At 47.2% G+C, this 67,453-nt stretch overlaps 4 protein-coding genes and 1 long non-coding RNA gene across 9 annotated transcripts; 1 reads left to right on the forward strand and 4 right to left on the reverse strand.

Moving 5' to 3' along the window:
* Positions 1 to 479: 479 nt before the first annotated feature.
* Positions 480 to 6,114, forward strand: CISD3 (CDGSH iron sulfur domain 3). Of its 3 annotated transcripts, none has more exons than XR_009558457.1 (4): positions 816 to 1,204; positions 3,471 to 3,599; positions 4,243 to 4,506; positions 5,716 to 6,114. XR_009558457.1 is itself a non-coding variant. In XM_035137178.2 (3 exons), exons 1-3 carry the CDS (start codon positions 719 to 721, stop codon positions 4,429 to 4,431), a joined length of 396 nt encoding a protein of 131 aa, XP_034993069.1. In that variant the 5' UTR covers positions 480 to 718; the 3' UTR covers positions 4,432 to 6,114. The 3 variants fall into 3 exon arrangements, 1 of the variants encoding a protein (XP_034993069.1); XR_009558456.1 differs by having other exon boundaries at positions 4,243 to 4,497; XM_035137178.2 differs by lacking the exon at positions 816 to 1,204 and adding an exon at positions 480 to 796 and having other exon boundaries at positions 4,243 to 6,114.
* A 135-nt stretch (positions 6,115 to 6,249) lies between these two features.
* Positions 6,250 to 13,298, reverse strand: LOC118094459 (coenzyme Q-binding protein COQ10 homolog, mitochondrial). 2 transcript variants are annotated; one of them, XM_035134897.2, is made up of 5 exons: positions 13,088 to 13,294; positions 11,329 to 11,511; positions 9,978 to 10,170; positions 7,847 to 7,951; positions 6,250 to 6,857 (listed from the first exon to the last, which is right to left on the reverse strand). In XM_035134897.2, the coding sequence occupies exons 1-5, from the start codon at positions 13,168 to 13,170 to the stop codon at positions 6,699 to 6,701; spliced, it is 723 nt and encodes a 240-aa protein (XP_034990788.2). In that variant the 5' UTR covers positions 13,171 to 13,294; the 3' UTR covers positions 6,250 to 6,698. The 2 variants fall into 2 exon arrangements, with proteins under 2 accessions (XP_034990788.2, XP_034990787.2); XM_035134896.2 differs by having other exon boundaries at positions 6,719 to 7,951; positions 13,088 to 13,298.
* A 3,247-nt stretch (positions 13,299 to 16,545) lies between these two features.
* Positions 16,546 to 29,817, reverse strand: COASY (Coenzyme A synthase). 2 transcript variants are annotated; one of them, XM_035134898.2, is made up of 10 exons: positions 29,575 to 29,817; positions 26,688 to 27,355; positions 24,203 to 24,417; positions 22,551 to 22,682; positions 21,385 to 21,574; positions 20,106 to 20,170; positions 19,496 to 19,580; positions 18,082 to 18,179; positions 17,167 to 17,313; positions 16,546 to 17,042 (listed from the first exon to the last, which is right to left on the reverse strand). In XM_035134898.2, the coding sequence occupies exons 2-10, from the start codon at positions 27,352 to 27,354 to the stop codon at positions 16,995 to 16,997; spliced, it is 1,647 nt and encodes a 548-aa protein (XP_034990789.2). In that variant the 5' UTR covers position 27,355; positions 29,575 to 29,817; the 3' UTR covers positions 16,546 to 16,994. The 2 variants fall into 2 exon arrangements, with proteins under 2 accessions (XP_034990789.2, XP_034990790.2); XM_035134899.2 differs by lacking the exon at positions 29,575 to 29,817 and adding an exon at positions 28,530 to 29,435.
* Positions 29,818 to 30,922: 1,105 nt separating this feature from the next.
* LOC118095320 (uncharacterized) lies at positions 30,923 to 36,115 on the reverse strand. Its single transcript, XR_004693815.2, has 3 exons — positions 35,715 to 36,115; positions 32,891 to 33,078; positions 30,923 to 31,753 (listed from the first exon to the last, which is right to left on the reverse strand). It is a non-coding gene; the product is annotated as an uncharacterized LOC118095320 (long non-coding RNA).
* A 3,821-nt stretch (positions 36,116 to 39,936) lies between these two features.
* NAGLU (N-acetyl-alpha-glucosaminidase) lies at positions 39,937 to 56,377 on the reverse strand. Its single transcript, XM_035137038.2, has 6 exons — positions 55,862 to 56,377; positions 50,705 to 50,852; positions 50,433 to 50,579; positions 48,155 to 48,240; positions 46,189 to 46,445; positions 39,937 to 44,627 (listed from the first exon to the last, which is right to left on the reverse strand). Exons 1-6 carry the CDS (start codon positions 56,275 to 56,277, stop codon positions 43,411 to 43,413), a joined length of 2,271 nt encoding a protein of 756 aa, XP_034992929.2. The 5' UTR covers positions 56,278 to 56,377; the 3' UTR covers positions 39,937 to 43,410.
* Positions 56,378 to 67,453: the final 11,076 nt, after the last annotated feature.

The raw sequence follows: 67,453 nt of genomic DNA on the forward strand, positions 1-67,453 counted from the left end.
TTACTTTGTGCGCTGCACAAACTTGCAGATTATACAATATACAATTATAAAATATAAAATGCAGGTGGGCAGGACTTACTGGTAAGTTGTTACTAGGACTCCAGACTAACTCTGAGGCAGACAGCAGCACACACATGCGCTGCCTTGCCTCCATGATGCAGGGGGCTCAGGGTTGCATGATGTCAGCGTGCTGACACCATACGTGTACATCGCAGAGCATGCTGACGTGTGTGGACACCCTATGGGTGCAGAAATTGGGGGGGCAGCCCTCTCATTTGGAACTGGGGGTTCTACAGCTCTTGCAATTAACCCCTTGACGTTTGTATTTGGATGCTAACAAACCCCCCACAAAATATGGCCATTCATTACTTTTATTTGTGTTATTTAGCAACCGGCACTCCTCCCTGCAAGGAAGGCGCCTGAGCAAATGCAATGGTCGAAGAGCTCGGCGGCGGTTTGGGTCTGTCTCTCCGTCTCTCTCTCCAAAGCGCAGCCTCAGGGCAAAAGGTTAACCGCCTGTCCCCTTCCTCCCCGGGCTTCGAGCTCCCTCAAGAGCCAGCTAGGAACCTTTCGTCGCTGGTACAGGGGCTGTCGGCGGGGCGGAAACAGAAACACCTGAGGCTTCCGGTGGGGCTGGTGCCTTTGCGCGGGGGACCGCAAGAGAAGGTGACCCCTTCCCCGGGGGCGGAGTTCCGCTGGCGCCTCTCAGCTGCGAGAGATGCCTGCGCTGCGAGGAGCCGGCGCTGCCCTCTCGAGCGCGGCTGGCTCCTTCTTCCGCCGGCTCGCCTCCCCCCAGGTGAGCGCCGCCGCCGCGAGAGCCGCGGGAGTCGGCAGGAGGCTTCACAAGCGCGCCGAGCCAGTGGAGTCTGGGCGTCGTTTGCACGCGCGTTGCTTTTGCACCCAAAGGGCGATTCCGTGGAGGCTGCAGGCCGAGTCACACTTTGTTGTTGTTGTTTAGTCGTTTAGTCGTGTCCGACTCTTCGTGACCCCATGGACCAGAGCACACCAGGCACTCCTGTCTTCCACTGCCTCCCGCAGTTTGGTCAGACTCATGTTCGAGATCACTGTCCAGCTATCTCGTCCTCTGTCGTCCCCTTCTCCTAGTGCCCTCCATCTTTCCCAACATCAGGGTCTTCTTTTCCAGGGAGTCTTCTCTTCTCATGAGGTGGCCAAAGTATTGGAGCCTCAGCTTCAGGATCTTCCAGTGAGTACTCAGGGCTGATTTCCTTCAGAATGGATAGGTTTGACCTTTTTGCAGTCCATGGGACTCTCAAGAGTCTCCTCCAGCACCATAATTCAAAAGCATCAATTCTTCGGCGATCAGCCTTCTTTATGGTCCAGCTCTCACTTCCCATACATCACTACTGGGAAAACCATAGCTTTAACTATACGGACCTTTGTCGGCAAGGTGATGTCTCTGCTTTTTAAGATGCTGTCTAGGTTTGTCATTGCTTTTCTCCCAAGCATAGCTGAATAGGCTTCCTCGCGAGAAAAGGGAAAACTTGGCAGCTATGCTCCCAAGAAGCAAGCGTCTTTTAATTTCGTTACAGGTAGGTAGCCGTGTTGGTCTGAGTCGAAGCAAAATAAAAAAATTCCTTCAGTAGCACCTTAAAGACCAACTAAGTTTATATTTTGGTATGAGCTTTCGTGTGCATGCACACTTCTAGTGTATCTGAAGAAGTGTGCATGCACACGAAAGCTCATACCAAAATATAAACTTAGTTGGTCTTTAAGGTGCTACTGAAGGAATTTTTTTATTTTGTTTTAATTTCGTGACTGCTGTCACCATCTGCAGTGATCATGGAACCCAAGAAAGTAAAATCTCACACTTGCTCGGTGTCAAAGCCCCGCTGAAGCCAACTGCACCTTGACCTTTGGGCGTGGGGTCGATTGAGCCCGTAGCCCAAGCAACTTCTGCTTCCGAATTCGCACATGCATCAGTTGAGACACGGGTCAGTTGAGACACGGGTTGAGTCTCTCTGCTCACATTGGGAAGGCAGAGCACGCTCCTTTAGTACTCCTGATTATGGATGCAACTGAGTTAAGGGGGTGGGACGAATCACGCTTATGTGCATATTTGCGGCAGAGATTTTAAGCAGATTTTCATGCCCCTCACCAGGGAATCCTGGGAATTGCCTACCCCTTAGCAGTCTACAGTTTCTTTGGGCAAAAACCTTACCCCAAATGTGCTGGCTCGACCCATTCCGCATTTGCAAGAATAAAGTCGTTTACTGTAGTGGCACCTACACTTTGGAGCTCCCTGCCTCCTGTTGAGATCATGCAGGCGCTTTCACTGTCTTCTTTGCTTAGAAAGTTGAACTAATTTTAATCTATTTTAGTATTTTAACTTTTGTATGTTTTGAAGTAGAGCTGTAATTTTTTTACCAAAATTGTCTTTTTATCATCAGCTTTGAGACTTTTATTTTTTTCTACAATCAAGTGGGGTATACATTTTATGAAATAAAACAAAAGCCGTGACTAGTATTAAACTATTTATATGAGTATAGATAACATTATTTGTATAATAGAGTTGGGGGCAGAGGAAACCCGCAAACCGATAAGTTCTGTCCTCTCCTTGCTACAAGCCAGGCCAGCGGCTGCTAATCATGATGGGTATCTTCTACCTTCAATGGCAAAGGCAACATGCCTGTGAATACCTGTTGTACTATTGTGCTGCTTCTGGGCTTCCCATAGGCATCTGGTTGGCCCCTATGAGAGCAGAATCCTGGACTAGAGGGGCCCAGCAGGGCTTTTCTCGTGTTCACCCATCAACCACAGAAACTCCCACAGTGATCAGCCTTCACAATGGCACATCAGGAGCAGAAAGGCCAAAGTGCTGATCAAATAATTCTTATGACTCAAGGAAGTCCCACTCCCATCCTGATCACATTTCCATTAGTCATTTTGACCCGGGAAATATGTTGATCAGTTGAAACCTGTGTGTGCCAGAAGGTGGACTTGTATATACCAAAAACCAGATGACCGAAATGCACTTGGGATTAAGCCATCTGCTCTGCTAAATGACCAGTAGCCTTTGGCCTTCTCTGAACTGCCACCTGGTGGCGACTCTTCCATTAGGCTTACTGAACCATTACCTTCCTAGCTGATCATTATAAGAGCTGTAGCAAAAAACGAGACAAGTGTGTGTCCTGCTTTCTGCAGCATGTTGTGTGCAGAAACGAAACTTGTGCATCTCCACCTCATGGAGTCGATTGGGGTCCAGATACAAGGAGAGCTTGAGCTTCTTCCTGCTTCTGTCATCTTCTGCATGCCAGGATAGGGCTTGTTGGGTTGCAACCAGGAAGCTCCCCACAATGCCTTTAATTCCTCCTGTGCCCTGGGAAATGAGGCTGCAGGGAAGTTTGCTGGTGGTCAGCTGCTGACTCCAGCAAGCCTGTTCACTAGCTAGCCTGCTGCCCTTTCATAATGTTCATTTTTTTCCCACCACTCCCACCCTGATCACATTGCAGATTAGGATCCGTTCAACTGCTTCAGCATCTTCAGTCCGGCCAGTGATCGCAGCCAAACAACCCTTTCAGGTGGACTTAGCAGCAGGGAAGCATTATGCATGGTGTGCCTGTGGTCACAGCCAAAAGCAGGTAACCCTCTGTAGTCCTTCCAGATTTCCCTCTGTATAAAAATCTTGTGAAATAAATAAACAAAATGCTGCAGTTCTTGCGTCTATGGGATCATGGTTTCCAAGAGCAGAGAGGTTGCAGAAATCCTTGCCTCAGCCCAACCAAAGGTAAAGGTAAAGGACCCCTGATAGTTAAGTCCAGTCGCAGACGACTCTGGGGTTGCGGCGCTCATCTCGCTATACAGGCCGAGGGAGCCGGCATTTGTCCGCACAGTTTTTTCTGAGTCATGTGGCCAGCATGACTAAGCCGCTTCTGGTGAAACCAGAGCAGTGCACGGAAACGCTGTTTATCTTCCTGCCAGAGCAGTACCTATTTATCTACTTGCACTGGCGTGCTTTCGAACTGCTAGGTTGGCAGGAGCTGGGACAGAGCAACGGGAGCTCACTCCATCATGGGGATTCGAACTGCCGACCTTCTGATCGGCAAGCCCAAGAGGCTCAATGGTTTAGACCACAGCGCCACGTACCACTCAAAAAGTGGTGCTGGTTTTATTTACGCAGTCCCAACTGATTTGCTAGGACTCTGATGCATCAACACCAAAACTGTAATGGAAACTCCATTGGCAGTAAAAAAAAAAACTCTTGCTTTTGTTTTTCTACAACAGCCATTCTGTGATGGGTCCCATAATAGATGTGCCCCGGAAATCTCTCCCCTGAGATTCAAACTGGAGGAGGCAAAAGAGGCCTGGCTTTGTGGCTGCAAATACACCAAGAACCCTCCATACTGTGATGGCACCCACAAGGAAGATTTTGTGCAGAAAGCTGATCTCCATTCCCACCCACAGTTGTGCTGAAGGAAGGAGAACTTCATATATAGAGTTTCATATACAGTACAGAAACCGACTGGACGAATCAAGCATGCGGTACATGTATGTTTCAATGGCTGGGAATTTGCCGCTTTCTGTCCCTCCACCCCCATTTCTTTATTTTTAATTAAACTTTTTTTGAAAATAGAAATTAAATATTTTTGTTTCTTTATTCTGAATACCTTTGAGATTCCACCCCTACCCAGGCATGCAGTGACCTCCCTCTTCTTGGGTGGTGCCATTTTAGTTATATCATGCTTGGCACTCACCACTAGATTTGAGAAACAGAGGGAATGTCTAGGTTTGTTCCATAGCTAAATTTGCTTGCATGAGCATAATGGGGTTGGCTGGCATCAAAGTCCACAGGGCTTGCTGCCCAAAGGCACAGCCTTCGATGCCCTTAGAACAGTTCTGCCACTCGGCGGAATGCCAGCTTTCTAGGCGTCATCTCTGTTGCTTAAGAAGCCAACCCTGTCAGCAATTCAGTGTTCCAGCCACATCAGGTACAAAGACCTGTGCAGAAGGGGACAGTCAGATATCATCATGCCAGGCTGCTTTCTGGCAGTCAATCCTAGCTACTTGTTTTAACTGCTTAGTGACATCTTGTTGGCATCTGGCTGTCCCAGGAGAATGAGTGTGTCTTTAGGAGTGAAGTCAAACTGCTGGAAGGTTACAGTGCCTGTTATAGCTGTAGAGACCGATATGGGAGAGACTTGTTTTGTTGCAGCTGGGGCAGATGAAGGCATCCAGTTGCGCTGCTGCAAATGCACCATGACATTTCTTCTGTGTTCCTACCAGCTGTCATTCCTCCTATGCTCATTGCAGACATCTTTATATTCTCTCAGTCCTAGGAGTAAGGCAGATGTAGGGAACCTTCACCCCTCCAGCTGTTGCTGAACTGTAACTCCCATCCTCCCTGGCCATTGCCACTCTTGACTGGGCCTGATGGGAGTTATAGGTCTTATTATTGCTTATTAAATTTGTTCAGCAACATCTAGAGCAGGCATCCCCAAACTGCGGCCCTCCAGATGTTTTGGCCTACAACTCCCATGATCCCTAGCTAACAGGACCAGTGGTCGGGGAAGATGGAAATTGTAGTCCAAAACATCTGGGGATGCCTGATTTAGAGGGACAAAGGTTCCCCACCCCTGGAGCAAGGGATTCCAATGGAATTTGAGTTTCTTCAACTTATTAGAAATTTTAAGTGCTTCTCATATTCTCAGTATTCTTTTCCAGTTCTTAATGCAGTAACAAACTTGCATGTGTTTACAGGATAGTCAAAGGGCATCAAGGCTGAGGAAGAAAACAGGAAAAGGGCAAGAGCTCTTCTGTCATCGAGATTTTTGTACGGTTACTCAGCTTCCTGGTCAGCTCACACATTCCAGTATGTTCCCACTGTGTGCTAATGCAGGAAGCAAAGCTCACGTCCCTGCTGCTCCTTGACCCACTTCCCAGAAGCTTGCTTTTCCCAGGAGCTTTTGACCTATCCTAGAACTGTTCCTCACAGAGCCTTGGAGAACCTGTGTTGTATCAGGAAGGCTTAGGATGAAAAAACATTCCAGTGGTTGTACTAAAAGGTTTTCAGAAAGTAAAAGAAGAATTGGGGCTTGGGAAGTATTGTAAGTATTCAAGTTTTATTGGCATTTAAAATAAAATAAATAAAGCAGCACGGGTTTTTTTAAAAAAAACACCCAGTGGAATTATTATTTTTTAGAATCGCCATTAAATCTCTCTCTCTCTCTCTCTCTCTCTCTCTCTCTCTCTCTCTCCCCCTCCCTCCCTCCCTCCCTCCCTCCCTCCCTCCCTCTTCCTCTCTCTCTCTTTTCACAAAATTCCATACATTTGCTTTTGTCAATCATTGCCAGGAGTCTCCTTTGAGGTAAGGACTCAAGACCAGCAGAATTAAATATAAAATAAATTAACTTAGAATAAAACTCTCAATAAAATAATATCATCAATGGAATAATGTATTCCAAGGGTTTTGCGAGTTAAATAGGCATAAATAAAGCAATATCCTTCCATATTATCTTGTCACTGAATATGCATTTATGTTGGCAGCTTTGTTGTATGCAACTGCTGTGAGATAGGAGAATCACGGTATAGTGTTAATAAATATATATAGATATAGATATATAAATTAAAAACACAAAGCAACGTCCTTAAAAAGAAAGAGATCCAGGCATGATGGTAAAGAGGAATGTTCTTCTGTAGACCAGGAAAGATGCCCCATACTTCAGTAAATATGAGGCTATTCGTCACGTGCAGCAAACTGCCTTGTGTGGTTGGCTTGCAGCCTGTGGACTGTACAGTTTCTTTAACCGTTGCTCAAAGGCTGACACCATCCGCTTGGCTACCTCATCAAAGAAGAGGTTAGCCATTTGGGAATGCAGAACTGACTTGAATTCAAAGGAGACCTGGGAGGGAGATAAAAACGATTAATACACCGAGAAGAGAGGGGAGAAGAGTATTACATATCCTCCAACACCTTGACAGCAAAATCCAGCACACAATCTTCAGAGATGCCATACTCCCATATTTTCTTGTGAGAGAATGGTGGCCATTTTGGATGCCATGATCTTGCACAATTTCACGCCATTATTTTCCCCTGAAAAAAGTGCTTTTTGGGGGACGGTGCCCCAAAACATGTGACCCCCCAAAAGCGCTTGAGGATGGAATGCTGGAGTGAAAACGTGCAAAAATGGTGGCATCCAAAATGGCTGCCGTTCTCTTGAGAGAAACAATGGGATGCCCTGTTTCTGGAACACTTGCAGGGTATGGCGGCATTCTTATGCCAAGGTGAGCAGTCACATCTGGCAACCTTGGGCAGCTGTCAGGGCCCAATACCTGCCTTGGAGTCTACTTGGGAGGAGGGAAATTGGCCTAGTGCTCCGATAGGCAGCTAGGTCTGCTATTTTAATTTCCCCCAATGCAGCATCACTCTTGGGCATTGGAGACAATTTATGTGGCAAATGAGTGAGATTTGATTCTGCAAATTTAGGGCTGTATTTTGCATTTCTGCATGCAGAATTCAAATTTATGAGAACTTCAAGAGGAGTAGTAGTTGTTTTTAACCACCTTTCTACTTCTTGTGGCTGTGAAGATACGTGGGTGAATGTGTAGGCCCAAATACTGAAAGTTGCACAAGTAGCTGAATAAGACTCCTAGCAGCTGACACATCTCTGCTTATGAAAGGCAATCAATACTTTTTTTTTTATAAAAAAGGCAACTGTGGAAGTACCTAATCAATTAATGACACATATTGACAAAGCTGCAATAAGTCCTCCAGCGTAATCTTTGAACCTATGATGAAACGGGACTTTGCCAACATGCAGCTCTTAGCGCACATCCTATTGGCCTTGCAAGTCACACCCCCGCTAGGAGCTGGCATACAAAGGGCACTTACGTAAAACTTTAGCGTGCAGCTGCTGTCCAGCTGCCCTGGACGTCCTGGTTCAAACTGCCACAGTGTTTCCAGATGCTGAAACAACTGTCCCTCATTACTCACAACCTGAAGGGTAGAGAAAACAGCACAGGGTTAGTGCTCACAGTTTTGAAATCAAGTATCTGAAGAAGTGTACATGCACACGAAAGCTCATACCAATAACAAACTTAGTTGGTCTCTAAGGTGCTACTGGAAGGAATTTTTTTGTTTCGACTACGGCAGACCAACACGGCTACCTACCTGTTTTGAAATCAGTTCAAATACCCCAAAAAGCAATGTCATGGGTTCAACAAACCCGCTGTTGCAAGTTTTCATTTACCCTAGACAGATAGGAATTGGGACAAACTCTGCGGCTGAGTTTCCCACATTTGGGGAAATCACAGGGATCAGCACACCCAAAGTGCAGTGCATGAGCTTTACCCATGGCTTTAGTATGAAGTAATTACACTAATTTGAAATCTTATAAAAAGAGTGATGCTAGGTCAGAAATTCCAAGCATAGAAGCCCTCTCAAACAACCAGAGTTATATGCAGTTTACTAAGATTCAACCCGAGCACAGAATTTGATACTGGGTCCAGAATTCAGTAGCACAAGAATGTGGTCAAATGATAAACTGTGTTTCTGCAGATGGATCTGTTCCAGATAGTGATAGAGAAACATAAATTATATTCTGGAGTGAGGTAGCATGGGCAGCCTCAGTTCTCAGCTTAATATAAAAAATGTGGAAACTATAGTCATCCTGATGCTGTTGCACCACAACTCTCATTAGCCCCATTCATTGAACATACTGGCTACGGCTGTTGGGAGTTGAGTCCATCAATCTCTGGAGGGGCACATTTTCCCATCCTGCCAGTGCCCATGCTTGGGGGGGGGGGGTATACATTTTTAAAAAACAACACAGCTTTGCAGTTTGTAATGAACCTCTGGTCACATGCACACCATACAATTAAATCACTTTCTGCACCACTATGAGTCCTGGGAATTTGCCTACTGTGCTACAATTCCCAACACTTTTACCAAATTGCAGTTCCCAGGATTCTTTGCAGGAAGCCATGCACTTTGGGCTTTAAGTGTATGGTGTGTACACAGCCAGAGTCAGAAGCTGAGAAAGCAGTCTTGTGAGATGAAAGCACAATGGGTGCTCGTCTCTCTCCCTTTCTGGAAATGTGATTTGAGTTAGTGGATCTGCTGCTCTCTAGGAGTGTATATGCTCCTTGCTTTCTTTGTAATCAACCACTATATCTGTAAATAAAATTAAGAACACTATACATCTCTAGGGCTCTCTCCTCTGATGAGAACACAAACCCAGCTAGGTCTGTCTGCCTCTCCTTGAAACACTCATTTGCAATCCCAGGTCACAGGTGGAGATAACAGAAATCTCCACATCTATAGTTTCAACATTGCAGGCCCTCACAGCAGCGAGTTCCAAAAGACCTTGTGTTGGGAGCAACAGGACTCTTTGCTCTGGTGAATTAACTTTTTGAAGCTTCCAGTATCCACTGACATCTTTTCTCCCTGGGTGTTATTTATCGCCATGTGAAGGAAGGCATGTGCCAGAGAGGGGAAGTGAGTTAAGGAGCTGCTACATCATAAAACTGAAACCAGATTAAAACTGGTATGATGGCAATAGCTCTCACCCGGCAAATTTTGGAAATCATAATCCTGGGCCACAAGTTACTAAGAAAGAATAACTCAGTGTGTTTGCTTTTAGACTGACAGTTTTCAAAGTTCACAGCAGGTAGCCTCGACAACTAAAACAACCCCACTTGACACAGATGAGCCCTTAGCCGAAAGAAATGAAGATTGTAAGCATTTCTCAGATTTCTGCTAAGGGTCAGGGAGAATGGTAGTTGTGGTTCAGCAGAACTGGATGGCTAAAGGCTTCCCCCCACCCATCCCTGGTAAGCACAAATGACTGGGATCCTGGGATAAAATCTTTCAGGTGAGTGAGTGTGGCTTCTGCGAGGGGATATATTTCAATCCCTTGGTTTATAAAGTGGCCTGTGACAAAACAAGCACTCATGAAACCTCACCAGCAGGTCATCTAAGGAAACACCCAAAGCATAACACCCCCCCTCCAATGCTTCCTTACCCGGATCTGATGGTGAGGCACCAAGGATATGTCGGAGACATAGCGCTGAACCACAGGAGGGAATCCCACTTCTAGTTCAGCCTGCAGGAACCCGTTGCGATGGGAAATGACACGGGAGCCGGTGCACCAGGGCACAAACAACTGGTAGCTGCCCACATCTGCCACTGTATTGTAGATCTGCTCAATGGAATACCTGCAGGAGAAGGAGGTGCAAAGGCAATGAGTGAGAATGATTGGCCTGGGGTGGGGGGAAGTGGCAAAGCACAAAGGCTGTATAAGGAACGTGGCTTTCTTGCTTCTCTCTCTCTCTCTCTCACACACACACACACCCCTTCTAATATATATGGGAACTGCTCTTCTTGAGCTAAGCATCACCACAGAACCTGTTTCTGATCTCTGGAATGTGTGAACTAAAAAATAAGAGGGTGTTTCTGAGTCATGTGCAGAGTGCAGCAAGCAGAGGCCTGAGGCAGTAGCATCAGCTAAGCATGGTAGTTCTCAGGGGTCCCACTCTGCAAAGGAGTAACACTGGATGCAATCCTCTCTGCTGAACTACAAGTCCGATTGTAGTGCCCCAGTCATATTAAAAAAAACACAACAAAAATGCACAACTCCCATCAAATAGAAAAGTGTTGCTGCAGAGTGCAAGGCTAGGAACAATGGGTGAAAATGACAAGGAGGCAGGTTTTGGCTTCGTAACAGTAAAAGCTGTTTTGACAGTGGAACAAGCTGCTGCAGGAGAAGGTGGGCTTGCCTCTGCTGGAAATATTTAAACAGAATCTGGATAGTTATATATCAGGGAAGCTACCTTATGCGTCAGAAAATTTGCTCATCTAGCTCAGTATTGCTGACACTGACTGGCCAAGATTTCAGGCCAGACACATTCCCAGCTTGACCAGAAGATGCTGGGGACTGAACATGAAACCTTCTGCATGCAAAACAGATGTTCTCCTACTGAGTTAAGGTAATGAACTGTAGTAGCATCCAGTACTGAAGAACCTGCACTCGGGGGGTCAGACTAGATGTCCTTTGGGTTCTTTTCTGTATTTTTTATGATGCCAGGGGAATGAGTTCAACAACTTCCTCTCCCAAAAAAAGCTCAACTTTGATCAATTCAATGGGTAGATCACTGCCAGTTTTTTTATAGTGGGAGTAGATCACAGTCTCTTGGGAGTTGGACATGCCTGTTCTACAGTATACCATGAAAAATAAATAAAACACATTTTTAAAAATGTAGGATCATTTCCATTGTGCAAACCCATGTTGGCAATTTAGCTCAGATAAAGTTTTACAACGCTCAGTAAGAACTAAGCTGGGGGGGGGGTGTCGCTCCTTCTTTCGGCATACTCACGGGAGCTGACGCACTTCTGCATACTCCATCCGCTTGGCACCAAGCAGGGGGGCTGCCAGACTCAGGAAGGGCCGGCTCTGCTGTTTGGTGGTTGACCATGAAGCCAGGGAGGAGCAGGTCTTCAGGGTACAAGGGGCAAGAACCCTTTTGGAGCTGAAGCGCCTGCAAGGTGGCAAATGCAATCTGCATGGAAAGAGGAAAGCAAGTACCAAATAAGGGAATCTGTAAGGAGAAGGGAGTGTCCATTTCTCAGCCAGAGGGGGAAATGGAAAGCTACCACTATTGAGAAATCAGCACTTTCTTAGAAGTACCTAGAAGGGGAAGGTGGGAAATGCTCAAACCAGTTACATTCAGTTTTTTCCTCCTGCTGATCTTTTGTTATTAATTAGTAAGGCATGTTCTAATATGGGCACAGGCCATCCCAAGTGAAACATATTAAGGCTGCAATTCCAGGCATGCTTAGCTACGGAACCGGCTCTGCCATTAGGTAGCCAGAGACAGCTGCCTCAGGCAGCACAAACTCCTGAGGGGCACCTCACCTGCCCCACTCACTCCTCCACTGGTACAGAAGCACTGTTTTTGGCTAGAAATGACCAAAATTGGAGCTGATGTGTTGGCACCACTTCTCTGCCAGCAGCAGAAGCAGCAGGGCAGGAGGAAAAGCGGCACTGGTAGCAACAGGTACGGTGGCAGGGGCAGGGCAGGGCAGGGCGGCACTTCCCAGTTTGCCTCCAGCAGCGGGACACTTGCTACTTCTGAATTAAACTGGCTGCACAACCTATTGTTCTTAATGGGACAGTTGTGACTGACTATAATGTCACTCTCCCACTGAAATCCATGGGAATTCAGGATGTTATATTTTGGTAGGATTGCACCCTATTTTAATTAATCAATCGCTGATAATAAACACAATCAAGGAGAATGCACTATTTTTATTGATATTACATAATTCACTTAAATTATTATTCATTGAATAATAGTTGGAACGTTTTAAAACATCTCTGCTAAAATGTTATGGTAAGGTCCATTTACTTAAATGGGACCTTAGCAGCTGAAACCTATGCTTAGAACCTATATCATATACACAGAAGGTAACCCCCAATGAGTTCAATAAAAAAATTCCTTCAGTAGCACCTTAAAGACCAACTAAGTTTTTATTTTGGTATGAGCTTTCGTGTGCATGCACACTTCTTCAGATACGATCCAGACCAACACGGCTACCTACCTGTACCCAATGAGTTCAGTTCAGCTTATTCCCAATTAGGTCTGTTCCATGCCATATATACTTCAGCTGCTGCTTTTAGCGTTTAACTTCTATTTTATTTTTTTGTGCCGTAATTTATATTTTAAATGGTTAAATTCCACCGTTAGCCACCTGCAGCTTCTTGATAGGGAAATGAAGAGTATCCATGTCTTTAAAGAAACTACAGACAAATACTCGAATATTGCTATTAACATTAGGACTACTATTCAAATAGTTCAGTCAGTAGAGCATGAGACTCTTAATCTCAAGGTTGTGCTTAGAGCCCCACTTTGGGCAAAAGATTCCCTCGTGGTCCCTTCTAGGATTCTGTAATTCAGAAGTGACGGGCGCTCAACAGCCCAAAAGCTTTCCGGGCAGAAAGTTTGCGTCTTTGGGCAAGGCTTGTCGCGCCGAAGGCGGGCGCAAGCATTTAAGGGAGAAGGCAGAAACGGCGGGGAAGAAGCCGGATCCCCTGATCTCCAAAACCTCCCTTCTCCGATCAGCTCCCTCTCTTACCCGGCTCCTTTCGAGCATCGCGGGCGGGAGCCCATCTCCATCAATCCCCGGACGGCGGCGAGGCGACCGCTTCTTCCTGCCATCGCTTCACGCTGACCAAGAGAGAACCGAGTGCTCGGGACGGGCCGGCGACTCGCCTAAAAAGTTACCCAGATCCAAGTGCGTCACCGCCGGGGAGGGTGGGCGCGCGTCTGCCTGTGCGCGTCTGCGGAAGGGCCGGCCAGCCCCTTCCCCGCCCTTCTCGTGCGCGCCCGAGGTTGGGGGCGGCGGGGGGGTGAGGCAGAGTTAGGTAATGCTGGACTCTGGACTTGGTGGCCTTATGGGTGCCCCCGCTTCCCGCTTTTTAGACGGTCATGTAACCGCGTCAAAATGTGGTGTAAGCCAGCCTTGTTGCGTTCGGAGAGGAGCCCCTCTACGCAGAAGCGCACCTGGGTTCCCTCGCCCTTGGCAAGGAGACCTGTTGGCACCAGCTCAGTCTCTTGCGCCAGCTCAGCACACTTGACAGGCGGTGGCTTTCCAGGATTTCAGACAGTGGCTTCACCCAGCTCTGCTTGGAGAGATCAAGGATAGAATCTGGGACTTTCTTCATGCAAAGCAGATGCTCTACCACTGAGCTATGGGAATGTGCCTTTACTGGAACTGCTATAGCTACTGTTTTGGATTAAAACAGCCTTGAAACAATTTGTGCTTGGCACTCTGAGACTGAACATGGAAAGAGGGTAGAAAGAGCCTGGTCTTGTTTGCGTTAAGCCCCCACTTTGTCATTATTAACAAAATGTTATGTGTATATTTAACAAAGAAGAGATTAGTCCTAATATATACACACAAAGCAGATGGCCTCTATTATTTTTGGTTCAGCTTTGGAACCCTTATGAGCTAAATTGGAGCTGGCAGTGGCAGCCCTACAATATTTGGGAAAAAGTGCTTCTGAGCACATGCAGAGTACCTGTCATAATGCTGCTGCCGGACTCAGATCCAACTTCCGCATCACCAGAGATTTATAGCTTGCAGATTCCAAGGTTGATCTTCGGCTTTAATTAAGCCCTGTCAATTCCCCTACTGTTCAGAGGGAATGTTTTGCATAACTAGAGTGTCTTTGGCTTTCATGCAACAGTGTCTTGCAGTTCCTTTAAAACGAACAGATTTTATTGTAGCACAAGCTTTTGTGGATCCAGATGCATTGGATAAAGTGGACTCTACCCCATGAAAGCTTTTGGCATAATAAATCTAATGCCAAATGACTGTTTGCTGCATTTGCACTGCAGGTACACATGGTTACTCCTCTAGAAATTTATTTTATAATTGTTCCTTGGCCTCAAGCATGTTAAATAGGAGCCAGGTGGGATTATTCACCTTTACATCAGCCAAGGCTCCCGTACCCTTAAAATGTGCATGACAGGCAAAACCTCAACAGGACGACGTTTCTCCCTGAGAGAACTCATGCAGCTGTTAAAGGCAAAAGATGGGCACGCAGCCCAGAGCTTCCAGAGGGACTTGGGCAAAATAGCTGCCAAAAGCAGTAGGACTGCATTTGGAAACCCACTGCACATAGGATCTGAAGGCAGTTGTTATAAAACAAAAGACAGGGGTGTATTCTGCAAATCTTGTAATGGGAAACAAAAAGGGGCAGGTTTGTTTCTTAAGGTAACACACAGGATGGTCATCATGTTCTCTTGGTATCCTCTGTTAATGAGCAGCAGGGTGGGGAGACTGGTTTAGCATGTCTGGCAGCTTCATTGTTCTTTGCCTTCAGGTGCTTAGGATACTAATCTCCCAACAGAGGGCACTTTTGGGCGGGTGCCTAGTCCTAACAGCTGCTGGGCACCATTTCTTTGAGGGGTCAGCCACTGCCATCATGACAGCCACAGGCAGGCAAAATGCGAAGCATGTTGGCAGGCTTTCCAAACTGGTGTGGTGATGCCAGAAAGGGTCACAAATGACCCCACCCCTTACTCACTGCAGCTGCTATGGGGTGGCAAGAGAGAGCATTATGGGAGGCAATGCTCCACCATTAGCAAAGTCAGAAGGATGATGGGGCGGAGATGGCTTGCTTGAAGATCCAGCTCCGAGGGCCTCCTGGTGGTTCCCTCATTGAGAGAGGTGAAGTTTCAGGAAACCAGGTAGAGGCTATTTTCAGTAGTTGTGTCAACCCTGTGGAACATCCTCCCAGCAGATGTCAAACAGCTATGTGATTTTTAAGAGACATATGATGGCAGCCCAGCTCAGGGAAGTTTTTAGTTTGTGGTGTTGTATTGTGCTTTTACTGTTTTTTGTTGGGAGCCGCTCAGAGTGGCTGGGGCAACCCAGACAGATGGGTGGCATATAAATAATAAATTATTATTGTTATTAAAGAGAAAAATATGTAATATTGGAAAAAGCAATTTAATTCAACACCTTCTACAAGGGCCTGACCACACTCCATTTCTCTCCTATCATAATGATTCCCAAATGCCTGTGCCAAGACACTGGGTGATCTAAGAAGAGCTGAAGAATGCCATGGAAAATTAAGCCACCATGTTTGAGGCATCCAGTATTTTACACCCACTGGAAATCAGAAGTTCCATGTATTTTATGCCAATGCCAGTAGTCGACATAGTCAGATACAACAGCAGACCAGAGCCCCCGAAACCAAATGATAGCAACTTCACCACATAGGAAGTTACATCAAACCTAGTCAGACCATCGGCTCATCCGGTTCTGATTGGCAGCTGTTGTCCAGGATGCCAGGGATTGAACATGGGATCTTTTGCAGGCACAGCAGATGTTCGACCACCAAGCCATCACCCATCCTACAGTGTGGCACAAACTGACAGCAGCTATGCAGACAAAATGTGCCTGCCCAGTAAATAGCCTCATACAAGTGCACAGAAAGGCCAAAGGCTGCCAGGGCCGCTGGCCTGATGGAGGTGGTGGTGGTATATCCTCCATAATTTTTGAATTCTAATAAGAAAGAGGAAGACTAAGGACCCACATAGTGAAGAAGGGCCATCACAAAGGTGTGCACGCATGGAGAGAGAAGCAGGAATTAGCTGTTGGGAAATGTAGAAATTACATTCAATTGGCTTCAAAGAACTAGTCTTCAGGGCAAAGGCAAGAGCTCCAGAGACAACACTCATTTTTAGAGGGTTTTTTAAAAAACAAAAGACTGAGTTATTGAGGAAAAGGTTAAAGCGACTGAAGTTATAATAATGACCAACACAGGATGGCAAGTCTTTTGTTTTCAAAAGCTTTGCATATGTGGGAGGGTTGTCAAAGGAATTTACTGGGGCCACAGAATCTGGCGCAAGCTCAGATTAAGACCACATCCGTTACATGCATCTTTAGCTTTCCCCGCTCTGCCACAAGTGTTTTGATGACTGCAAAAAGAGAATAACTTGTTTGCCAACCGCTGTGGAACAGACAAAAAGATATCCCCACCAGGTGTTAAGGTGTCAGGCACAACCACGCAGAGACGGAGCTGTCGAGAGATGTCGTCTTTATGTGTAGCTTATGCACAGGGCACACAGAACAGAGCAGTGGTGGGCTAAAGCACAGCAGCCCCTCCCCACCCCTGTGACCTCTGAGTGTCCTTGTTGGTCAGTCGTGCTGCTGAAAGGTTGGTCTCCATCAGAATCATGAAACCCATCAATGGCTTTGGATGCTAAAAGCTGATCCTTCTTACTCCATCAGGCACCCCCTCACCCCTCACTTGTTCATGCCTCTCCCTCAGCCTTTTTGCAACCGGGGGGAAGCAGAGGGAGGTCAGCTCTGTCCTCTCGCCATCAAGCATTTTGAACTCCCCTTTCCCCCTACCTCCACCCTCATCTGTGGCCCCTCGTCGGGGTGGGGCCCACCTGCCGTAGACTTTTCCAGACTGGCAGCACCGAAGGGGCAGAGTGAAGAAGTGATTCCATCTCGGTTCAAAGCTCTACTCCTCTTTGAGGCGTTTCTGGAGCAGGGCCCAAGCCTTTTCTACCTGTGAAGAATGGACAGGTGATTGATTATTCGATAAGGTTGACATGGAAGGGGCTCAGAAAAGGGATGCTTATAAGGGAAGCCGTGGGGTGGTCTCTCGAGTAGCGGCAGTGGCAGACTCTTACCAGCTCACAGGTAACTGCTGGCTCCCACAATGTGGAGAGAACCACGTGGGACTGTTTCACGCGCTGGCTGTTGGACATTTGGTTTTGCAGACGCAACCTGGCAGATTCCTCACTGAGCCTGTCTCTGGCTACAATGCGTCTTAGGGCCTGAAACAGAGAGAAGACAGAAACTGATTAGAAGCGTATCTTTCTACAGGGAACCAGGCAGAGGGCCTTCTCGGTAATGGCACCCACCCCATGGAACGCCCTCCCATCATATGTCAAGGAGATGAGTAACTATATAACCTTTAGAAGACATCTGAAGGCAGCCTTGGATAGGGAAGCTTTTTAATGTTTTATATATGTTGTAGCTGCCAAGAGTGGCTGGGGCAACCCAATCAGATGGGCAGGGTATTATTATTATTATTATTATTATTCAGAGTAAACATTCTACATATGGAAAGCATTTCTGCATACACTCATCTATTTCACTGTCATGTACACACAGCAAAGTGCATGTTGTAAAATAAATAAATAGAAGGTTCCCCAACCTATAATCTAAAGGCAGTTTCCATGTTTTCCCTGCATAGAAGTGCTTTCTGCATAAGAAAGCCACAATATTTGATGCAGCCCTCATGGATTATATAAGCTTTGAGGTTCAGGTTTATTTTAAGTCTCAAAGTGATTTACAACCAACGTAAACACACAATGAGCTTTTGAGTTTGAGACAGCCTTTGCCTAGCTGGGTCCCTGCATACTCCAGCAAGTTTGTCCAACCAAAATAATAATAATAATAAATCACTAAAAAAATCAGTGCGTGTGTGCTACGCTTTTGGTCCAGCATTAAAAAATTCATGTACTAAATTGTTGAAAGAGACAGAAGTGGAATTGTTTTGCTTCAGCTGCAGAAATGACACAGAGAAAAACAGTACGTACCTCATCCTCCGGGATGATAGTCGTCCAGACCTCGTGCACCAAGTCTGCCCAGCCTGCCTCCAACAACATAGCGGCATCCAGCACACACACAACCTTTCCTGCAGAACAGACAGGGGCAGCTTTGAGAAACTTCCAAGGACAGGCAGGAAAAGAATTCCTTCCAATGACAGAAGGGACGCAGGACTCGGGTTTGCCCCACCTTATGTGGGAAAGGCTCAGTGGTAGAGAACTTGCTTTTCATGCAAGACGTCCCTGGTTCAATCCCAGACATTTCCAGGTAGGACTGTACAATACCTTTGTCTGAAACCCTACCAGGATAACCGCTGCCAGTCAGTGTAGGGAGTACTGAGTTAGATGAGCCAATGCCCTGACTGGGTGTGAGGTACCATCCTATATTTGTGCTACTATTGTCAGGCTTCAGGGAATCTGCTTCCTCCCCCACGGCAGTAGATAAGCAGAACAAAGGAAAAGGAGTCTTCTTATCAGTTAGAAACTTTAATAACCACAGTGAGAGAACAAAGAGCACATCTCCCAGAATGGCAGTGCTCCCAATTAAGGATCCCACCCTCTTCTGTCCCTATTAATCTATGTCACTTCTACATCTTGTAATCTGATCTTGTACCCTCTGTGCTTTGTTCTGCCACTTTCTGAGCTCTCAGTAACTTTGGAGGGGGGGGGGTTGTTGAATGCTTTCCAGAGACTGTGAATCTGTTAACCCTCTCTCTCCCAGTGTTTCTTCTCCTAGCTGTTCCCCATCCAGTATTTCCCAGCTTCTGCCTTCTGAACTATGCCCCTCTTCAAACCACTGTTCCAAATCTATACTCTCTCTTGCTCCTGGTAAGATTCAGGATCCGGATCAGGAGCAGTGGGAGGGGGAGGCTCCCACCATTCCTCCTCAGTGCAGCCCTCCCCAGCACGGTCCTTGACAATTATTATTTTAAGCCAGGGGTCAACAAACCTTTTCAGCAGGGGGCTGGTCCACTGTCCCTCAGACCTCGTGGGGGGGTCGGACTATATTTTTTTGGGGGGGGAATGAACAAATTCCTATGCCCCACAAATAACCCAGAGATGCATTTCAAATAAAAGCACACATTCTACTCATGTAAAAACATGCTGATTCCCGGACTGTCTGCAGGCCGGATTTAGATGGCGATTAGGCCGGATCCGTCCCCCGGGCCTTAGTTTGCCTACCCATGTTTTAAGCCATTTCCAAACTGACTGGAGGACAGTATTTTAAAAAGATATGCCAGGAAAAGCTTCTTTGGTGGCTAGGCTCCATGTTAAATTATTGGAAATAGATCTGGTAGATTACCAACACCTGTTTGAAAAAGCCAAGATAGCAGCCCCTTCATGCACCCATTTATCCCTGAGTCCCCACCCACAACTCCTGCCGAGAACCCAAATCACTCCTCACCCTGTGCAGCTGCCTCATCTATCTTTTCTTTTGCTATTCGAGCCATCACTGGCCACATGATATTGTTGAGCCGCGTCAACTGCTCCTGGGGAGAGGGAACAAAAGGGGCTGCACGTAAGGAACCCGAGGCAAAGGAGGGCTGTTGGTCAAGAAACTAATCTGGGTTGTGTGTGTGGTAACAGCCCAAGATAGGACATGGGTGGGCAAGGGGCCAGAGAAAAACATACATCAGTGCAAAAATCCCAGAGCAGAGCACCTTCGGCTAACAGATCAGTGGGCTGTGATACATGGTAAAAGAGAAGAGGTATCCCAGCATGCACTTGCACTATTTCTAGCACTGAAGTGCCCAGTGTAAGGGTCAAACTGTTCATACTGTACAGTGAGAAATTGTCCCAGCATGCACTACTCCCCAGTGAGTACCTTTCACCCACAAAAGAGGGAAAACATTCTGAGAAGAGAGGTGAAAGGGTTCTGTTAGTTTTGTGGACTGAAGAGGCAAGCTAGCGTCAGCGGCACAAAGGGGAACAAAACAAATGATGGCCAATTGGGAGCGGGAGGGGTGTGGTGGCTGAAGTTAAACATTGATCCCAAACCCAGAGGGCTTTTTTACCTGGTCTCTAAACACTTTGGCCCCCAGGATTTGTCTGTTGATGGTTCCATCTTCTTTCAAAATATCTGCAAAGAAGGAACAGTGTTACTTGTTCTTGGTTCCATACAGCAGGGGATCTCAAACTTTCTACCCAAGGCCCCACTTTACAGGACTGAAAAATTACTGAGGCCCGCAAGTCACAAAAGAGTGGTGCAAGAGTGAATTCAGTCACAACATGGTGACAATGGAAGCAGAGTTTGGCCTAATCAGCAGACAATTATGGACATCATTTTTATTGGTATCTAAACTCTCTTTGGAAATGTTTCAGCATTTTTCTGGTGGCAAGGGGTTCCTTATCTCAGCTTTCCCAGAGCTAAATGCAGGCATCTGATCAGGAGGTACTGTGACTTAGCCTCCATATTTCAGGCAGAATTTGCTAACCCAGAGGTAATAAATAAAGAATATTTCTATTTTATATTTTTCCTCTTCCCACCCTCCTTCCCTGGCATCTCAAAGTATTTTTACTCATCTTCTGTAATTTCTTCTCCTGTTCTCTTTTCACTTGGCCCTTATTCCCCACCCTAACCTTTCATTCCTCCTTCTAGGTCCTTTCACACTCAAACACTTCCTCTTACAGCAGCTTCCTCCCACCATTCCTTTCTTTTCCCTGGCCCACCATTTTAGAAACACTGCTATACAGTTATTAACATTTTACCTACAGTGGTTCAGTCTGCATATAACATGAAGCCATAGTTTAAAACAAACCATGGTTTCATGTGACCTAGAAAATTCCTGTGATCCTCTCCCACTCCTCCTGTGCCGCAAACAAAACAAGCCAGAGCCCAACTTGTATTATCCGAACTCCAAGGTTTGCTGCTGGCTTTCTGCTCGTAGTTTGTTTGTGGGAACAAACCATGAGTCCTGGTTCAGACAACATAACAAGCCAGACTCTGTCTTGTTTTGTCTGCAGCACAGCAGCAGTAGGAAAGGAGAGCTGCAGAAAATCATTCACATCAAACCATAGTTTCAATGTTCACAAACTTTCTAATTGTTCGGGGGAAACTGTCAGCAATAACAGGTTGATGAACAATGCAACTTTTGTTAAAAACAAAAAGAAGAGAAATAGAAAAGGGAAAACTAGGTGTGGAATTGGGATGGGGGCACAGGCTGTGGGCTAGTGGACCAAGAGGGAGAGATAACCAAACATTGTTTAGGTGTAATTCCTGAAGCACTACCTATGCAACTTAATCTACTAGTCCCCCTGACTTTAAAAAAATGTTTCCCAGGAAGTCTGAAATACCTGTTCCAAATGTTTCTACCACCTGTGCATACACAGGGCCTCCTGGATGGTAGATGTTGTGTCCAAGACTGTCCATATCCAAGTGGAAAGCACCGAGACGAACCAGATGTTGTGCAATGGAACTCTTGCCACTACCGGACCCGCCTGTCAGCCCAATAACATAGGGGTGGCAAGGGACACCTGGATCTTTCTGGGGGTGGTGAAGGAGAGAGAGTTGTTTGGGGACACAGACACAATTATGCACATCCTGTTATAACTGTTGGTGCTCACTCTGAGCCACTCGAAGACGTTACAGCAGAGACGTGGCAGCCATTGTTCCATGGGCTCGTCCTACAGCACTGCTGTAACACTGAAAGGCCTGTCACAAGACAAACGTCTGCTCATGTTGACTCAGACGGACATTCCAAGTTCTGCACTCTCTTCTGTGGGCAGCATCCTCTTTATCTGGGGAGTTTGTCTGTCGCTGTCTGTGCTTACTCAAGTACCACACTCAGTGGCGGAGCATATGCCCGGAGCAGTGCACACATCCTGCAGCCAGGGACGGAGCGAGCCGCCCATGGCAGACATTTGGCGAGCCACCCGCCGGCGACTCACAAGCCTCCCCCAAGCTGTCAAAACAAAGGGGGAAGGGGGGAATGCCACCAGCAAAGCGGCACAGCTCCCCCCCCCTTACCTGGATGGCTCGGGGTAGGCTTGGGAGTCGCGGGCTGGTGGCACACCGAATGTCACCCCCCTCCGGAATGACCCCCAGGGTGGCGGGGCCCCCCGCCCCCCTTCCTACACCCCTGACACTTGATGACACATGAGGCCCCTGATCTTGCATGTTTGCTCCCCATCCTTGAGTCCTCTAATCCCTTTTAAGCAGCACACAGAGGAGGAAAGGTGGAAAGGGAGAGACAGAAAGGAAGAAACAGTGGCTAGAGTTCATAAAATGGGGAAGGAAGGAGGTTAAACTAACTCACCTCCAGTCTCTGCCCACTTAGCAGGCCAGACAAAAAGTGGCCTTCCTGGCTGAAAATCAGAATTTGCTCCTTACCCTATATGTGTCATCTTTTCTCCCGCCACCTCGTTATTCTTGCAAGTAAGCCTCCTCCTGGAGATCCAACAACTCCCCCATCTAGCCAACCCATAACCTATCCAATTCATTGCCACAAGATATTACTCACATGTGGGGAGCGTAACAGAGTCCCAAGCAGCCTGTACCGCAGGCTAGAAGAGCTGATCTTCTCTTCCTCATTCCTGCCGTGCTGGGTGTCAAGAGCCAGCTTGATGACGTGGACAGCCAGCTCAGGGAGACCCTGCAAGAGAGCATGGGTCAGTGAGGAAGGAGGAGCAACAGTGAGAAAGGAAACCAGAGGGCATTTTCTCTACCGCAGTTTGGCAACCAGATGCAGGGTGGGTTCTGCTGCTCCTTGAAACACAGCCTGCACCTAAACTTACTCAAACAAAATCAGGCTTGTGTGCTGCACATTAGTGGATTGCTAGTTAACATTCCTGGCGACTAACACAGATGTGAATCTGAAGTTCACCTATAAGCAAGTTTTGAAAATGTGTGAGAATCCCTCCTTTGACCCATCGCTTAGTTATTGTATTTACATCCCACATTTATTACAACAGTCCTATGAGGTAGGTTAAGCTGAAGGATTATGACTGGCCCAAGGTCGCCCAAGTGTATTTCATGATGGAGTAAGGATTAGAGCCCGGGTCCCATCAGTCCCAGTCTTGACACTCCCACCACCACACTATACTGCCTCTTCCCTGCTTTCTCTGCCCCAGTGGTGAGAAATTGGTAGCTAAATTATGTTTAATATTTTGTAATGTCTAAGACAACAAACTAGGACAGGAGACATTTTTTTAAAAAAAAATCAACACCCCCCCCCTCCAAGGCTTCAGATCTGTATAGTTATGCAACTTTGAATGCGCAACAAGACCTTAAGCTCTTTTACATACAGAATGAAAAATACTTCTTCACCCAATACATCTTTGACCTTACGGAATTCATTGCTCAGGATGGGTGCAGTGCCTGCTAAAACACAGGGGTTCTTAAGAGAATTAAGTAAATGCGAGAGCATCCAATTAGTGGCTACTAAACCCTCATAGTTAGAAACAGAACTTCTATTTTCAGAGGCAATATACAGCCAGCTACCAGTTGCAGTAAATTAACAACATAGGGATGGATGTTGCTTTTGCCCTCTGTTGGATTTATCGAATCAGGGTTGAAAAAGTCTAAAAGGACATCTAGTCCAACTCTGGCAGGGATATCTATGTTCTCAGTTCAGATTGCTACAAGCACAAAGCCGAAAGGAGGCCCTTATACAGAGCAGTTAGAGATTCGTCTCAAGACAGTGAGCCAGGCTACACACTGGGGGGGGGGGGGAGGCCAAACATTTCCTACTGTAGCCACTTTGATTAAGGGTATTAAATTCCAAACTGGCAGTATTTCTGAGCAGATATGCTGAGGCGTATACACGACCACTGTTGATAAACAGGAAGCCAAGCCACATCGCTTGTTTGCCTGAACCAGGTGGACCATTCGTATGCCCCAAGAGCAAATCTCTGAGCAAAAATCATTGTGACTCAAAGGAAAATAAACAGAAGCAGTGTCAGAACACTGAGAGACTATGTGTTAGGAATGGAGGTCAGAATTTAGCAGATGGCGCTCTCCATTGCAGGATGCTAGCAAGAATGGATTTAAAAAGAGACGAGATAAATATATGGCTCAGCCTGTCCAGGGCAGAAAAGCCTGTTTATTTCATGCACCCCCAAACTTCTTGATGATCCGATTTGTTTACAAGGCTGGGGCTCCCAGCACACTTACATTTTCCACCCTCTTCCTGTTGACGGCAAGACCACCCTTGAGGGTCTCTTCGCTGACTATGATGCACTTCAGTTTGCAGTCAGTGATGGATGGGCCAAAGTAGTCAAGCAGGGGGGAGATTTCATACCGCAAGGAGGGCTTGATGTCCACCAGGAATTCACTGAGCTGAGCCACACGCTGCTCAAAGGGCAAGATCAGCTCTTTCAGCATCTTAGCTGCAGGTGGCGAAAGAAGGGGAAAAGATGACATTTTTAGGAATGTGCAAAGAACCCGGTAAGTTCTCCCACATGTGCTGCAGAGATGCCTCTCACACACCAGTTAATCTAGCTGCCAACATCCAACATAGTATCTGTCAGGCACAAGGATGTTATCACACCAAGCGACTTACAGAAAAGGGCAAACCATCCATCACAGACGTATTTTGAGCCTGATAAGACCTGCCACCTCACTGTGTCTGCTGCTGTGTGTAAGAGGCACCCAAAGCAATACTGGAAAAACAAAATCCCAGGCTTGTTAAAAATATACAAATTGGGGGGGGGGGGTTGCTTGTTTTGCTGAGCTAGCAATTAAAAGGTTTCTCTTGCTCATAACTTTTCCACATCAGAGTAACATAGGTGCATCTGTGATGAATCCAAAGAAGTATAAGCGAGCTCTGTTATAGCTCCCACTTACAGTTCTCCAGTTTTCCTTTTCCTGTCTTGTTGCCTATATGTGTGCAGGGCTTGGGACAAACAAATGAGAACTAAAGTGCAAGACCTTGACAGGGGCTTTGGCAGGATCCTCTTTGCATGTTCTGTTTTGTGTGTGGCCCGTGAAAGGGGACATGCAGGATTGGAGGTGGTTCTTCCTATAGCTCAGTAACAGATCACATGTATGGCAATGCAGAAGATCCCAAGTTCAATCCTTAGCATCTTCAGGCCTCAGCTTGAGACCCTGTGGAGTTGGTGTCATTCCTAATAGATAATGTTGGTCTAGAGTAGACAAACAAATAGCTCCACTTGCTATAAGGCAGCTTCCTACCTACAGTTCCTGTCCTGTGCAGTAGAGACAGGGAGGCTGAGCTGTTTGCACCGTGGTTTCCTCAAGAGGCTTCTACCCTGTTCTACCTAAATCCTATTCAGATCTGCTTGCTATTCCAACCAAAGCAAACCTGGAGCTTTTGGGCACAGGGACATTCAACAGTTGCAAATGTCACCAAAACAGCCGAGTGCCAAACATATTTTTAAGCATCACTGGACTTTATCTCTTCACCTTTATAAACCATAGCCAAGTGTGGGTAAAAACCAGCAACAAACCCGAGGATCCAACATCACTTTTAAAGACATTACTTTTAACAAGTCTGAAAAAATATTTCAAATTCCTAGATATCAAGCTTTGTATGCCTGGGCAATCATGTGTGTAGGATGTTCAAGTCCTATTTTTAAAAACAAGCCTATCCGTGTTCTTGGTTTACTGCCTGTGGTTGAGCTTGAGTTTAGATGTACGGCTAAGCCAAACTAGCTCTGGGGAGCACAGCAGGACCAGAGGAGGAGCTAAGCAACTGTGATTTTTCCTGTGAGTACCACTGCTGCATGTTCACATTAATCCATGCCTTGGTTTAATGCTGTGTGTGAACTGGGCCTTTATCTTGTGGCTCATCAGCCTCATTTCCAAATTCACATCCTAGCCTCAGAAAAAATAGAAGGATTAAATTTCTGATCTACAAAAAGAGAGAAAACTAAAATTATCCAGCTCATATCAAAACAGAAAAGATGTTGTAGGGTCAAAAACATCCCAGGCATATGAAAGTCTCTGGGTAGTATTTAAGGATTTGGAATATTTCTTCATCCTGTTAGACCAATTCTTAAACATTTGTTGCTAATGTTTAGATAATCTGAATTCTTTTTTCAAGGCCTGAAAATGTAACTAACTGGTAATAAATAGTTCCAGTCAGGGCTAGAAAATGTTTTAAGTTCCTAAGCACCAAAATAAATGTCTAGGCCAGTGTTTCCCAACCTTGTGCCTCCAGATGTTTTCGGACTACAATTCCCATCATTCCTGACCACTGGTCTTGCTAGCTAGGGTTGATGGGAGTTGTAGTCCAAAAACATCTGGAGGCACAAGGTTGGGAAACACTGGTCTAGGCAACAAGGGAATTATCCCACTCACTCTCTCACCCAATTCTGGGCTTTTCCAGCCCTGATTCTAGTCACAGCATTCGCTCATTCAGTGCTCTTGGTTTGTTTAAATGGCATTACATAAGAACCTACGAAGAGCCTGCTGGATCAGGCCACTAGCCCATCTAGTCCAGCATCCTTTTCTTACAATGACCAACCAGATACATGTGGGAAACTTGCAATCATGACAAGGGTGCCCTGCCCTTCTACAGTTTCAGTAGCATTGCCACCTCCAACCGTGGAGAGAGAGCATAGCCATCATGGCTAGTAGCCCTCAATAGCTTTATGGGACCTTGGAGAAAGGGCATACATGGATCAAAGGGACCCACTTTCCAGGAGATCTCTGTCGGAGACGCCCACCAGAAGCCGATTTTCTGCCAACATGCAGCACACACTCAGAAGGATCTTGTGACCGTTGTGAAGTCTATCGAAAGTGCCCCCTACGACGACGTCACTGTAGCTCTGCAGTGGCTCCTCAGTTGCATCGGTCTCATGCTGTGCGGACAGCTCCTCATCGCTGACTTCTAGCTCATACTCAGGGTACAACAAAACAGAGATGAGATTGGGGCGACAGCTGTAGCAGCTGGTAGCGTAACGCTCCAGCCGCTGCTTGACTGGGTTGGATTGCCCTCCATCTCCGGTTTCAAAGTCAGTAAGCACCACTTCAGGAGGCTGGGAGAGGTTCTGCACGGATCCAAGTGCCGGAGGAGCAGCTCCCTGGTTGAGGATGTTGGTGAGCAGCACCCGGACATTGAGGTGGTGATGGATGTCAGCGTTGGCATATAACTTGCTGATAAGGGTGTACACCTCAGATGTAGCAGGGACATACGTGGAACGGGGCTGTGTGGAGCCGGTCAAGCTGAGCCCTGGCTGCAGGTGAATATAGAGTGTGTCTTGTACCAGCCGGGCAGCTGAGGCGAGAATGGGCACCAGGCGCAAGGAAAGTGCTGACAGTGGTGATGTCAGAACCAGCAGGCCTGAGCGGAAAACCGACATGCTGTCCAGCAAACACAGGCACAGGCAGAGGAGGGGGGTGCAAAAGAGAAGAGAGGCAAAGGTAAGTGGGAGGCAGCATGTTATATATAGGGAGACCTTATGCAACAATCCTACCAGAGTCACCATCCCAAAATGAAAAATCAGATCCTGTACCCCAGAAGTACTTTCCCACTAGCAGGGTGGAATTGGAGCCCCCCAAATTGAAATCACTAGCATTGGGCAAGTCACACAGTCTCTCACAGCCTAGTTTACCTTGCAGAGTTGTTGTGAGGCTGCAGTCCTGCTCTGAGTTTATGAAGAGGAAAGGTTGGATAAGCATGCATATAGAATTACCTTCACTACTGCCAAAGAAATGCCAATCCCTGTTTTAATTTCCTTCTCCCCTGTCCTACTTTTTTTTTTGCTTGGTTTTTAACTTCAACGTTTACATTTAGTTAATAGGCAATACAGCATGTGCAAATGAGTAACAGCCAACATTTCTTTCTCGATTCCTCTGTGTGTATTAACTCTCAGCTGGCTGGGAGGAAAGAGGTGAAAGACAGAGAAGTGGAAGGGGAAGGTGTCTTAACAAGTAATCACTTCTGCCTCCTCTTCCCAGCCAGCAGCAGTGTTGCAGTACTAATGTGTTGACTATATCACATATTTTTTTCAACAGCTCAAGCAAGGAAGGCTCCATACAGTTCCCCAATACAAAAATGAAAAATGTGCTTTGCATTTATTACTTAAAACTTTTGATGTGTAGCTCAATCCCATGTTTGTTTGGAAGTAAGGTCCAGTGGTTCTATTTACTCACATAAAACATTTGTAACCTGCTATACTTCCTGAATACTCTCGCTGCTTACTCCTATTTAATTTCACCTGGACTGAGATCTAAACATTATAGTAATAGTAATAAAGATTCCAATAGACATGCCAACTAAAAAAAACCTATTCACACAAAGTAAGAACTGAAATCCTTAGTATTTTAACACAGTATATATAATGTCAGAGGGATGTACTGTTATGCTGTTTACTAATTTCCAAGTTACGGTACTTTGCAATGGGGCATTAAAATTTCAGACAGTTCTTTGAGGAGATCATGCATCGTATCTTTACTACCTGGGTGTCTCTCCTTTCAAATGGTTTCCGGCTCCCAAACAAACAAGATACAGTATAGGTACATAGATATCACCTACCCTGTCCATTTTAATTTATATGACTCAGGCAGCAATCCTATGAACAGTTACCCAGGAGCAAGATCCAGTGAATATAGTGGGACTTATTTCCTAGCAGACAGGTATAAGGATTTGATGTTATTTGTTTTCTATTCTAGCAAATCTGTAGACTTAATTAATCTCAATGGGTCAGCTCTGGTCAACACTCAGTAAGTAGCCTCTCAAATCTGAGAGTCGGACTAGCCTTGGATAAAACCCCATATATTTATTGGCCCACCTTTCTTCCAGGGGCCTTAAGATGGTTCTCTTCCTTGCCTATTTTATTCTGAAAACAACTCTACGAGGTAAGTTGGGCTGAAATATAGCGACTGGCCTCAAATTGCTAAGAAACCTTTATGGCAGCCTGGAGATTTGGACCAGTTATCACCCTGGACCACTGCCCAACCAGTGGCTCAGCTGGTAGACACTTCATCTCAAGGGTTCATGGGATTATTCCAGCCCCACATTTGGGCAAAAAGATTCCTGCATTGCAGGGGGTTGGACTGGATGATCCTCGTGGTCCCTTCCGACTCTTATGCCACAAGCCCCAAATCTCAGCTGCTTCATGGACTCTGCCTCTCCGTTGCCCCCTGGTTACCTCCCAGATCCACCAACCACCACCTATCGCCTTTCACTCCCTCTGACCTCCATATTCTCACTTGGCTGAAACACCCCAATTTCAAAGATCCTGTCCTTCCCCCAGCCCAGCATCTATGTTTCGGAAACGTAAGAAACATATTTTCAAAAATAGCAAAAACAATAAGCCTCTGCTCTGTGAGGTGGGGACATAATCAACGGGCGACCTGTCAATTAGAGACAGGCTGCTGCCACCTCTGCAAAAGGAGAGTGTGCGGCGGTTATTTCCTTCCCCCGGGTTTGCTCGCTCCCTCCATTACCCAAGCACTTCCCCTGGCACTCCCACCCCGCCCCACGGCTCCCCGAACCGCAGGCCGGCCCCGCCCCATATCCCCCCCTCCCTGGCATGCAAGGAAGAAGGAACGGCGAGGGTCCGGGGTCTCTCACCCACCTGCTGGGAAGCCCCAGCTGAGGCGCCGCGTGATCCGGAAGCGTTTCCTCCCCCAACCGGAAGTGCCCCCTCACTGACGGGAGGGGGAAAAACAAACAAATAAATAAAACCGCAAAAAATAACACTATGTTTTAAAAGGAATAGATAGGTTTAGGCGAGACTGGGTTTCATTTCTGTAACCCGAAAACGTTTAAAAGTGGCTAAAGACAGCTAGCCCGGATTTCTTGAAGAAGAAGGCGGCGCGGGGGCGGGGCGTATCTAACCGGAGAGGGAGGGGTTTAGGGAGAATGGCAGGGGCTGGTTTACATGTGGGAGGAGCCACAGAGGAAGAGTGTCCGCACCCCCCACGTTCGGTTCAGTACTTCCTTGTTTCTGAGGGGGGAAGAATGCGAGGCGCGTTTGAAACAATGCATTGCGTACAGAATTGTTTCCTTTTGTCCCCCCTCTTCCCACGTTCAGCTTCATATGGTCTGATATTGCGATAAAGGAGTGATAAACTTATCCCTGCCCACTTTCTCCAAACCATGCATGATTATGTCTCTTTCTCGTGTTCCCACTTACTAGCCACCTTTTTTTTCTAAACTAAATGGTGTCATCTTCCCTCATAAGGGAGTTGTTCGAGCCCCAGGATTTTATTGTTTGCCTTTCCTCCCCCCAAATTCTATATCCTTTTTGATGTGCATTACCCAAAGTATTCCAAACGTGGCCTTATGTTCCATAATTTGCATAACAGCATCATATTGGCAGTTTTATTTTCAGACACTTTCCTAAAGATCCCCAATATGGAATTCAGGGTTTGTTTGTTTCCAACTGCTGCACAATAAGTCTATATTTTCATTCCACCACAACTTTCTTTCCTGCTTGGTCACCAACAGTTCAGATTCTATAAGCTGTTATGTGCAAACTCACCATATTTTGCCTCACCTCAATTTTTATTGGAGAAATGTTGGAGGGTATGTTAGCATGATATTTTTGGTGTTCCACACAATCCCTTTTTGTTCCTACTACCTTGAACAAGTTGCTTGTTCCGAAGACCTGCCCATCTCACTGCTCACTCATAATTCAGGCTCATTTATAAACAACTTAAATAGTATGGGTCCTAATACTGGTCCTGAAATGCTTGGTGTCCATATTAATGGGAATGTTTCCAAACACATGTAGAAAGTTTTGTTTTCACCACTGAGCATCCATCCCTAATAATGCCCACCCATTCCCTCACTCTTTGGATCCAGACGTAAAGCATGTCAGCAGATTTAACCCTCTGCCCCCACTCTGCAACATTTGGGGGAAATAATTTCCTCTTTCTCCCCAAAAAAGAAGTGTGATTATTGTGATGCCTGTGTTTGTCCTGTGGGGGTTCATTCACAAAATGCCAGAGAGAGATCAAACCGAGATGATATGTGAAATAAAGAAAACATTACCTCTGACACTAGACAGAATGCATTTTATAGCCACTATTAATGTGCAAACTACCACATACATAACTTTTCACAAAGTACAGTTTCCAAACTGTCTTGACCCAGCAAAACTACTTATATGATCGCACTGTGCCAGTCCCCTCCCCTCAGGGGGAAGGGCCATAGTTCAGTGGAACAGCATCTGTATTGCATACCCCTGGCATCTCCTGGTAGGAGTGAGAATGTCCACTGTCGGAAATGATGGAGAGCCTTCTATAAGTCAGTGTTGAAAATACTGAGCTAAATGGATCAAACAAAGTGGGAAGGAAGGACAAGCCCCTCTCAGCCAAAGGTACATGGTTTTTAGTACTGATGACAAAGAAGGCAGTTTGTTTAACATTTATACCGTATCTTGCCTTTCCTGCAAAAAGCTCAAGCATATGGTGCTCCCACCTTGTCTCTTGATATTGGCACAGTAAACCTGTGAGACAGGTTAAGGCTACAAAGAACAGCCATTGGCCCAAGGTGACCAAGTGGCCAAGCTTCAGCTGGGATTTGAACCTGTGTATCTCCACTTTTAATGTGCCTCTCTGATCACTACACCACACTGGCCCTTAGATTCAGCTTAGGCAAAATCTACTGAGGATGTGCCAATACATATGATGAAAATTATCTAACCATCAAAAAGCAATTCTCTGGCAAATGTAAGAAGAATGCAACATCAAAAGCAGCAAATCAGAGATGTTCAGGGGATGACCAGCTGTTTAAAGACAGTATTTCACCTGAATGGATAAAAAGAAATAACAAAGTATTAGCATTTAATTAGCATTAAAATGTATAACTTACAGTGAGCAGAGAAGAGAAAGGATGGGAACCAGAATCATTTGTACTTGATTTTAGTGGGCTGTATTATTATAAGTAGTAGTACAGTAAATCTCTATACTGCCCTTCATCCGAGGATCACAGGGTGCTCTACAATGAACTCCCAAACCTTTCTGCTTCTCCCACTTCAACCCTATGTTGTACACTAAGAACTGCTCTCTTTTTTGCCAATTTTTTAAATTGATATTCCATAATTTTAAACAAATTATCACCAAATAAATACAAATTCAATACAAATTTAAAAGCTAACTTCCCACCCACCCCAGGTGCCTCATCTATTTTCCTCCCTCCTTTGCTTCTCCCAATAAAATAACTCTTCCAACTATCATTTCAAAATACCTTCATTCCTTCTCTCTACACATCACCTGTTCAATTACCAATTTCTGCTATGGCTTTTATAAATTGTTATAACCTGATGTTTTAGATGCTGTTATAGACCCTGATGTTGGGAAAGATTGAGGGCACTAGGAGAAGGGGACGACAGAGGACGAGATGGTTGGACAGTGTTCTCAAAGCTACTAACATGAGTCTGACCAAACTGAGGGAGGCAGTGGAAGACAGAACAGGTCTTTTTAAGCAGAGGCCTAAAAGGGGGGGGGGTCTCAGTGGAGAGAATTCCAAAGAATTGACACCACCACTGAGAAGACCCCATCTGATCTCATGTAGCAACAGGCTGAAGAGCAAGGCCTCTGACGTTGGTCTTCAAAGCTAAGGTGGGTCAATATGGATTGGATGAATTAGCAGTCTTTTATATCATTGTCTCCAAAGTTAAGCAAGTTTATTAAAAAGCTAAAATGTAATGTGCTGTGGATCTGCAAATTTGCATCTAACACTCAGGATCTGAATTTTGGATTTGTGCCATGCTTCAACCAACAGACAGTGCACAGTGTTGAACTTAGCAAATGGTAAAACAGAAGTGTGGAAACGTTGCCAGCTATTAAAAATAGAAAGAGATGGGGGTACCCTGATTACTACCCTAGCAAGCCTGTGGGGCAACAACAGGACTGTTGGTTGTAGTTCTGTGTTGAGATGCTCACCTGCTGTTCATGCCTGTTTATTCATTCATCCACCCATCCATCTCGGGCTCCATGATCACCAGGTCTTGCCCTTCCAGCTCCCCACGTGTCCCAGTGTTGTGATCCTTTGAGAGAAGGACAAATGGTGGAGCAGTTCTCTCCACTTGGATACCCTTGGTGCTGAGGTACGACTGCAGGGCGCTGAGAAACTGCGGGGGCAGGAGACAATAACAGATGAATAATGTAAATTTATTGGTCACTCCTGACTGGAGCCTAATTTTTAAAGGGTCCCTTTGTTCCCTTCATGGGACCCAGGTGGCGCTGTGGTTAAACCACTGAGCCTAGGGCTTGCTGATCAGAAGGTTGGCGGTTCGAATCCCTGCAACGGGGTGAGCTCCCGTTCCTCGGTCCCAGCTCCTGCCAACCTAGCAGTTCGAAAGCACGTCAAAATGCAAGTAGATAAATAGGAACCGCTACAGCGGGAAGGTAAACGCCGTTTCCATGTGCTTGTCTGGTTTGCCAGAAGCGGCTTTGTCATGCTGGCCACATGACCTGGAAGCTATACGCCGGCTCCCTCGGCCAATAATGCGAGATGAGCGCGCAACCCCAGAGTCGGTCACGACTGGACCTAATGGTCAGGGGTCCCTTTACCTTTTACCTTTTGTTCCCTTCACAAGCTCACACCAGTTTGTATTTCCTCTTGCAACTGTGGGAGTACCAGATAAATGATCAGGGAATATAGCAAGCTGCCTTATATTAAGTCCTAGTTACAGGTAGGTAGCCGTGTTGGTCTGGCGTAGCCGAAACAATTTTTTAAAAAACAATTTTTTTTATTCCAGTAGCACCTTAGAGACCAACTAAGTTTGTCATTCGTATGAGCTTTCGTGTGCATCCAGTCTAGTGTTGTATACTCTGACTGGCAGCCACTCTCCAGGGTTACAGGCAGGGAAGATTCTTAGCCTAGAATCCGTTGGTTCCTTCCAATGCTACTACAATTCTATTATTCCTGCCTGTCCTTGAACTAGATGGCATCGCTGGGGCATGTCACTTATTCCTCACTTTGAAAAAACAAAGCCTTCTTGTTGGCTAGGCACTGTGTAGAGCCCTCAAAGTCAACCGGTAAGCATTAAGAAGGGCTCTGGGGAAGTGGAGTCTTGACAGCATGCCAAGCTCAGAAAGCTCTTGACTTTTAACTTGAGTATTTCTTGAGAGATCAGAGGAAGAGCAAAAGGGGAAAACAGGGTAGTGAAAGGAGAGTGGCACTCTTACGTTTGAGAGTCAGTTACCTAATGGAACTTTGTGGTAAAAATGGGCCCTGTGAGTGCATGCACAAGGGTGCATGTGTGTGTGTGAGAGTGCACAAGCACAGCAAACCACAAATCCTCCATCACTACAGATGCAGCAGCCAGCATCTTCACTGCGGGTATGACCTGCTCACCCCCACCCTTTTGGGCACTATTTGGAGTAAGATGTGCAGGACTTAATCTAGCGCTGTTCAAAATGTGGTGAAGACATTGATTGGTGACCTGTACGGCAGCCCAACAAAGAACGAACAAACCTGCTTTTTTCAAAACCAGTAGATTTTGTCAGTTTGTGACTCCTCAGTGGGCTGCATTTGGCACAGAATCGGGCTGGCCTGCTTTAACTGTTTTTGTTTTTTTAATGGTAGGTTAATCAGATGACATATTAAGGGACAATTTTTATTTTGCAGTTTTTTTAACCAGTGGGGCTGTAAGTTAAGGGCACCTGCATTCCAGCACCTATCCCCACACCATGCTTCTGGCTCACGAGAAGACTCTCCCTGGAGCGCAAAGAGGACACCCTCTATGGGCACTGGAGAGGGTCTTCTCATGATCCAGAGGTGCAGTGGGGCTTTAATTAGGCTCTTCAGCCTCCCAGGCTAACAGTTGACACATGGAAAGAAGTCTGCCCTGCCTCAGCTCTGCAAGACGTCCTGTTTCTCTGGCTTTTGCAAGCAAGCAGAAGGGAATAAGCTTCTCTGCACTTCAGCTCTGCCCGTTTACGGAGCTGCCCTGTCCTTCCTGCTTGTGTGCGGAAGCAGGAGGGACAAGGCAGCGTTCCTGCACCTTTTTCCCCTAGAAAAAAAGCACTGCTTGAGACTTTGTTTCCAGAAGGACAGCCACATGAATCTTCTGCAGCAAAGTGAATGAGAAGTATTGCAGCGCCTTAAAACAGGGGTGGCAAATCTGTGGCCTGGCCCACAAAACCACCTGCTGTGGCTCACCACCTCTCTGCTTAAAGGCTACGGATTGTACGTTGGTTGGACTCAGAGCAGACCCACTGAAATTAATTGGGCATGACTAATGTAGGTCCATTAATTTCAATTGGTTCACTCTGAGTAAAACTCAGTTGGGTCACGTAATCCTATCAAATTTAAGCTTTTGTGGACCTCAGGCCACTTTATCAAGTGGTGCATCACCACATATTGGGTTTGGTATGTTGCTTCAACAGGGAATGTTGAAGAAAATGCAAACATTGGCCTTTCTGCTTACAAGTGGTAGCTTTTGGTGTTTTCTTCTTATTATTTATTAAATTTGTTAAGCACTTTCATAATATCCAAGACAACCCACAGCAATCTACAAGCTTTTTATGCATTAAATGTATTAAATTGTCCCGCAAGACAGACAGATGTAAACGATGTATTAAATTGTGAGTAATTAGAGGCTTTTTTTGGGGGAAAAGCTTGTTTTCCAGAGTGGGCTGGGGTTATGCTGTGCTCTGCCCATTTTTTTCAAAGGCACTCCTTTTTGCTAACTCTCCGGGTGTTTCAGAGCAAATTCCAAATAAAACCTCGCCTCCCATTCCCCAACAAGAGCCCTCTTACCAGCTCTCTGTTCTGCAAACAGTCCAGCATCTTCCACTGCTCATTCTGGGCGGGTTTCTTAAGGACCCAGCCCTGCACCGGCAGACACAGGAGACTGAGGAAGGTGAATAGCAGAAGCAAGTGCATCCCTCTTCTTGCAATAGCTGCCTTTGAGAAGGAGTAGCTGGGAAAGAAAACATGGCAAGTCACAGCCAGAGAGGCAGGAGGAGTAGAAGATGCCACATCACCAGCTGGAACTGGCAACAGGAAGATCCCTGGGCCAGCTCACAGTTGGGTTTGTGGCAAAGGAGAAGATGCAGCCAAGCTTTTAAATCTGAGCTGGGGCTGACCTGCAGAATGCGCCTAGTCATTTAAAAGTGCCAAGTAAATCGCAATGTCTCTCAGCATGTGCAGAGTGCCCCTCTCCCTTCTCTGAGAATAGCACAAGACTATGGGATAATTTCCAGGCAATCTTGTTAGTCCAATATCTATTCTTTTACATTTCTTAATGCCAAGTCTTGCCCTTGAAGCATGTGGGGTCTTAGTAATTAGTTAATCTACATGTGAAGATGGCATTTCTCTCTCACACCCATTTGATAACAACAGAGGTCTGCTTCAGCCTCAGCGCAGGTCTTGTTAAATAAGAATCAGTCTGCAGTCCCAGGTTCTGTTCTTAAACCAAGAACAAATATGGGGGAAGGGGCAATCCTCAATTAACTCAAATTAAATCTAAACACGTCCAAGCTTAAACAACCAATCACTGCCTCCCTGCTTACTCCTGCCTCCATCTCTGTCCCCTTCCTTGGTTTCCCTTGTGTTGAATTTTAGATTTTGAGCAATTTTGACCTAGCCTCTAGTACGCAGTAAAGTATTGTGTACACTAATGGCAGCATCATAATCTGATCAGGAATTTTAGCAATTTAAATGAAATCACGACGGTGATTTCCATTGATGGAAGTTGCTGTTTGCTTTTTTTAAAAAAAAAATTTGGAGCCTTGCTGGTAGCATTTTCCGGCAACTTTTAGAGAGAAGCACGCATTTTTACCAAAGCAATAGTTCATACTCCCTATTTTCCTTAAATGTTTCAGCAGCTTCCAACACCCCCTTCCCAATGCATTAAGTATGAATTTGAATTTATTGCGAACAAAATCAAATTTAGGTGACCTTGCTTGAGACCGCCCCCCCCCCCAAAATAAATCATTTCTGCTCTGCTCTGCTTTGCCATTAGGATTCCTGTTGTGCTAACTGACAACGCTCAATGATGGGATCCTTGCAAAAAGAGGAAAAAAAGGGGAGACAGGGAATCCGTACCTCTTTCTCCTGTTTTGTGTTTCAGGATGGAAAGTCTGCGAAGTATGGGGCAAACACCTTTCCCCCCACTCTTTTTATGTAGTTCAGCGGCTAGAGTGGGAGGGGAGCGAAAGAGCAAAGGTATTGCTGTTACCGCTGGCATTCCCTGCGTTTGGAAGTACGTGCCGTACCACTGCTGCCCCCCATCCCCGGTGATTCTGTAGCCCCCTCAATACTTCTTAAAAGCTTCCCTTCGTTTCTGAGCCCTTCGATGGCACTTCACGTCTAATCTCAGAGCAATGCTAATGCATTTTTATTTTATTTTTACGTACTTTTTAAAGATACGACCCTTGAAGGGCTCTTGCCAAGCTGCTTTGCGCAGGCTGGCGTCACAGCCAGGGCCCTCCCCATCACAGACCACCCCACCTGCTGCCCTGTAAACAAAGAGCGCATATTCTCTATCTATATATGCTACAACAGCAGCAAGAATATTAATAGCTAGAAATTGGAAAAGTGAAAAAAGGAATGGCAGGATAAATTATTTGAGTATCTCGAACTGACAAAAATGACGGAAAATAATAATAATAATAATAATAATAATAATAATAATAATAATAATAAGTTATACCCCACCCTTCCCAGTCCAGGGGAAGGGCGGCTAACAACAAATATAAAACATTGATTAAAAACTACTTAAAAACAGCTTAAAAACAACATAAAATACAACATAAATATAGCATCGCCAGGGCTAACTAGTCAAGTTAGTCCTGCTAAGGCCAGCAAGGAGACATGGGAAGTATTTAATTGTGGGGACCCGAAAAGGTTTCTTCATAGAAAAAGGGAAGGGAAAAAGGAATGGAGGATCAGGCTAAATTGAAGGCCAGGCAGAATAGCTCTGTCTTACAGGCCCTGCCGAAGGAGATCAAGGATGCGATTAGGAGACAGTCTAACCAAAAATTCCAAAAGGAATGGGAAATTTACAGAGATTATTTTTTAAAAAAACAGTGTCCCCAAGTCAAAACCTGTCTGGATTTGCTTTGATTAATTTTCGCAACACACAACGTGGATTACAGTACAAGTATTGTATTCGGGAAAACAGTAGAAATGAAGAAAGGATAAAAGGAGCAGTTTTAAAAATAGACAAAATAGACCCGCGTTGAGAAGGACGGAAACCTATTATAGAAGAAAAGGAATTGGGATTAAAGAAAGGGTAACAAGTCCGTATATAAGGACTTACGGATTTATGGTTTTATGTATGCTTTTTGTACTCCCCCCCCCTTTTCTTTTTTGTTTGATGTTGCCATTTTACTATTTTGGTTATTTTATTGTCTGTGTTTGTTCATCAAGTAAGAAAACTAATAAAAAAGCAAAACAAAAACAAGAAACAAAGAGTGCATATTCCAGGCAGGAAATGAGACAGGTTAGAAAAGGTGGTGGAAAGGCCTCTAAGGGGACAGGCAGCCTTCCCCACCCCCAGAATTATTGCACCCACAGCAGCACTGGCTCCAGGTTTGAGGGGCCCTCAGTAAGGCACCTGCCCACCAGTGTGGCTCCCCCTAAATGAGTGCCCCCACCCCTGGCTGGCTGCCCTACCAGTGGCAGCAGGCAGCATTAGCAAAACAATGAAGGCTTGGCAACAGCTGCCATGTTAATTTCCCACAATGCCTTGGAGCCACTCTTCGACTTGTTGGCTCCACCAAGCTTCTGGTTAACAGCCTGACACACTGACCCATTTTTGCCTTGGTAACAATGGGGCCTAGAAGGGGCCAGCTTCAGCCCAGAGTTTTGAGCAATCAATCATCATCATCATCATCATCATCATGATGCCACCGGGGAGAGCCAGATAGTTGATTGATGCTATGGTAGGATGACTGGATGAGGACATGGTCCTCCCATTGTTAGAGGAGAAAATGTCTGTTTGCATCCTGCCAAATCTGTGCTGGCTTCTGCCTGGCATACAGTCATACCTCGGTTTAAGTACGCTTCGGTTTGAGTACTTTCAGTTTAAGTACTCCGTGGACCCGTCTGGAACGGATTAATCCACTTTCCATTACTTTCAGTGGGAAAGTTCGCTTCAGGTTAATACACTTCAGGTTAAGTACAGACTTCCGGAACCAATTGCACTCATACTTCGGGTTAAGTACGCTTCAAGTTGAGTACTCCGCAGACCCGTCTGGAATGGATTAATCCACTTTCCATTACTTTCAATAGGAAAGTTCGCTTCAGGTTAAGTATATGCTACAGGTTAAGTACTGTACAGACTTCCAGAACCAATTGTGTAGTTAAACCGAGGTGTATTCAGGCAGCGGAGCCATTTTGGCTTGTTGAGAACAGAGGCCCTATATAAAGGGAGGCCAGCACACAGCAGACGGCTCAAGCCAATGAGCCAAGCCCCATACTGAATAGAGGGTGAAACAGTCCCAGAGTCACTGCCTCTCTGACTGTGGGTGGGAGAGTTTCCTTTCAAGACCGCTTCCCCACGCCTGATGCTTTAGCTCTTGATCGTGAGGTTTATATTTATTTATTATACAGAAATTCCCAGACATGTCTGCAAACTAAGAGATTATGGTGCAATGCAGCTCTTTGAACTTAAACAACGCCCAGTTGTCCATAGGGTGATTGTACTGGGTGCAATTCCACATCACTCAGTAGGGCTGTGCGATACCAGCTTTTCAACATTGCAAGAAGCAGCATTCAATTAAGCCGACCCGTCAGTGCAAGGATTATTGCTAGCACTACATGATTTCCCCTGTCTCCGCCATGTGCTCCTGAAATCTGCTCCAGAGGATCGTGGGAACCCCTAGATTTAGGGGGCCACACATGGGGGAGGGGAAAAGATCTGTGGTACAAGCAATGATCCTTGCATCAATGCAGCTACTGACTTTGTTAAATACAGCCCAGTTGCAATTAAGTGGTTGATGGGGTGGAACAGTGCCAGTGAAGGGCGCAACTTGGGTGGAATCTAAAGGTAAAGGGACCCCTGACCATTAGGTCCAGTCGTGACCGACTCTGGGGTTGCGCGCTCATCTCGCATTATTGGCCGAGGGAGCCGGCGTATAGCTTCCAGGTCATGTGGCCAGCATAACAAAGCCGCTTCTGGCAAACCAGAGCAGCACATAGAAACACCGTTTACCTTCCCGCTGTAGCGGTTCCTATTTATCTACTTGCATTTTTGACGTGCTTTCGAACTGCTAGGTTGGCAGGAGCTGGGACCAAGCAACGGGAGCTCACCCCGTCACAGGGATTTGAACCACCGACCTTCTGATCAGCAAGCCCTAGGCTCAGTGGTTTAACCACAGTGCCACCTGGGTGGAATCTAGACACATATAAAAAAGTCATGAAGATGCTTTTAAAAAATTGTTTTGAAAAATATATATTGAATTTGCCATAGCTCACAATCGCCATCTAGTGTCACATTTGTATAATGCACTTTACAACACACTTAAAACGTTTTATTTGCAAAACCCCGAAACAGCTAATCAGCACGAATTATCCGGAACTCAGGTTGTCTTTTTAATAAAGCGTAATAAAGTACACCGACCCCTCATTTAGCACGAGAGGGCACGTTTTTATACAGGTATTAAACCAGAAATAATTATTCAGAGATCAGACATCTTTGTGAACAAAATATATATACACATACACATGTAAACTTACTCCTGAGTCACTCAGGGACAGTAAAGGCACTGGACAAAGTTAAGACAGGCGGAGGAAGAGAACTCTCCCGAGGGAAAAGGGAATGCTCTGAAGCAGAGCTTTTTCCAGGCAGAACTCAGGTGGCACCTCTCAGGTGGGCACCATTGCCATTCTAAGAGAACAAGGGAGGTGTTCAGAGTGAGTTCCAGCACCTCTTTTTCTAGAAAAGTAGCACTGGTCTTAAGGCACGTGAGGCTACCGCCTTGCTGAAGCTAAGCAGGTCTGGGTCTGGTTGGTACCTGGAAGGAGGACCACGTGGGAGCCTCGGCTTCCATGTTGGGGTATAAACGTAATGCAGGAAAAGACATGTTTGTTGTTGGCCCTACAGTTTCACTACAGTTTCACAGGAGGTAAAGAACCCCGAAGGGGTGAATGCTCCTTGGGAAATCTGCCCTGGCCGGCTTGGCCTTCCTCCTACATAACTTACCAGAAGGGGCTCACCTTCCCTCTTTCATTGCCACCCATAAGTTTCTGAGGAAGAAGCAAGGCTATTCCCCCAACCCCACTTCATGCTCATCACATCCCCATGATTCCAAAATGACAATGTTACTGATGAGGCCTGTTCCCTTTCCCAAGGATGAATCAACCTTTTCCCTCCCTACCCAAGCATTTCTGTTAAATGAACCCCAATGAGCAATGGATTTGTTGTCAAGGGTGCCTTGTGCCATTTTTATATGTAGAAAAAGGCACCTAATAAATTCAATAGGCTAAACCAAACCGCAACCAGTGTAGCGCCGTCGCGTTTTCAGTATTTAACCCCATGGGGAGGGTGAGAATCTGGCTGCATTGTGAGGTGGGGTTTATTGCATTAATTTTACTAGGGCTTCTGTTTACTAGGGATTTCTGATGTTCCTAATACCAGCTGCTGTGGCTCTTTGATCGATAGATAGTGCTGCCGTGCCAAGCTAAATGTCAAACAACAGGAAAGACCTGTATGCTAAGGATGCCGCCCCAAATTCCTTCACCTGAAATTGCAACACAACACACTCCCACAAGTTTCCTGGTTAATGGGGCTCCAAGCCAGAAATTTCCTGGAAACAATTAACATGGAAATGAGCACTAAATTGCCACTAGGCCACAACGTTTTCCCACAACTGTCTTTTGCCTCTTATAGGATTATCCCTTAGAAACGCAGAAATTACCTGGTAAACAGGAAAAATGGACTAAAGATGCTGTCTGAATGCAGCCAAAGCCTAGCTTTTTTGGTGGGAAGAGCCCTAAGGATCCTCTAGCGAGTCTAGCCCAACTGCAAGGAATCTGTGGCTCTTCAGGAATAGTCAGGGGTGCTGGGAGTTGGGAGTCCCAACAATGTCTGGAGGCCTACAGGTTCCCTGTCACTTCATCTGGTCTCTTCAATGCTTCAAATGCTTGCTTGCGGAAGACAGCTGGAGCAATCTCTTCTGTAGCACTTCTGCTTGGGGGTGAGCAGGAGAAAACACAGACCACAACTGAATACGATCCAGCAGTGGTGGCTATCCACTTCAGGGTCCTCCTGTCAAGGTGGGTGTGACCAGTTTTGGATAGTTGATTATTATTTTTAATGGACTCATTGGGAAGTTTTAATGGGGCCACAAAGCGCTTTTTGGCATCACAGAGTCACAGCAGCAGGGCACCTATATGAGTGATCAGTGTATATGTGTGTGTGTGTGTGTGTGTACAGTGGTGCCTCGACTTACGAATTTAATCCATTCCGAAGGCACCTTCGTAACTCGAAAAATTCGTAAGTAGAAAAGCGCCATTGGAAACACGATTTCCCATAGGAATGCATTGAAAATGGAAAAATTCGTCAGTCGAAGCAACCCCATCTAAAAATTCGTAAGTCGAAAAATCCCTATCTAAAACCGCCGCAGTTTTTTCCGGATGTCGAGACATTCGTAAGCGCGCGGCCATTACCCCCATTCGAAGTCGAAAAATTCGGTTGTCGAGTCGTTCGTAAGTCGAGGTACTTAATTATTATCTTTTTTTGGGGGGAATAATAAGACAAATTGGGGCAGGGGACTTCAGAGGGGCCTTAAAACATTTTGTCCTCTCTCACTTTGGAATACCTACGAGAGCAGTTAGTAAAAAAAAGAATATATTTTAAAGGTTTCTTGTGGTTTTTTTAAATGGGGAGCCTTGGAAAGCCCCCCCCCCCAATCTTATGGCACCTCATATTTTCAAATGATTTTTTTTAAAAAATGATAAATGTTGGAGTTGCAGAGGCTACACAAAAAACCCTGGGGGGGAGGGGCCTACAAGCCACAGGTTAGCCACCCCTTGCCTGTGTGGAGGGAAGAAGGCTGCTATGCGGGTGGTCTTTTGGCAAGGAGCTGCGTTGCAAAGCCTCGTGACTGTGCGCTTCCGTGCCCAAATTAAGGCAGTAGAATCCATCTCCACCACAGTGCTAACCTTTAGAGCTCAATTTGAGCCAGCTCTGGAACATGTGAAAAACAAGAGGTGCACCCCCCCCCCCTGAGAACCGTGTGCTGAGTCCCTGACAATGATCCCTCAACCATGACTAGCCTCTGCACCCAGGCAGGCTTTATAAACTCTGTCACCTCTCTTTCTGACCAGAAGTCATTCCCATTCCCACCACCACCAGCTCCTGTGCCACTCGAACAATGGGAAAATGTGCATTTAAGAAGAAGCTGTTCAGTAGTCAGATCTGGAACAGAACACCCAACAAGGGACGAGTGCAGTGGTTGGGACTGACAGCAAGCAGAGAAGGGGCCTGCCAATAGCGAGTCTCTTCTCACACAGCCCTCGAGCGGTTGTGCTGCACTGCGGAAGGGTAATACTTGAGAAATATCTTCCTGGCTATGTCCAGCGTGTTGCCCGTGGCCTTGGCCGGGTACCGCTTCCCGTTGTAGATAAAGCCCCTCTCCACTTGGAAGACGGCTTGGTTGAAGTGGCTCTGGTGGAAAGGGGTCCCGGTGTTGAGGCACTCCACCAGGGTGGACACAAACAGGCTCCAGCGCACCCCATAATAGTCCAGCACCAGCCCTCCGAACTGCTTGTTGGCGTAGTCCAAGATGTTGCCGTTGGGCCCCCAGAGCGTCAGCTGGTTGCGTGCATTCAGGTCGTAGAGGCCCGCCTCCTGGTCGCTGGTAGCCGACAAGCGGGCGGCTTCCAGCCACCGCCCGAGCAGAAACCGCCTGTCACTCGACAGGAGGCCGTCCAGCTCCGGGAGGAGGTCGTAGACCAGAATGCCGCCCGCTGTCAGCAGACGGGAGAGCATGTGGCTCTGGAAAGCCTGCTTGATTTCCAAGTAGTAGCGGCTCACCAGCTGCTGCATGGCCTGGCGCGTCACGTCAATCAGGTCATAACAGAAGGTGCTGCTGGCACCGAGCACGTCGACAGAGCTTTGCAGCAGCCGCCAGGCCTCGTAGACGTCGCTCTCGTTGTACCAGAGCTCCGTGGTCATCCGGAAGGAAGGGCGGTGCACCAGCGGGCTGCGGTTGTGGTTGGTGTACGGCCCCGAGCAATTGTAGGCACTCTGGAGAAGCAGCTGCCAGGCCGCGGTGGCCTGGGCGTTGCTGGCCCCGTAGCGTTGCGTGGCGTAATCGGACACCCACCGCCGGAGGTCCAGGGGCTCCTTGCGCCAGCCCAGGTCGGTCATGAGCTCGTACATCACATCGTTCTGCTCGATGCCTTCGGGGGTCAAGCCGATGCCCACCATGGTGGAGTTGGGGAAGCCCCGGGCAGCAAAGGGGCCCCGGTTGACGCTCTCCGCCGTGCCGAAAAGGCCGTGGTTGCCGCCAAAGTTGTGCAGCATGCACCAGATAAACGGCTGCCCATAGAAGGACTCTGTCCAGGGGTAGACGGCCTTGGATTCAGCAAAGAGGTCCAGCACCACCATCCTGCCAAGGGGCACGCCCTGGAGGAGGGCGCGGACTTGGGCCGGCTGCCAGAAGTCGGGCTGGTGTTGGAAAAGCCAGCCTTGCATCAGCCATACGGCACGGGGGTCAGCTGCGGAGAAAGACATTGCCAATTAGCGCAAGGCAGAGGTGCTGACAGTTGCTTCTGCTTGTGGAACCTCTAATGTACTTCCACCCTGGACTCCTTTCATTCATTCATTGAGGACATTGACTTCAATTAAAATTATATAGGTTACCATCCTGGCTTCCTGCTGCAAAATGCATGCAAAATATGGCTAGCTCTTTGGTGCCAAATTCTCTGCAGGAGATCAAATACTCGCAGAACAACAATGTCTAGGAGATGCAGTGGAAAGCTATGCCTTATCTAGTACATCCCATAAACATAAACTGAGAGGCTACAATGCTGCTGTAGAAGGGCTTGGCTGAGAAGACCAGGGCTCAAGCCATGAAATTTGGTGGCCAATGGCAAGTCACCTTCTCTCGGCCTAGACTACCGCAGAGGGTTGTTGGAAGGATATACAGCATAGTGACAGGAAAATGCTAGGCATGCTGCTCTGAGCAACTTGAAAGAAGGATGATATACGAATGTGGTTATAAAGAAAACAAATAAATGCAGCCAACATCTTGTTCCTAAGCATAAAAAATGGGAGATAAGCTAGCCATGGTATGATCAGGATGATATCAACAGTGGATGGCACAAACATGGGGTTTGGAATGATGCAGTTCCCAAGTTTTGAAAAATAGCATGTTAAAAATAATAATAGATTTTTGAATTTGAAGCCCAATACTTGAGGCTTAGAAAATGTGTAGTGAGTGCCTAGCAAAATCTTTTTTAAAAAGGGTGGGGGGCTTAGCCACAATGTGAAATTCTCTGCAAGACAGAACGGCTCCTTCAGCCTACTAGGTAAAGGTAAAAGTAAAGGACCCCTGGACAGTTAAGTCCAGTTAAAGGCAACTATGGGGTTGTGGCGCTCATCTCGCTTTCAGGCCGAGGGAGCCAGCGTTTGTCCACAGGCAGCTTTCTGGGTCATGTGGCCAGCATGACTAAACTGCTTCTGGTGCAATGGAACACCGTGACAGAAACCTGAGCGCACGGAAAAGCTGTTTACCTTCCCACCGCAGCGGTGCCTATTTATCTACTTGCACTGGTGTGCTTTCAAACTGCTAGGTTGGCAGGAGCTGGGACAGAGCAACAAGAACTCACCCCGTCGCAGGGATTGAACCGCCAACCTTCTGATCGGCAAGCTCACCCCATTGAAGGGATTCAAACTGCTGACCTCCTGACCAGCAAGCCCAAGAGGCTCAGTGGTTTAGACTACAGCGCCACAGATACCCAAATGTGGGCTAAAGTGAGAGCCGGTGTGGCGTCACGGTTAAGAGTGTTGGGCTATGACCTGGGAGACCAGGGTTGGAATCTCCACTCAGCCAAGAAGCTCTCTGGGTGACTTTAGGCCAGGCACCTTTAGCCTGACCTACCTCACAGGGTTGGCGTGAGGATGAAAAGGGGGGGGGGGAGGAGAACCCTGTACACCACCCACCCTGAGCGCCATGGAAGATAAGCATAGTATATAAATGTCATAAAAAAACGAGGCGCCTAGAGGAGAAACTTGTGTATGTACGGAGGGGAACCAAGAGAACCTGTCACATCCTACCTCCCGTCATGGAGCGGAAGACAGCTGCGCTGACCTGGGACAGGTAGGCGGGATCCGATGAGAGTGGACGCATCTCGTTGAAGGTGTCGGCGCTATACACGTGATCCGTACCAAACTCCCTGGTCAGTTCTTTCAGGAAGAGGGTCCCGATGACCTGGAACATGGGGTCTTCGGGCGACAGGAGGTAGGAGCAGGAGTAGGTGCAATCAAAGTGACTCCAGCTCCCCATTCGTGTGGCGTTGGCCCGGGGGAAAACCCTTAAAGCACGGGAAAGAAATCCAGGAAGGAATTGTGGCACCGACCACTGTTTCACATTGGATTGTGCGCTAAACGCTGTACAGCTAAACAGTTTCCGCCAGAGAGCTCAGAGCAGGGGTAGACAACATCGGGCGCCTTTCTGACACAGCTGGACTACAACTCCCATCATCCCTGATCAGTGAGCATGCTTGCTGCGAGTTGGAGTCCACTGACATCCAAAGGGGAATGCAATAGCTCTCTCTGCTTTGAAGGGGGAATAAATGATGATGATAAGGATAAAATCATATGCCGCCCATCTGCCAGGGTGGCCCCAGCCCCCTGGGTGGCTTCCAGCAAATTAAAACATCTAACACAGTCAAGCATCACACATTAAAAAAGATGGGAAGGGAAGGGAAGAAACGCCCCCCCCCCCAAAAAATCCTTCAGGGCTGTGCCAAAATCACTGCTGTAGCTGAAGGGCTGTAGCTGAATGGCAGAGTTTCTGCTTTGCATGTAGAAGTTCCCAGCATCTCCCGATACAGTGGAACCTTGGTTGTCGAACTCTTTGGAAGCTGAACTATTCAGAACCCAAATGCCGACAACCCAGAAGTGAATGCTTCCATTTTAGAACAATTTTAGAACGGCTTCTGAACCGCGTTTTTCACCCCCCCCCCCCAAATTGACTTTGCTACTAGCCCATTGATCTTAGGTTTTCAAACTTTTCGGAAGCCAAACGGTCTTCCGGAACGGATTAAGTTCGAAAACTGAGGTTCCGCTGCAATGCTGGAAATGTCCCATGTCTGAAACCGTGGAGAGCTGCTGCTGATCAGAGTAGGAAATGCCGAGCTAGGTGGATCAACGGCCTGAATCGGTGTAAAGCAGCTTCCTGTGTCCCAACCTTCTGCCCTCTACCCACCCCACCAACTGCAAACCCTCCTCCATCTCTTTCGTAATGATTTTGCAATCAGCCATACCCTCCATGTGTTCTGATCACAAGTGTGAGAGAACTGGCTGCAGAAGTGAGGAGCAATACACACTTGGCACAGGCTCAGAGGCCTCTCAAAAGTCTCTGGGCTACAGCCTCTTCCACTTCCCATGGAAAGAGGCCATACTTTGGATTCTGAATGTCGGGTGGGAAAGGCCAAGGAGAAACATCCTGGTGGGTCAAATTAAGAGGCCTGGAGGGCCTAATGTGCCCTGTGTCCCTGCAGCTAGAAAGGCATCCCCAAACTGCGGCCCTCCAGATGTTTTGGCCTACAACTCCCATGATCCCTAGCTAACAGGACCAGTGGTCGGGGAAGATGGGAATTGTAGTCTAAAACATTTGGAGGGCTGAAGTTTGGGGGTGCCTGAGCTAGATGATGGCTTGATTTGGTACAGTGGTACCTTGTTAGACAAATGCCTCACAAGACAAAAAACTCGCAAAATTAAAGCGAGAGAGTCGCAAGACAAAGTTTCCTATGGCGCGCTTCGCAAGACGAATTTTTTTCGTCCCATAGGGTGCCTCGCAAGACGAATTCCCCCCCCCATCTTGCGAGGCACCCTATGGGAAACCGTACTTCAATGCATTCCTATGGGAGCCACTATGCAAAACGAATTTTTTGCTATACGAAGCGACTCGCGGGGCGAATTAAATTCGTCTAGCGAGGCACCACTGTATAATGTGGTTTCCTATGTCCCTTTGCTGCCTGCATTCCATTCCTGCTTGTGAAGCATGACCAACCTTTACCTTAAGATGCCGCGAGGGACATATCCTGAGAAGGCAGGCAGCACTGTCAGCATCCCCAGGCTCCGCATTCTCTCCAGGATCCTGTACTGGGAAGGCAAAGAGGGCAGGATGGAGCAGTGTAACGAGGCCTGGGGAAGGGTCCATACTGTGCCCCGATATTCCCACCCACTAGTCCCAGAATAATGCCCACATTTTAGGTAGGCCTCTGTCGATTATGTTGGCTCCGCTACGCGTGGTGCCAAAGATTGATGATTTGCTGTTCCCCCCCCCCCCATTTCTTTCCCTTCCCTCTCACCTTCTCTTTTTTTAGGTCTCTCCTTTTCTCGTCTTTTCTGCTTTCGGACTTTGCTCTTTTCTAGGTAGCTGTTTCATCTTAGTATATTATAAAAAGTTACTTTGCAATGGGTATGAATTTTGTATATCTATGAACATGTATAAACAAATAAAGGCTTTTTAAAAAAATCATCAGGTGTATCAAAATTAAAAAATATTGGAATTGTATTAATGAAAAGGCAACTGGCCTTTGGGCTAAAAAGTGTTATACAAATATACAATAATGATGACGGCTTAAAAAAAAAAAGCAAGAAGATTGATGATTTGGTCACCTGAGTTTTCTTTTTACCCAAGTGGTGCCACAAATTAGCTAGGGCACTAGAGAATGGTTGTGTGTGTGTGTGTGTGTGTGTGTGTGTGTGTGTGTGTTTCAAACCAGGAATTGGGAACCTGTGGCTCTCCAATTGCTATTGGACTACAATTCCCATCATCCTTGACCAACTGCCATGTTAGCTGGGGCTAATCAGAATTACAGTCCAACAATATCTAGTGGGCCGTAGTCCCTCATTCCTGGTTTAAACCTTTCCCCTTGTAGTTTTCCGAAACTCAACCACCTTCCTGACCCCAATTCCTCTTCTGAAACGGTTGATAGCCCCACAGGCAAAATAATATATAGATTTTAGACCCCACATATCCTGCTTTATAAGTGAATGGGGCAGATAGGTGATTAAACAAACATGGCTGCCCTTGGGTCAAGTTTGGCTCTTTATTAGCACATTACATCATGCTTCTGCCACCTTGGATTGAGACAGCAGTGGATCTTTCTACAACTACAGATGAAGGGGGAAAAACAAGCTCCAAAGGTAAGAACTAGAAAAGGAAATGGAACGTAAGAATATAAGGAAAACCCTACTGGAAAGTAAGAAAAGGTCCATGGAGTCATAAAATCATAGAATTTTTATAATAATTTTAAGGTATAAAATATAGAATAAATATTCATAAACGCATACATATCTAAATATATGAACAATGTGTCTGAAATAGTATGGGAGAGCAATCCTGAAGCCATTTTGACTCTCCCATTGACCTCAAATATTCCTCTGCAGTAAAGGAGGCAAATGGGGAAGGCCTTCCCATTGTCTTTTTGCTTGCAAATTCTGCCTTAAGGGCATATTTGTGTATGAACAGGGTGAGCCTGTGACCTGGATTCAGGAACTAAAGCATTACCATCACAAAAGAATGGCCAGACTGCCCAGGTAATGCAATCAGTGACCATTATCAGGTATCCTTCTGTGATGTATGTATGATGTTTTGGGGTAGGGGGTCATCTTGGGCTACAGGATGGGCAATTTCAAAAGTCTATATAAGGGCTTGCGCACCATTGTTCAGGATTCTCCTCCCTCCTGCATGTGGTGGGTGGGGACCCTGTTGCAACAGTTCCTTTAATAAAGATCAGACTTACTAGCCGCTTTGCTTCTCAATATACTGTACTCTGGTTGGCCTCTGTTATTTTCTCCTACCGATAGGGAACCCATTTAAGGGCTCTAAAAGGCAGGCTTCCTCAAACTCGGCCCTCCAGATGTTTTTGGCCTACAACTCCCATGATCCCTAGCTAGCAGGACCAGTGGTCAGGGATGATGGGAATTGTAGTCTCAAAACATCTGGAGGGCCAAGTTTGAGGAAGCCTGCTATACGGGCTCTGGAATACCCCATAAGGGAAAAGGAGCAGTCTTTTTCTTATAACAGAATCATGAAGCTGGAAGGGACCCTGAGGATCATGTAGTAGTCCAACTCCCTGGTAGTCCAGCAACCTGTTCTCACAGTGGCCAACCAGATGCCTATAGGATCCCTGAAAGAGCAGGACCCGTGTGCCATTGTACTCTGCCCGCCTGAGATTCCCACAAATGGTGGAGGTAGGACCCAGCTCACCATGGCTAGTAGCCTTACCCTCCACGATAAGCATAAGCCTGCCGCCGCTGCCGCCACAACAATCAGGCCCAGTTACCTGCAAGTAGAGCTGCTTCAGTTGCCACGAGAGGGGCAGTGGCCCTGCCCAGGTGTGCAAGTTCCCCATCCGGTTCCAAGCCAGAAATGCCGGTCCAGTGAAATACTCGTCAATTTCTGACTGGTTCAGGCCCAGGGACAAATATACCTGGAAACAAGAGAAGGGGGGATGTTGAACTTCAGTTGCCATCAGCTGCGTTGGCAGGCAATCTTCCGTTCTGAAAAGTGCTTCTAAAATATTATCACGGTTCATGTTTAAACGAGATACTCCACCCGCTGCCAGACGGCCTCCTGCCCGGTGAATGCCAGCGCCATGTTGATGCCGTGGAGCGCCATCCAGTCGATCTCCTGTTCCCAGCGGTCCCAGTTCCACCACACGTAGGAGTAGCTCTGGGTGCAGACATTTTGGTAGAAGCGGAACCTTGGAAGAAAGAACAACGGAACTCTGAAGCACTTGCAAGCTGTTTATTATCTACACATTCGTTCGTCTTTGAAGTCATTTTTCTACAAGCAAGCCTCTTTATGTTTAATGGGGCTTACCCCCAGGTAAGTAGGTGCAGTGTTGCACCCCAGGCTTTGCTTTAGGGCCTGCACTGGGGGAAAGCACAGTTATTTCACCTTTAACAGCTGTGCAGCAGGCAGAACTTAATAGGTTCTGTATTTTCTAGTATGGAACTATAATTATAGGGAAAGCATTGCCACTTTGCATTCTGCAAACATTTTATTACATATGTGGCCACCGGTTTACTTTTTGGGGCCTTTCACCCCACCTTCAAACAATGACACCTATTTGCATATAACACAACACAGATATAATAAATGTGTGTCCTCTTTTATGAGTCAGAGGGCCATATAATGTACTGGGGCCATAAAATCCTGTTCTGGGGTTAGGGCAGGGCCGGTCCTACGGCAAGGCTGGGTGGCGCAGGGCGCCAGGGGGGCGTCGCACTGCTGCGCTGCACACTGCGCCCACCAGACAGCTGTGCTGGGAAGTGGGGTGGGGTGGAGCCGCCGGAGGGATCTTCGCACCACGGCGCCAGATATGCTTAAGACGGCCCTGGGTGAGGGAGAAGGCAAGGGAATAACAAGATGCACACAAGTTGCACACAAAGGAGGGATCAACAAAGGAAGCGGTACAGTGGACTCAAAGTCAAGGCAAGTCTCACTGGGCAGCACTTGCTAAAATAAAATATCAGAAACTGGGAGGAATATCTTAAGATTGCCAGTAGTCGGGGAAAGCAAATTGGCAGAAGCTGAATAGTGCTACTAATAAATATTAGATTACTAATAAATATTAGATTGCGTTTTAATGCTGACGCTCCTAATTATCACTTCCTGAGAACCAGCAACCCTTTGAAACCTGCACTTCCCCACATTTTGTGTTTTCCAACCAAAAAGAGTGTGCAAAAAAAAAGTAATGCACTATTAGCGAAAATTGCATATAGAACTACATTACATGAAGGGAAAGTGCTTGCATAAACATGCACATCGCAGACAAATATGCAAACACGTTAGGAGAAAGGTACCTCAGAAATGTGTAAGGAATTTCCAAGCAGAGATTTAAAAGGGGGGGATTGCACACCGATCCAGAAATGGGGGTGAGCTGCCTGATCTCAAGTTTTTTGGGAGGAGCAAGCAAGCTGAAATGGACACATTTGTCTACCCTTAGTGCCACAAGTCCTTATACAGGTCAGTTGCACTTGCAAGCACGCCACTGCTGCAAAACACAAAGGTACCACGGCGCAAGGACTCTGTTCCGAATTTACTTTCGTCCGGCGCGGGTTGAGAAACTGGGTGGCAGCAGGAGTGCAAGAGTGCTGCTAACTACGCAGTTGTTGTCCACAGTGTGGTGTGTGTTATGTAAACAACACAGCTATGATCAGTCCAAGTGCTTGAGATTAGCTCCTTGGCTCAGGGGCCAAGTCCCCAGGTTGAAGCTATTCTAGAGTTCTCCCCCATCCTGCCAATTGGGTTTCCTTTTCAAGTGGTACAAACAACCGAGTCACGCAAAGACTCTCCTCACCCTGCCAACCTCTCTCTGTCCTCGCCAGGACCTTTGTCCGCCTACAAGCCAAGGGACAGCTCCTCTAACGAGGCCCCGGGTCATTCCTCCCCCTTCCGCCCACAAAAGAGTGTCAAGATTAATTGAGCTGATCTTCCAAAGAGCGGGACCGACGGTCCCCGACTGACGTGACATCCAACACGCAAAGGAGCACAACTGCACAGATGGAACTGCTGGACCCAATCGAACGGTGTAGAAAGGGAAGGGCAAAAGCAGCCGCCACCCCAAATCCATTTGCTTACCACTGCCATTCAAAGCAGGCAAGGTAATGGACACAGGATGCCCTACAAATGGGGGGACGGGACGGTTCCTCTCCTCTCTAATTTTAGATTTGCTAATTTAGAAACACTATAAACATCCACAGCTAAGAGTAAGCTAACGCGCTACAAACAGAAGTGATGCTGCTGCCTTCTTTACAAAACATGTCCCAGACTTAGGGTGCAACCCCCCCCCCCCAAGGTCGTCTCTGGATTAGGTATGGTCAAGGCATTGTAAAATTTCTGATACAGGTAGGTAGCCGCGTTGGTCTGACGAAGTCGAAACAATAAAATAAAATAAATTCCTTCCAGTAGCACCTTAGAGACCAACTAAGTTTGTCATAGGTATGAGCTTTCGTGTGCATGCACACTTCTTCAGATACACTGAAACAGAAGTCACCAGAATATACTGAAACAGAAGTCACCATTGGATTCTTATCTCATTATACATGATAAAGCTTTCTTTAGCCATCTCACCAATTGCAATTGCTTGTTAACAGTCATCAACAGGTTTACCACTCCTATCAGTCAATCACCCATTCCCACCACCCTTCTGAGTAATACCCCTCCCCACCCTCTGACTATACATAAGGGTCTGGTGACTTCTGTTTCAGTGTATCTGAAGAAGTGTGCATGCTCACGAAAGCTCATACCTATGGCAAACTTAGTTGGTCTCTAAGGTGCTACTGGAAGGAATTTTATTTTATTTTTTGTTTTAAAATTTCTGAGCAGTTCATGAGAATGTAGAAGAGCTGTAGCTCTGCATGTAGAATGTCCCCAGGCTCAATCCCCAGCATCTTCGGAGAGGGCCGAGAATGTTCCTTGTCTGAAACTCTGCCAGCTAGGGCAGACAACACTGACCTACATGGCCCAATGGTCTGACTCAGTAAAAGGCAGTATTCCATGTTCCCTGTAGTTATGTTTTAATAGCCACTCCATTAGAAACCAGAAAGATGATTGTTATTTTCTCTTTGAAAACTCGTGGTATGAGTGTGACTTATGACTGTTCTTTCCTCTTTAATGTTTAGAGACATCAGTGTGCATTGCGCTGGAGACAGCAACATTAAGCAAGAGCAGGCATCCCCAAACTTCGGCCCTCCAGATGTTTTGGACTACAGTTCCCATCATCCCTGACCACTGGTCCTGTTAGCTAGGGATCATGGGAGTTGTAGGCCAAAACATCTGGAAGGCCGCAGTTTGGGGGTGCCTGATTTACAACCTAATAAATCCAGATGTTGCACACCCAACTCCCAACAGCCTTAGCCAGCATGGTCATTGGGTGAGGGATGATGGGAGCTGTAGTTTAGCAACACACAGAGAACTGCAGATTTTAAGTCAATGATACACACGAGGGATCTGTGCAGTTGTGATGGCTACCCCCCGCCCCACAAACACAACACATGCACTGGCAACAACCCCTTCACACAGTTAACCAGTGTGTACATCACTCGGGCAGAACCAGGTGGTACCATGCTATGACTCCCTGACGTGTGTTTTCAACACGTGAGGGGTGTTGTGTGAACTCAGACCTAGTGTAGGGTGGTGGCTGAGAAAAGTGAGCAGAAAGTCATCAGGTTTTTTTTTAAATTAAAAAACTCACTTACTCCAGAAACCCAATAAGAAACTTAGTCAAGCCACTCTTTCATAGCTCCAGCATTTCCCCCGAAGGTAGGTATGGAGAACCTGTGGCCTTTCAGATGAACTACAGCAGCCCTTAGCAAGCATGGCCAAAGGATGATGAGAGTCGTAGTTCAACAACATTTGGGAGACCAGAGCTCCCCACACCTGCTCTAAGGGGACGCTAATCCTGACCTACCTTACTGGTTTGTCGTAATTACTAAGATCATGTCTGTGAAGCACTTTTGTCATTAGTGCTTTATAATTGCTAAGTATTATTAAAATTTAGGCGAGCGCATGCAATGGGAAGACAAGACAGGGAAGAAAATGAAAGAAGGAGCATAAGCAAATGTAACTACTGTACACATATTTAGTCTCCCCCGCCCCTGTTGTGGATGGAGACTAGGGAGGAAAATTATGGAAATTGAGCTAGGATTAGAAGGAAGAGAGCACTTTCCTGGGGAAGGACTTCTTTTCTTTTTAATGTCCGAGCAAACCAATTCAAACACACACAGCCTGGGTATGGCCCCAAGGAGAACTGGGCCAAATGCTTTTCTTTCTAAAATGTTTAATTAGCACATCCCAAGTATTTTCTGCAAGTGGGCAGGCAAGGTTCTCTTTCATAATGGGAACAGCCGGGAATATAAATAAAAAAAGGGTTGTGTGTTCCTCCCCCCCCCTTTTTTAAAAATGTAGGTTTTCTAATAGATCAGTTTTATATCTACGTTGCAGTATTTGCCACCTGTAAACACTGCCTTGAAAAAGAGGTTTAGCAGATGGGGCAAGGTGTACAAAATGAAGTTGCAGCTCAGTGGTAGAGCATCTGCTTTGCATGCAAATGCTCACAGGTACCAACCTCTCTGCATCCCCAGGTAGGCCTAGGAATGTCTCATCTGAAAGCCTGGAAAGCTGCAGCCAATCTATGTAGACAGCGCTGAGCTAGAAGGACCAACGGTCTGGTGAAGTACAAGGCAGCTATCCCATATTTCTATTTCTTTAAAGAAAATCCCCCCAGCACATACAGTTTGTTTGAAAAAGCAGAACCTGAAACTCCAATGTCCCCGTGAAGTTGACCTTGGAAAGCATACTAATATTTATGTAGCAAATATATACAAGCGGAGGGAGAAGTCACTCTGTGCATGCTCAGAGGTACTTCTCTCCCCTCCCTCACTTCAATCAAAGCTGGAACTAGGATTGCCATGTTGTGGATGACAAGACACTCTGTGCCTTAAACAACTACTTAACAGTCAGAAATTCAACAAGTACATCTTTCCCGGTCACTGCATCAAGGAAAGCTGCACCTGTTGGATTTCATTTTTACCTGAAGCTGTTCAAAGGCTCAAAGTTTCAAGTCCGATAAGACCAGAGGCAAATTTAATTGGAACAGAGCTCTGTTTTCTGGACATGCTCAAAGACTTAAAAAAACAACAACACTTCCCACGTGCAAACAGGGAACACAAAATCCTTTGCTCTCCTCCTTCGCCATCGAATCACCTGTTGGGGCTGGTGACGATTATCTCAGTGGGTACCGGCGGCAGACTATCCGGCAGTCGGAGCTGCTTCCCAGACCAGGAGACATGGCAACCGCAGTAGTCCTTTAGGTACTGGTAGATTCCCGAGGCGGCGGCCACGCCGCTGGATCCAGCTACGTTTACAACGCCCGGCGCCCTCGAGCTCAGCCGGTAGGTGTCAAGCCCGCCGGGCCCGGCCAAAGACCGGTTGACCGACACCGAGAAGGCGGAGGCAGCCCTCGGGCCCAGCAGCCGCTCCAGCAGCTCCCGCACCGCCACTGCTTGCCGTGCATCGTCCGTCCGCGGCTGCAAACGGGCAATCGAGTCCCACGGGGGCCGGGATGCAGCAGCAACTGCCGCCACCGTCGCCCAAAGAAACAACAACCGGGGTAGCGCCATCGCAAGGCCCCCGCTGGGAAGCGAAAACGGAGCCAACGTTCCAAAGAACCGTCCTCTCCCGCGCGCTTTAGCCAATCGCCGGCCGAGCAGCTGCTGGACGTCCTTCTTATGAGCCAATCGGGAGCCCACGCCACGCCCCTGCCGTAGGCAGACCTGTGTAAACGAAAGTGCCGACATTCGAACTACACAGAGTTCTTCAACTCTCTGTGGAAAGGGCAGCTCTCGGCCTCCTTTTATGTGAGAGGGCAGGACGTGAACTCCAGTTCTGAACGCGAGGAATAAAGGAGGAGGTGCCTCTGAATATTTGCATACTACGTTTCTCTCACCACTGGAGTAATTGCTCTCTCTCACATACAATTCCTGGGTTAGAAAAAATGACTAGCAACTTTAGTAAAAACTGATACTGTCAGTCAGTAGAGCATGAGACTCTTAATCTCAAGGCTGTGTGTTCAAGCCCCACATTGGGCAAAATATTCCTACATTGCAGGGGGTTGGACTAGATGATGACCCTTGTGGTTCCTTCCAGCTGTACAATTCTGTGATTAGTGACTAGAGATTTAGATAGCAAATGTACTTTGCAAGTGGTAAGAGTTGCTCCCCCCTTTTTTTTACTGCTCCCCACATTGTGTTCCTCATTTTGGGCTTCCCCAGTTATTTGCTCACGGCAATTTTCCATCAGAGAACATATGATGGAATGCTCGTGGAATGCAGTCGCTGGATGCTGATCACAGAGGAAGTGGAAAGAACCAGAGAGAGAAGTTCCCCATCCCTCTGAAAAACGGAATCAGCATGAGCAATGTGGAATTCTGCAGCATAACTCTCCCCACACCTTCCCTATAGGGATCTGGGCATGAACTCAGACTTTGCACCAGTCAGATCTGGTATGGCTTTTTGATTTCCCTTCCTTCATGCCTACCCTATTGTAGAAATTTAGATTTCAGGATGTTTAGGGGTAGGGGCCTATCTTAGGAAGATGGGAAACTGCCCAAAAGTCAGACTATTGATCTATCTAGCCAGACAGGGATTGTTGGAGCCGTAGCCTTAACATCTGCAGGGCACCCGATTGGTGAAGTCTGGTTTACACTGACTAGCAGCAGCCTTCCAGGATTACTGGCAGGAGTCTTCCTCTGCTGGGGATTGAACCAGGGTCTGTCTGCATGCAAAGCATGCCACTGAGGTACAGACCTTCCCCACCTGTCTAATGATAGGGCTGGCCAAGATACAGTACCGGATTTGAAAAGGAATTTAGGCCTGGGAACTTGCTATGACGACTGTATGCACCCCAAGAAGTGCTGTAGTAATAAGTGGTTTCAGTCACCATCACATAGACTATGTAAATGCATGTTCAGGTCACAGCAAAGGTCAAATTTCTATATATTCTAAGTGACAGAACAATACAAAATAAGCAAATGTGTGCTATCTACACAGGTGTCAGAATCAAGCCTTACTTTGGATATAATACTTTCTGTATTCACTTATGCAATGTATGTATTGTTATAAGAATTTTGAGGTCATATCTATATATATATAATAATTGTTCATAAAACATGTACATGAATGTACAGGCACATGTCTGAAGCAGCACAGGAAGACAGGCCTTTCTGACACCATTTTGACTCTCTCTCTGACCAGGTGTTCCTCTGCAAGGAAGAAGTGGGGTGGGGGGAACCTTCTCATTGTCTCAGGAATTAAAGTGATAATCCCTGGCATCCTGATACCTGACTGCCAGACAAAAGGGTGTGATTAACTTGGCTGGGAAACAGGGAAATGTAAATATCTCTCAATTTTGTTGATTAGGTTTTGGGGGGCAGGGGGCAGGGTCCAGACTGCTCAGATTACTGCCACCAGACCTCCCCTTTCATGATGTACCTATGATGAATCTAGGGAGGGGGGTCTTGGGCTACACCCCTTCTGTGACATATGGATGATGCTTCTGGGGGGGTGGGCTGAAACCAATTTCAAATTTCTTTTTAAGGGCAAGACATCTTTGTTTGGGGTTCCTTCCTTGTTCTCCTGTGTGAGAGGAAGGACCCTGTTGCAACAGCAAAAATAAAAGTGCCTTGCTTCGTAAGTCCTGGTTTGGTCTCTGTTATTTGGTGGGCAGGAGACGCTTAAATTCGTCTGCTTGCCTGGATCCTTGAGCTCTCCCTGGGTCAAGATCCATTTCTCTGGGTTCATAGGAACCAGCTTAAATTTTACAACAATTTGGCGACCACTTCGGGGACCCAGTTTTGCCTTGAGCTCCGGGTTCACTGAGGAAGGGGAGCCCAGCGCGCCCTTGCCTCTTTTGCAGGGGGGTAAACCAACCTCAGGACCCGAGGCACTTGGTAGTAATTGAGAGTCCAAGCGGGACCCCCAGGACGAAGCAACGTTTAAAGGGACAAGGCTGTTTTTTTTTCAGGAACCAGTTGGAAGCTGGAGACAACGGGATTCGACTGAAAGGATCGGTCGTGAGTATTAAAAGGGGACACCTTGGGTGAGCTAAGAACCACAGCAACTAAAAATCTATTTCTCCACTTGGACTATCCTTTTCTACTCTCCTCTTTGGACCTTAGTTGCAGCAAGGCTGCCAGGCACAGTTACAAGGTAGAACTGAGGTCCAGGGCAACAGTCTTTACGTTAAACGCAGAGCTCAGAAAGACTGTCCCAGCTCCCTTCTGCCAAACTGAGCAGAAGTCTGAGCAAACTGTCGCTTTTCTACCAATCTGGGAATCTGGCTATCCCAGCTCTGTTTCCTATTCCTCTGCTCTTAATCTTCGGGTGAAGACGCCCCCCTGCCATGGCGACCTTTGTTAGGTATGACCCATGACCAGAGATTGCAAGTGCGCCCGTTCCTTTCCTACTACTCTGTATTTCTGTATTCCTCAGTTCCGACCTGACATTGCGTAGGCAAGCGTTCAGTAGGATATGAGTCTAGTGTGTAAGAGGCAGGGAAGTTGCTGTGGAACCCTCAGGCAATTGATGACCAGTGGGAGGGTTCCAATAGGGTTTTAGCTGCACCAGGCCGCCTAGTAGTTAGTGCACGCGAACGGCAGGCAGGAACACCACTAGGACGTGGGGGTGAGTCATAGACTCGGGAAGTTAAGAGTGTCCAGGAACAGGGTCGGGGACCCGAACTGCAGTATAAAAAGGCTTAAGTAAAATGGGTGCAACCCACTCTAAGGAATTCCTTTCCCAGACTCCCAACCGAGGCAAAGCACAACTGAGGCTTTGCTCCGGTAAGGACTTTGAGGATGAAAGTCCACTCCAATTCGTTCTCTTAAATTGGCACGAAATCCCCGGGGCGGACAAGCTTGAAGGGAACCAATTGCAAAAACTTTGTAAGAAAAAAACACTGGATCCGATTTACTATGGACCACCCAGATGAGGGGAAATGGCTACCAGGAGGTTCCTTTAACATACAGTGAATCTCCGCTTTAAAATTAACCCTGGTGAACTCTGAATGAGAAAAGTTTTGTGAGGAATCCTACAAAGTATGTTATGGTATAAAATTATATATGTTTGCATGTTACATGTTGTCTGTGTTGTCTGTGAAGTGTATGTGCGTCTGTTCCTTGTGTCTGCTATAGTTCATTGTTCCCCTTAAAGTAAATGAGAGATATAATCCAGGTTTAGGAAATTAGGGGTTTGTGTAAAATTTGGCCATGACACCCACAGACTGCCTTTTTTAAAGCATGCATAGTTTAAAATAATATAATAATAAGGCAAGCTTGCTTAAATAATCTTATGTAAGGGCTTGATCAACCCAAAAACAATGGCAAATATTTAAAAGAGTGGAGGTAGTGTGTAAAGGTTTGTTTTAAAGAGGCTGTAGAAGGCCATTTTTTCCTCTCCAAAAGTAAAAAGAGGGGGCAGGATGAAGGAAAATAAGAGTAGTAAGTTTGAAAATGCTTGCTCAATGCTTTGAAAATATTTTGAAACTTGAAAATGTTCACTTCATGAGGTGTGCAAATGTTTGTTATTGAGAGAGGCTCTAAAAGGGAGTCTTCCTCCAAGTGACTAGAGGAATATTGTGTCGTGGAAATTTGTCCCCAAAATGCGCTTCCCTGTTAGAGGGACAGGCGCGGCTTGGAAGCTCCGGGATTGCGCTTGGTTCGCCTCCGCCGGGAAAATGACAGAGACCACGCGTTGCTGTCAGTGAAAACAAACAGATCCCTTTATTGAAAAAAATGCAGAAAACTACAGCTGTAGGGTCCCTGCCTCTGGAAAAAAGGAAGGACCCCGGGAAATGGTGAAGTCCCCCTATATACCCTTCTGTTCATGCATGGAATTCTCTGGACTGGGAGGGAGGGGGAGACAAGGGCGACGGGTGGGAGATCGGATTAGCTAGGTGCGGAGATGACTTTTCTTTTCAGATGGAGAGATGTCAATCTCTCTTCTCCTGTCGTTGATGGCACTCCCCTTTGTTTCGACAGGTGGGCAATCTTTCGAGATGGGCGCAGGAGTGGAGCGATTTCCTGACGATTTCCATGAGGTGATTTTCATCCGGCAGGTGTTTTCCTCGAGGCCGCGGGAAGATGGACTATGGCATGTTTAATTTGAATAAAGTTGTCAAGCTAATCCTTCTATTGTCCGTGTCTTCCTTCGTTGGGTATGGGACGGTGATGGGGAGATTTCAGGGGGGCTTGGGGTCAGAGAAGGGTTGCACAGAAAATAAGTATGGAAACATTTCTAATACATCCTGACGTATACAGTTCTAAAATATGAAACAGTGATTTTTTCTAATACAGAGAGATACTAACAACCCTATTTTCTAATACAGAGGAACACTAGTTTAATTAATCAAGAGTAATATGGAGGTTGTGGTTATACGTATACAGTTCTAAAATATAAAACAGTGATTTTCTAATACAAAGAGATACTAACAACCTATTTTCTAATACAGAGGAACACTAGTTTAATTAATCAAGAGTAATATGGAGGTTGTGGTTAGGTTCTTAGGCATGTAGGGAGGGACGCCTTTCAAGGGATATAAGGGGTTTCTCACATTTAAGGCACATTAGGCCAGCAGGCATGTAATCACAAGAAGCAAGCATATAATCACGAGAAGGTAAAAGTTCATAGCAAGTTTGTATAAGGTTTGTATAAAATGGTAAGGTTGTATAAAGATGGGCTGCGTTACTTGGTGGAGTTTAGAAAGTGTCACTTTGAATTTGGGTTTCTCCCCCCCCCCTTCTTCTCTGGAGACGCTGTATCGGGGCTTGTAGCAATTGTCTCTTGGTTTCGGGCTGTCAGTGTTACAATGTTTACTTATGCCTCATTGAGTTCCGTGACAGGATTATTGTTAGCTTGGGCTGTGACTCATCGGGCTGTTTGTCTTGAACAGGAGGGAAGACGGAGCAAGGGAATGTGGAGTTTATGATAATGGTCTATGATAATTGTCTAGGCGAGGGTTGCATATGCTTGTCCTTAGGCGAAGGGAAATGCAGAGTTTATGGTTGCATATGCTTGTCCTTAGGCGAAGGGGAAATGCAGAGTTTATGGTGGATTTTAGGAGGTGTTTGAGAGGTGTTTGAATATGTTAATCCTTGCGGAGGGGGTGCGGGTCTCTGGAGGGAAGGAGAGCCAAGCTGTGGCGGCGAAATGGTGGTGCGAAGGACTCTGGGTAGCCGTAGCTGTCAAGCTGTGGTTACCCCTCTCTGTTCATTCGTAGCGGTGTGTAGGAAACCCCAAATGTGAATTCATAACAATATCCCCTCTCTGAGGCAATGTTGTTGTATAACAACCAATCATTGCCTCACATAATTGGCAATAGCGTACTCTCCATTTCCAAGGTGGTACATAGGGACAACTTCAGGGTATGTGGTGGCCGGATGAAGGGGGGCTTGGATTCGCGGGGTTGGCGGCATGCGGAGCGCTGTCATCATGGTGGGAAAGCATTGCGTGCAGCAGCAGAAGAAAGCAATGATCAGCGTGATGGACAGGAGAATCAGTAGGAGTCCTTTTGCGAGTTCGCGGATCCATGTGGTTGATGGCAGCCAAAACCATGGATCCCAGTCCGAGAGTCCTTCATGTGGGATCTCTTGTAGGGTCTCGGTGAGGGAGTTGAGGGTCTGTAGATGACCTGTGATGTTAAGGGTCTGATCTGATACGTAAGAGCAGCATTCGGTGCCTATTAGCTTGCAGGCACCTCCAATCGACGACAATAGGTAGTCTGCGCAAAGTCTGTTCTGGGTTGATAGAAGGCGGACCTGGTTAAGTTCGGTGAGGAGTGCTAGGGTGGTAGCCTCTGATTCCTTGATGAACTGCAGAAGGACATCCGCGAGGCGGAGGATGTCGAGGTGGTTTGCAAAGGTGCCATATGAGGGAAGGAATCCACGGAGCCACGTCTCACCGTTAGGCTGGATTCGGGCACGGGTCGTGAGAGACGGTGTCCTCCTGTTTCTCAAGCGGCCAGTCGGTTGCGTCAGGGACACGCGAAAGCCGGGGTGGACGTGGCCCAGGTAGCATGATCCCTGCATGTGTATGGAAGCCCAGGTGTAGCCCCTAGACCCACAGGTCCAAAATAATCCGGCAAGGGGCCTTTCGATGCGCCCCGTCTTGAAGACGTTCACGATTTCGGGTGGCGGGGCTTCCCCCGTAAATGGTGTAAGGATGGCAGTCAAGGCGTCCGCTAGCGTGGGGTAGATGCGGGAGTGGGAATGGTTGCGGACCAATGTGGAGAGTCCGTCGGGGTTTGTGCGGATCGTGATGTTGCAGATGCTTGTACCGATGTGATCTCCTGTCCCTGCAAACTCTCGGCACAGGGGTCCCACAGTGCGGCCGCTGAGGTAGATATATTGTGAGTTGGGGGGCAGGAACGTGAGGTTTCGCTGAAGGAGGTAGGTAGATTTGAATTGGTCCAAGGTAAGGGGGGTGCTTATCAGAGGAATCCCTTCGTCGATGTGGGAGGGGGCGTGTGCGCAGATCCAGCATTCTGACAGGTTAGTTGTCTGAACGACTCTCTGAAGAAGTTGTATGTAGCTGTTGCCATGCCATGATGACAGCCTGCGGGATTGGGGTGGTGGGGTTGAGTCAAAAATCCTGACATACCGTGGCGCTGTGCCCATAGGGTGGATGGGGTCTGCAGATCTAAGGTAGGCCGGGTCGGTCGTGATGCCGCCACAACGTTGGGGGCCCTGTGGATCCCATTCGGAGCGCTTTCCCCCTCCGACCGGGTGCAGCCAGCCCTCGATGTATGAGCTGCCTGTCCAAGTTGGCGGGGTGTGTAAGTCCCATACACAGCAAAATTGGTGCACGCAGATGCCTTGTAGAGTGGAGGTTGTAGATGGTGCAGAGCAATAAAATCCATAAGTCCAGCGTTCGGAGTACATAGAGTCTGTATACGTCTCCCAGAGTTCTTTCCCAAGTTCGGAGGCATTAAACTGACGGGTCATTTTTCCCCATTTCGCGCGGATGTAGGTTCCGTTGTGGCAGGTCAAGCGGCTCCACGAGTCATCTAGAGAGTAAACGGCGCGTCCGATGGCGGTAAAGGAGGAATCGCGGATGATCAATTCCCAAGCTTGAGTATCCTGCAGTTGGGGTCGAAAGGCGTGACGAATGAAGGTCCTGGTGCCGGCTAGGCAGAAGCTGAATTCCCCGAGGGCACTAAGCTCGCTTGGGTCGTTGAGATCGCGGTCGACGTAGGAGTGTTCCAGGGCACTGTTTCCACATTGCAGTCCAAGGGGGTTGCCAGTGGCCAATAGGAGGATGTGGAGGAGGCAGGAACAGGCGCCGCTCCAGAAATGCATGGTTGCCCTGGCCGGAAAATCCTAAGGAAAAAGAACAGACACACAAACGTACAACACGAACACGCACAAGACAACAAAGAGCACATAGGAAGGGAAGAGGGGGTGGCAGGGAGAGATAATTGGGTTTCTAGTACTACGTTGTTTCAGGTGATGGATTCTCCACCCTTCGGAATTGGAGTTTTATCGGAGGGCGGTCGGGGTCATCTGGGCAAGGGTCCACCACTATTTTTGAGAGCCATCTTGCCTCTGAGCAATCATCTGGTTCTTCCCCAGCAGTTGGGGTGTTGCGAGTGTCCCGGCCGTTGCCAGGACCGTCATCGGTGGTTGCGGGGCTCTCCGCGTCTGCGGTGTTGTCTTCGGGGTCAGCGGGGGGTGCAGATGCCTTGCAGAAAGTATAGTGAATCCACGCACCCCTCTCTGGTACCTTTACCGAAGTAGGAGTTGTGAGGAGAACCTGGAACGGGCCCTCCCACGATGGTTCAAGAGTGTCTTTCCTAAGCGATTTTATGAGAACCCAGTCCCCGGGTTGGAATAGGTGGGCATCTACATCCAAAGGAACGTTCTGAGCAGTGGCAGCGTACTCATGTAGCCTCTTGAGTTGGCGCTGCAGTTGGGTAACGTATGTAACAAGTTCGTTCTCCCCCGCTTCGAGTTCAGATACAGGCAATTGAGTTGTGTGGGTGGGAGAGGGGCGGCCAAATAGGAGTTCATAAGGAGAAAGTTTTAGAAGTCCCCTTGGTTGGCTCCTAATATTGTGTAGCACGATGGGAAGCGCATTAATCCATTTCAGTCCCGTGGCGGAGCAAATTTTCCCTAGCTGGGTCTTTATGAGTCCATTCATCCTCTCCGTCTGGCCGGAGGAAGGGGGGTGGTAAGGGGTGTGAAGGTGCCATTTGATGCCAAAGGCTCGGGCTACAGACTGCACGATTTCAGCTGTGAAGTGTGTCCCACGGTCGCTGTCAAGGCGTCTTGGCACTCCGAACCGGGGGATGATTTCCTGCACCAGGATGCGGGCAACGGCATTGGCGGTGGCGCGTTTGCACGGGAAGGCTTCTGGCCAAAAGGTCAGTTGGTCCGTGATGACAAGGAGGAATTTGTACCCCAGGCACTTTGGAAGTTCGGCGAAGTCAAGTTGGAGGCTTTCAAAAGGAAGATAAGCCCACGGTCGAGATCCTGGGGGTTTCTTGGGTTCCCTCTTGGGGTTGAAGCCGGCGCAGATCACACAGTTCTTCAAGATGGCCTTGGCGTGTTGGTAGGCTCCCGGGGCGTACCAGTGTCTGAGCATACTTTCTGCCAGCCTTGAAGAACCCCAATGTGTGCACTGGTGTAGGACGCGCAAATGTTTGGGAACCCACGTTTTGGGCATCAGGAGGCGGCCGTCCGGAAGGGTCCAGATGTCATTAGTTTTTGTTCCTCCCAGTTCTTGCCACAATTTAAGTTCCCCAGCATCAGCGGACTGGTACATGCGGGCAAAGTCTACGTCGGAGGGGGCTACAAGTGCCTGGAATTCATTTCTCGGCTGTTCCGAGATGGCGGCTCTCTGCGCTGTCGCGTCAGCTTTTCGGTTTCCGACCGAGACAAAGTCCGTTCCCTTCGTGTGAGCCTTGCAGTGGATGACAGAGATTGCCTTTGGGAGGTGAATGGAGTCCATTAACCTCTTGACGAGGGCCGCATGGGAGATTTGTGTACCAGCTGCTGTCAAAAATCCCCTCTGTTTCCAGAGCGTCCCAGTGGCGTGGAGTAATCCAAAACAGTACTTGGAATCCGTGTAGATATTGATGCGTTTGCCCTCTCCTATTTCACATGCTCTTATGAGCGCTATTAGTTCAGCAGCTTGGGCGCTGTACTTTGAGCAGATGGGGGCAGCTTCTAGGATCTGTTCGTGCGTAACGACAGCGTACCCCGTTCTTCTTACCCCGGCAATAGTTTTGGAGCTGCCGTCAGTAAATATGGTCATGTCAGGGTCGCTGAGGGGGAGATAGTCCAAGTCATCTCTGGGTTTTTCAGCTAGGCGGACAGCTTGGGTGCAGTCGTGGTGGGGAGTTCCATCGTCGGGAAGGGGAAGGAGGGTGGCAGGGTTGAGGGTGTTCACCCGTTTGATCCGTACGTTGGATGGGGTAAGCAGAGCAGCCTCATATTGGTTGAGTCTTTCGTTGCTGAAGTGTTGGCAGCCACGCAGGTTCAATAAGGTGGCTACGGAGTGGGGCACGTTGAGGACAAGTTCCTGGTTCCGAACTATTTCAAGTGCCCTGTCAACAAGTTCTGCGGCGGCGGCTATGGCCCTGAGGCATCCCACCGTCCCTCTTGCCACGCTGTCTAGTTGGACGCTGTAGTATGCTACTGGCCTCTCCTGTCCCCTGAAAGATTGAGTGAGCACCCCGGACGCTACTCCCTTACGTTCATGCACAAAGAGGGAGAAGGGGAGGCGGTAATCGGGGAGACCCAAGGCTGGGGCCATTTTTAGTTCTCTTTTTATGGTTTCGAAGTTATTCAGGCACTCCTTGCTCCATACCAAGGGTTCTGGTTCATCTTTGCCAGTCATGTGGACGAGAGGTTTGGTTAGTTCTCCATAGCCGGCGATCCATGCTCTGCAGAAGCCGCTCATGCCAAGAAATCCACGTAGCTGTTTCTTGGTTTTGGGGATAGGAACTCTTTCGATGGCTTCTATCCTTTCTGGTGTGAGGGCACGGACTCCCTGCCCGATGTAATGTCCGAGGTACTTTACTTTAGTTAGGCAGAACTGGAGCTTCTTTGGCGACACTTTATGTCCCTTCTCTGCTAAAGCGCTGAGGAGGTAAATGGTGTCCTGTTTACAGCTGTCTTCAGACGGACTTGATATCAGAAGGTCATCAACATACATCAAGAGAGACGACCCTGCAGGGAAGGACAGGTCTTGCAGATCCTTGTGCAGTGCCTGTGCAAAAATCGTGGGGCTCTCAAGGTAGCCTTGTGGAAGCCTGGTCCACGTTAACTGACTGTGTCCCCAGGTGAAAGCAAACAGGAACTGGCTGTCCTCATGCACCCTTATTGAGAAGAAAGCGGAACAGAGGTCTACTACTGTGAAATGGGTACATTGAGGCGGAATTCCCGTCAGGATGGTGTTGGGGTTTGCAGTGATGGCGTGCCTGGGAATGACGAAATTGTTAATAATCCTGAGGTCTTGGACCAAACGATATTTAACGGGAGTACCTGGGGGCCCGATTTTCTTGACGGGCAGGAGCGGCGAATTGCAGGGGCTTGAGCAGGGGACGAGTATTCCCTGTCCCATGAAGTCTTCTATCATCGGTTTTAACCCTTCGATGGCTTCCCGTGGCAGCGGGTATTGATTCACGCGGGGGAAGGGAACTCCAGTGGGGTAGTTTATTCGGACGGGTTCAGCAGATTTCAGGAGTCCAACAGAGGTAGAGGTGGTTCCCCAGAGCCACACTGGGACAGAGTTCGCTAAC

Source organism: Zootoca vivipara, chromosome 13 (genome assembly GCF_963506605.1).
Source record: "Zootoca vivipara chromosome 13, rZooViv1.1, whole genome shotgun sequence".
NCBI lineage: Eukaryota > Metazoa > Chordata > Lepidosauria > Squamata > Lacertidae > Zootoca > Zootoca vivipara.

Bases quoted from the DNA above. Each gene is read 5' to 3' on its own strand.
- CISD3 (XM_035137178.2), top strand. From the start codon at position 719: ATGCCTGCGCTGCGAGGAGCCGGCGCTGCCCTCTCGAGCGCGGCTGGC. The intron at 797-3,470 runs GTGAGCGCCGCC...ATCACATTGCAG, and splicing joins GCCGGCTCGCCTCCCCCCAG to ATTAGGATCCGTTCAACTGC. The intron at 3,600-4,242 runs GTAACCCTCTGT...TTTCTACAACAG, and splicing joins GTGGTCACAGCCAAAAGCAG to CCATTCTGTGATGGGTCCCA.
- LOC118094459 (XM_035134896.2), bottom strand. From the start codon at position 13,170: ATGGCAGGAAGAAGCGGTCGCCTCGCCGCCGTCCGGGGATTGATGGAG. The intron at 11,512-13,087 runs GTAAGAGAGGGA...CTTTCCATGCAG, and splicing joins CGATGCTCGAAAGGAGCCGG to ATTGCATTTGCCACCTTGCA. The intron at 7,952-9,977 runs GTAAGGAAGCAT...TCTACCCTTCAG, and splicing joins TGCCTCACCATCAGATCCGG to GTTGTGAGTAATGAGGGACA.
- NAGLU (XM_035137038.2), bottom strand. From the start codon at position 56,277: ATGGCGCTACCCCGGTTGTTGTTTCTTTGGGCGACGGTGGCGGCAGTT. The intron at 50,580-50,704 runs GTGGAGTATCTC...TCTTGTTTCCAG, and splicing joins AGGAGGCCGTCTGGCAGCGG to GTATATTTGTCCCTGGGCCT. The intron at 44,628-46,188 runs GTAGGATGTGAC...CTTTCTCCGCAG, and splicing joins CTTCCGCTCCATGACGGGAG to CTGACCCCCGTGCCGTATGG.
- COASY (XM_035134898.2), bottom strand. From the start codon at position 27,354: ATGTCGGTTTTCCGCTCAGGCCTGCTGGTTCTGACATCACCACTGTCA. The intron at 20,171-21,384 runs GTATTTCAGACT...CCTTCTTTGCAG, and splicing joins GGTAGAAACATTTGGAACAG to ATATTTTGAAAGAAGATGGA. The intron at 17,043-17,166 runs GTAAGAGTCTGC...CATTCTTCACAG, and splicing joins CAGCAGTTACCTGTGAGCTG to GTAGAAAAGGCTTGGGCCCT.